The sequence below is a fragment of the Neopelma chrysocephalum genome, unplaced genomic scaffold (genome assembly GCF_003984885.1).
Source record: "Neopelma chrysocephalum unplaced genomic scaffold, ASM398488v2 Primary Assembly neopelma1_252, whole genome shotgun sequence".
In the NCBI taxonomy this organism is placed as follows: Eukaryota; Metazoa; Chordata; class Aves; order Passeriformes; family Pipridae; genus Neopelma; species Neopelma chrysocephalum.
Window position 1 is genome coordinate 3,451,152 of NW_020897914.1, and position 70,614 is coordinate 3,521,765.

Here is a 70,614-nt window from a genome sequence, read left to right on the forward strand (position 1 = left end):
ACATCCTGCTAAGTCTTTTGGTTTATTGGTGTTGAGCCCATTCCAAGCCCAGAGAAAAGGACTCTGAATCTATTAAAATAGTTGGCTTGTGGGATCTGCAATGTAAGCATGATTAAAATCCATCTATTTTTATCTATATGAGAATATATCAGCCACAGGAATCTGGTTTTTTTTAGAAGTAAAATATATTTCTCTCCAATAAAAGTGTCCAGGTGAGCTCAGGGTGTAACAGCATTGCCCAGTGCTCGGAAGAGACAGGTACCTGGATTTGCTCCTTCCCAGCCCCATTGCTGGCTGGTGCTGGTGACATTCCAGGAGTTGTAATGCCATTTGGAGAGAAAATGGGAGACAAGAGTTAGATCTCTGCAGCCTGAAGAAGTTTAGGCTTACTGCATCCCAGAACAATCCCTGAGAGGAGTGGGAGAGTCCTGCTCTTTCCTGCTTCCAGCTTTGATGGATCCAGGGGTTCCACACCTCTTCTGTAGAGGGTGAGGGATTTGGTCAGTACTTCTTTCTGGTTTTCATTTATCTCAGTGAAAATGGGGATTTTAATACTTTCTTAGAAAGAAAGTCACAAATATTTTCCACTTCCTGGGCAAACGCTCCAAGTGCGCTTTGGTGAAAAAAGGATGGGATACAGTGACTCCTACAACTAATTATCTCCATTCCCATATCGTGTGTGGGCTCCAAAAAACCCCGGTAAAACCATAAACCAACTCCAACTGCCAGAGCACAGGGAAACACTTACATAAATGACCTGTAAAATACAACCACATCAGTTTAGAGCTGCTGCTCCATTGGCTTCCCAAGGGAAAAGGGTACAGCGCAGACTGAGCTGCCTGAGGATGGGTGCTGTGTTTGGAGTCACTGGAGTGCTGAACTACAGTGCAAGGTCTGTTGTTCCAGCAGAGACGTAAGAAATCCCCTGGAGACAAATTTTGAAGCATCATTCGCACTGAAAAGCCAATAAAAGACCAAGCAGGAGACTCAGGAGCAGGTTGAGGTGTCTGCTTGCCCTCTCTGCTCCCTCCAATTGTTATCTTTCCAATTTTCACTCAATTTTGTCATCGAAAAAGGTTTTGTTTGTAATTTTCTGTCCTGATACCAATTCTCACCTGAGCATCAAGCTCTGATCGAGTGCAGAACAAAATGTAACAGCATTACAAGCCTTGTTGTGCAATCCATGGCCCCAAATCCTGGCATCCACTGGCAAGGAAAACGCTTCCGATGACATACACGCCAGCCAGCATCCCCCGGGTGTCCTGGGGAGGGAAGAGGTGGGACAGCCAGCCCCCAAACACAATTTAGTTCATATTTAGCAATATTGTGGCATGCACACTCCCCTTATAAGGGAACACGGGAATGGCATGTGCCTTCCCAACCACATGCTGAAACCGTATTCCGAGGCTCTGCTCTCCTCCAGCCTCCTGTGCTTAATGCCACAGCAGCTCCCGCCAGCTTCACGTTCCCAGGATGTTTTTTCCATTAAATGCTGCATTTCCTGGAACTTGTACACAGTATTTCCCTCTGCTGCTGTGTGACTTTTCCTCTCTGAATATTCCAGCCAACTCTGCAGTGATGGAGCAGCCGGCCCTTCCTTCCCCAGGGCAGCTTTGTGGACCTGTGTGCACAATTAGGAATTAAATAAAGGAAAAATAGAAGTCTGATGCAAAGAGAAGCAGGTTGGAAGTCTGAAGGTTTTTATCTTTGCCTCAGTGCTATTCCAGAAACAGGAGGACACCAGACATCCCAGTGCCTCCTATTTATGGGTGACGAGACAGGATAAAAAGAGTTTGTGGGAAGGTCTGTACATTTTAAAGTTTGAAGTTTCAGCTCTTCCCTCCCCTGGAAAACTCCACGGGTCGTTGCTGATCTGAGGGAAGCCATCTTTCTATGAGTCATTCTTCTCCTTGGGCTGTGGGAAAAGGGATGGCAAATTTAGAGATGTAGGAGAAAACAAGCAGCAAGCCCCCCCAGTCTGTTCCACCCAGATGAGAGAGAAGAACTGGAAACCCTGGGGCACCTTGTTCCATGAAAGACAGAAGTGGGAAACCCTTCAGGAAATGGCAGGAGGTAAAACAGAGCAAATGGAGGGGTTTATCCCTACTCAGAGGTGTGGGGACATATCATTGCCCATGGAAACGGGTAAATAAATACCAAATAAGGAGGAATACTAAATGATACTAAATAACAAAGGAGTAAATCGATACTAAATAGCTTAGGTGCTTTCACAGGCTCAGCTGTGACATATTTTCCTAGGTCTCCTAAATCCAAAATCCCCTTTGGCCATTTCTAACTCCTGTCCACAGGTAAAGCCAAAGCTCTGGAGCATTTCTGTGGAGAAGCCTTGTGGTCAGAGGTCCTTGTGCAAGCAATGAGCTGAAGGCTCCTGGGCCATGGAACCAAGGTGCAGTTGTGTTGGAAGCCATCCAAGCACTGAGGTCACCTGGTACTCGTAAAGGAGAGAAGCTGTTTGAAGGCAAAAATGTTGGAAGACTGATTGGAAGAGGCTGAAGGACTTCATTCCTGTGTCTGCGTGAAGGGGCCGGCTCTCCTCTCCAGGGAATGCTGCACAGTCATTTACAATCCTGAAGAGGAGGATTCAGGATCCCCTGAATCGCAGCAGCGTGTGTGAGCGAGTCTGGACACGGAGCAGTCATTCCCAAAGCCGTCTCCTGCCTCCCAGCACCCGCGTAAACATTCCTATATCGTGTGTCTTCCATGAGGTCCTCATGTATCAAATTCCCACCAGTGCCATTAATTGTCGGCTATTTGCTTTTACAGGTTTGTTTTTCATCCAGAAATGAATCCCAGCTCTTCCATCCCTCCTGGGACCCGGCGGTGGTAAGTGCTGATACAATCAGGCTGGGAGCACACGCAGTGATGCATCCCAGTGCCTACCCAAGCAAAACTTTTCCATATGAGCGCTGTGAGTTCACAGCTATTGCTAGCAGCTTGCCACGGACAGACTTTGTGTATCCTCTTGCAATATAATCTTCCCCAGAATGGTTTTTAAAGACGGTGAACTCGATCCTGCCAAAAATAGTCTGTGCAGCCAAAAAAAATCAACAGAAGATATTCAGCGTTTGAGCTGGCCCATGAGTTGCATTTTTCACCTTTTTCCAATGAGATGTTTCTCGACATCCATGAAACCTTCATTTGGCTTCTAATCCCCCCAATGATCCTCTCAGACTACATTTTAATTACAACTTCAGGGCTCAGCAAGCAATCAGCCTCACGGGCATGAGGGAGCAGCCACCCCAGCCAGGCCTTTAGCCCCGTGTCAGGCTGGCAGCCACGGCCCAAGAATGTGTTTATTTGCCTTTGGTTTATGTGGTTTTGGTGACCTTTTGTTAAAATCAGCTAGTGGCTTCCAGGAGGCAGAGTTACATACTCGCTGAAAAGGAATCACAGGAAAATAATCCCGCACGGGTCCTTCTGCTGAACGTCACATTTGTGCTGAATATCTTGTTCCTGTGCCCAAGGCAGGGATGGCCAAGGTTAAGGTTAAAGTCATGTTAACCACAGTGCCTGCATGGATACTGCTCCCTTGTTCCTCATGAGGACAGAAATGGCTTTGGGGAAAGTGGGGTACAGTGGAAAATGGAACCCCCACGTGGGAATTCCTGTGGGTCCTGCCACCATTAAAGGCTGTCACAGCTGAGGAGTGTCCGCATTTCCCTGTCTCTTCTGCCAAGTCTTCGACAAACCCATGGAAAAAAAGAGCTGTTTGTCTCCTGCCTGGTGCCTACACCACATTTTGGGCCTCGCTGGGCTCACCCTACCTCCGGAGAGCAGGAGCAACTCCTTGCTGTTCCCTCATTGTACTCATTAGGAGTGAAGCAGGGATGTCTCCAAGTGGTGGATCCATGCTGGCTGTGTCTCCCCATGTGAGCTGCCTGTCAACTCACCAGAAAAGGGCATCAACATTTTGCTTGGTCTTTGTCTAATGGGCCTCGGTCTTGGTTTTGACCACATCAGACACCAACGTTGCCTGTCTGTCCACGAGTCCCTAAGTGAGGTGCACCAGGAGCCAGCCGGAGTCTGAGCGTTAGGCTGTGTCTGCAGGGCAAACAAACACAGATGCCCAGACGCTGAGTTTGGGGGCTGAGGAAATGGCCCGTGGAGGAGCTGGGGTGTGGAAAGCTCTCTCTCAGCAACCAGTGCTGTGCAGGTTGGGCCACATCCACCCAACCCCAGACTTGCACATAACTTCCCTCTCCATTTCAGTTTGGTTTTGTGTTTCAGGGGAAAGGTGGATATCTTGAAAAGGGGGTTTGCGCCAAACTGCCACAGAAATCCTTACTTTTGAAATTCTGCGCAGCAGAGGATTGTGGGAAAAGGTCAGGAATGTTTGTATAGGAGATTCAAAGTCTCACGCTGGAATTTAATGTTGTTTTCATCATTGGGCTTGATTATTATTGCATTCTTTTAAAATATATCAGCTGTCAAGCAGCCCTGCTGCTGGCATTCCACACTGTAACAGAACAGGAGACGTGTTTACAGTTTAGATTTTACTTCAGGATCATTACAGGCAGCAATGGCTTGGCTGGGGTTGAAATCACCATCCTCTGTGGGCCAAAGGCTCTCTGTTACAAATGAAATGAAATGCTGCTGCTGCTTCTTAGCTTTGACAGCACTGTAAGTTAAAAAAGCAGATTAAAACGTTAAATACAACACTGGTATGTTTTATATACTTATAAAAAGTGTATTTAAAATACTCTTATTTTTTAGTTTTAAAAATATGACCAAAAAAGGACATTTTCTTCAACTAAAATGCTGGTATTCCAGCAGTACTTCCAGTTGGGAAAGCTTCTGAGCAGTGTGTTGGGTTCTGGGTAGCAGGGGGGCTACAGGGGTGACTTCTTTGAGAAGCTGCCATAAGCTTCCCCCGTGTTCAATGCAAACAATGCCAGCTGGCTCCAAAGTGGACTTCTCATTATCCTATTGATCTCATTGGTAATAGATTTCATAAATTTCCCCAAATTGGGTCTGTTTGGCCCAGGACAGTATAGCTGAATGATCTCCCTGTCCTTAGCTCGACTCATAAGCCCTTCATTACATTTTCTCTCCCCTGTCTGGCTGGGGAGGGCAGTGATGGGCTTTGGTGGGGACCAGGTGTCCCACTAGGATTTACCCACCACAATGAGTTATTCCAGGATTATCTTTTCTGGGATGTTTTGACAGAGCATTTCCAGCCATGTGCCCCTGACCCGCCTTCGCCCATCATGGATGGATGGCCAGGACAGGCTGTTGGGCTGGGAGGGTTCAGGATGGAGCAATGACAGCCAAGGGGGGATGTGGGGACGCATCGGGGGCTCAGGGTAAGTGTAAGGTGATTCGGTGGCAGCCTGGGGTGCAGCGCCCACTCCTGCCAGCCTTCCATCGGAATGGGGTCAGAGACTGTGAGGGACCTGGAAAAGGACTTGGGAGTGCTGGTGACGGCGGCTGGACAGGAGCCCAGCTGTGCCCAGGTGGGCAGGAGGCCAAGGGCACCTGGGCTGTGTCACACCCAGAGTGGGCACAGGACAAGGGCAGGGATTGTCCCCCTGTGCTGGCACCGCTGAGGCCCCTCCAGAGCTGTGTCCAGTTCTGGGCCCTTCAGTTCAGGAAGGACCCGGAGGGGCTGGAGCGTGTGCAGGGAAGGGAACGGAGCTGGGAAGGGGCTGGAGCAGCAGGAGCGGCTGAGGGAGCTGGGGGGGCTCAGCCTGGAGAAAAGGAGGCTCAGGGGGGACCTTCTGGCTCTGCAATCCCCTGACAGGAGGGGGGAGCCGGGGGGGTCGGGCTCTGCTCCCAGGGAACAAGGGACAGGAGGAGAGGGAACGGCCTCAGGCTGTGCCAGGGGAGGCTCAGGTTGGACATCAGGAGGAATTTCTGCCTGGAAAGGGCTGTCAGGCCTTGGCAGGGGCTGCTCAGGGAGGTGGTGGAGTGCCCGTCCCTGGAGGTGTCCAAGGAAGGACTGACTGGACGTGGCACTGAGTGCTCTGGGCTGGGGGACAAGGTGGGGATCGGGCGCAGGTTGGACTCCATGACCTCAGAGGTTCATTCCAACCTCAGTGATTCTGTGAGTGGCAGGAACCGCAGGACGTCCTTCCTCCTCCTCTTCCTCCCGGCCCCGGGCTGGACGCGGGAAGAGGCGGGAAGAGCCGTGAGGGGGATCCCCCCCCGCGCTGAGGGGGCGCCCGCGGCGGCGGCGGGAGCGGCGCGTGCGCGGGGCGGGGCCTGGCGGCGGCCGCGCCGTGCGAGGGTCCGGCGGGGCGGGGGGTCCCGCCCGCGTCCCCCCGGCCCTCCCTCCTTCCCCCCCCCCCCCCCTCCTTCCCTCCTTCCTTCCCTCCTTCCCTCCCTCCCTCCGTCCCTCCGTCCCCGCCGAGCGATGGGGCTGCGGCGCCGGGAGCCCGGCGGGGGGCGGCGGGGCCGGCCCCGTGAGGCGGCGGGGGAGGCGGTTGCGGGGCCGTGGCGGTGCCGGCGGTTGCGGGGCCCGCGCCGCCATCTCCTCCGCCTGCTGCTGCTGCCGCCGCCGCTGCTGCTCCTGCTGCTGCTGCCCGTCCAGGGCCAGCCCGGCCCGCACGCCCCGGACTGGCCCCCCGGTGGCTCCGGGCCCAGCCTCAGCATCTACCTGAGCGAGGAGGAGGTGCGGCAGCTGATCGGTGAGTGCGGCCGGGGGCTTGGGTGGTGGGGAGGGTCCGGGCGCTCAGCCGGGGCTGAGGGGCTTCTGTGGGCTTGGGGTGGAAGTTTGGATGGGGGCTGGAAGGGGATGGGAGGCTGTGGGGATGGTGGGGGTCAGCAGGAGGAGGGGAGGGTGGCTGTGGGGTCCAGGAGGCAGTAGGGGTGTCTCTGGGTCTGTTGGGAGGGAGACAGGTCTGGGGGTGCAGGGGAGGATGGAGGGGGCGGACAGGGCTGTGAGCGGGGATGAAGGACCTGGGGCTCAGGAGAGGATGGGGAGCCACAGGCTGTGGTGGGGATGGGTGAATCCAGGGATCTGCGTGGGTCCTGTAGGACTGGCTGTGAGCGGGGATGAAGGACCTGGGCTCAGGAGAGGATAGGGGGCTGTGGGACTGGGGTGGAGATGGTGGGGGTCAGCGGGATGGGGTATGGCTGTGGGGGATTCAGGAGGCAATGATGGGGGTCAGCAGGATCGGGGGGTGGCTGTGGGGGTCCAGGAGGGAATGGTGGGGGTCAGCAGGATGGGGGGGTGGCTCAGGAGAGGATGGGGAGCTGTGGGACTATGGTGGGCATGACTGATTCCAGGGGTCTGTGTGGGTTTTGTAGGACTGGGGGAGCAGGGGGCTGTGGGCAGAATGGAGGATTCGGGAAGGAGTCTCTCTGCTGGCCAGGGCTTCGCCATGAGGGTGAGGGGCTCCCTGGGTTGGAGTGACCCGGGTGGTGTCCCGTGGGAGCAGGGTAAACCCTGGGAGAGGTGAGCTCAGTCTCGGGATTTAATTAGCCAGGCGAGTGACATGCAGAGGGCAGAGAGGAGACCTGGCAATAATTGGGTGCGTGTGTGAAAGGAATCTTAATTTCTAGGCAGGCTGACAATTGCTGCGCAAGGACTTGGAGGCAGTTCCTGAAGTCCCCCATCTGGCCTGCTGTGGAAGGCTTTTGCAGGAGTTCTGTGCTTGGAGAGTCTGACTTAAACAAAGATTTGTTTTCTGTAGGCTTTGACTTGCTCTTGTTTAGAGTTGGTGGCTGGAGTCTCAAAACAAATCTGTTGGCGTCCCCAGTGATTTGTTTTTCCCAAGTGCCCTGTATCTCTGCAGGCTGGAAAACTGACAGTGCAAGACTTTATTTGCATCAAATTGACAAAATAAAAATATCTCCAGTTAATTTGCACCCTGTGAGCATGTAGCTGACCCAAATCAGGGGATCTGGGGAGTGAAGAGCGCTGTAAACACTTTTCCCTCATGGTGATCAGCATCCTGCTGTCATCATTTTTACAGGACATGTGCTTTTTGCTGCCACATGCTCCTTTACAGATAGAGGGTGAAAATGTCAGGCTTTCTGGTTAGCTGGGATTCTGAACAGGTAGTTAGTCTTGGAAGTAGTGACTGGTAAGGTTTGAGCTATCCTGAGCCCACTGCCTGAAATCTGTGTTGGCTGGATTTGCACAGGCTTCCTTGGCCCACTACAGTAATTATGCATCTTGAAGTAGCAGCTGAGCAGGGAATATCTGCTGTTATGATTTTTTAAGTGAAATTTCATCCTACAACCTTCCTTATGGGTGTCTGTTGTTAATGTGGCTGAAGGCACTTATTACTCAGCTGTCTGTGGCTGGTTTATGTCATTTTAAGTATCTGACACAAATGATCTGTTTTGCTTTTGTGACCCCAGAGTTGGTTAAATTGGAGTCTAATGTGGAGATAAACTGGCACTTCTTTCAATTAGTGGGGTTCAGATCACTAGAAGTCTCTTGCAAACTAAGCTTCCAGGAACTAAATTGTGTTGTTGGCATGAGCAGATTTAAATTCAGGGGTATCCTTTACACTTGCTGTTGTAGGTGAGGTGTAGTTTAGTGAGGCATCTAGAACAGGCAGTCAAATCAGCAGTACCTTTATGTATTCCTCTGGCAGAAGAAAATCCAGAGGAACAGACAGTTTTGTTCCAGTTCCTCACACTTCAGAAAGCAAACCCAGCCATTTGATATGTTCCATTTTGTAGTACATGACTGGGACTTACTACAATCAAGTTCATGGTGTAAGGGCTTGTAGTGATGTGCGAACTTGCAAAGAGCAGGGAGGGAGTTCAGCTTCTGGAACTTCCCCGGGAAAAACCGTGGTTCAGCAGATGTTGGGATAGTCAGTCACGGGGATAGGAAGATGTGAAGCGAAGTGTTAAGTTCAGTGAAGCTGTTAATAGAAACTGGATTCTTTCAGCTTTTGTCTCTAAACAAACTCTGTCTGCTATTGTCTTGCTGTGGCTGAACAGAAACTCTCAGGACTTTCTGAAGTGCTCATAAACCCAACTGTTACACGGAGTTACTGCAGTTACTACAGCCTGTGGTGTGTTCATGCTTCTTAATATCATCCCTGTACATCTTCAGGGACTTGCTGCAGATTATTTGTGGCTGCTGTTCTTTGTGGCGTGGAGGCAGGACAGATACTGTGATTTATGGTGAAAACTGCCTGCTCCTTTCCTGTGTGCTTAATGCCAGATTTCCACCATTGGGCTGTGGGATTCTGGCCATGTGTCTGCCTTAGGAGGAATTGTTTTGAAATCTTCAGAACTTTACATAGAAGAAAGCTAGAGGAAACTGGCTTGTCTTGTTGTGTGAGGTGGATTTTTGTTTTGAAACGCTGTGGAGTTCTCAGGGTCTGAAGGCAGGACTTGCTATATGGCAGGCAGATGGTGTCTCCGACAGAAATATCTCTTGCCCTTCCCACGGAAAATGTTCCCAGCCATCCAGACTATAAGCCTTTGAGAAAAAAAATCTGTGGTTTCCACACAGTTGAATGTGTCAGATTCCACTCGCACCATGCAGGATTCAGCGATAGATGGGATAAAGGTAGAAGGAGAGAGGAGTTAGTTGAGGGGACTTGATTGAGACAACTCCAGCATGGCAGCAGGAGCCAGAGGTGTCTGGGTGAGAGCGGGGATGGGGTGCAGGGTCAGGGAGAGTTGGTGAGGATGAAGAGAAGCGCTGCTTGCTGGGGAGAGACACCCAGAGCACCACAACATTTTTAGAGGTGTCGATGAACTCTCTTGGGACTGTGATCTGTAGTTTTTTGGAGCTGGTTCATAGAGCTGAAGTATTGTTACTCTTCTGGAGTGACTAACTGCAGATGTGATAACACCACCTGATCCTGTCCCCTTTTCCGGTGACTGCCCTGGGATGCTGAATACACAGAGCCGATGGTGTGAAGTTAGTGATGAGTTATTCAGTAGAAAGTCTCTACTTGATTTAGTGCCTTCCATTCCAATTTTCCCATGAAATCAGAGTGTGATTTGCCTCATGTTGAAATGCTCCATTGTTCTGCTTTTCACAGGATCCTGGGATGTAAAGGCCCATGTATCCCTGCTTTGCAGGCAGTGAGCTAAGGTTCAGAGGTTAAGGTAGAAAATATCCATTATTGTTAGATAGCTAGCTTTCATAATTGAGGATTGGGTCTAGTCTGTTGCACACAGTGTTATTTGGCACTTAGAGCATTCCTGGTGTGTCTCTTAGACCTTCACTGTGAGTTCCGTGCAGTTCTGCAGCTCAGCCTCACAGGAGACCTAAGGTTCTGCCCTCTGATTACAAGGACCAGAATCAATAGCTGCCTGTGCAAACTTGGCTTAAACAGCTCTCCTGGCACTGCAGGCAGTTCTTTTGCAGCATTCATGGCAGGAACAAGGTGCTTAAGCAGCAGAGGACAATCCTTTCTACCCTTGCAGGTTTTTTTTTTTTTGAGACTGCATGGCTTTCAGCTGTGAACTTGGTCTTGTGGATAGCCCTTCTTGTCATATGGCTCTGGGTCTTTTTGGAGCCAGGTCTGGTCTGAGTGTTAACTGAGACTTTAGTCCCAGGAGATGAAAATACCACATTATCATGTAACTAAGGATTATCATAATGGATATGTACCAGGGGGGCTAAATTAGAATTGCAGGGGTCAGAAGTCCTACAATGTTTGAATTGAGTTTCCAAATTTACTATTTTCTGGCCTAGTTTCTTCTTAGTAATCACTGAATGCTGTCTGCTGTTGGTTTTATATTTGCACTTGCTTAATTGCAGAGTTAGATTAATTTGACACTGATGGGACTTTCGTGTTCTAGAATTTCATTAGAAGCTGCTGTGCAGCTTACCAAAATGAGTTGTCTGGGTGTAAGATGCAAAACTGATGCAAAATCTATTACAGCAGTGGGTTGGTTGTGTTTTAAATTGTGCTGCTGACTCACAGGGTGGTTGAGGTTGGCAGGGACCTCCGGAGGTCGTCTGGTCCCACTCCCTGCCCAAGCAGGGCCACCCAGAGCTGGTTGTCCAGCACCACATCCAGAAGATTTTGGACATCTCTGAATTTGAAGACTCCACCACCTCTGTGGGCAAGCTGTGCCAGTGCTTGGTCACCCTCAGTATATCAGTTTTTCCTGATGTTCACACAGACCCTCCTGTGTTTCAGTCTGTGCCCATTGCCTCTGGTCCTGTCACTGGGCAGAGCCTGTCTCCATCCTCTTTGCACATACCTTCAGATAATACTTACTTATGTTGCTGAGATTCCCCCTGAGCCAGCTGTTCTCCAGGCTGAACAACTCCAGCTTTCTCAGCCTCTCCTCATAGGAGAGGTGCTCCAGTCCCTTTAATACTCTTTGCACCCTTCCCTGGATCTGCTCCAATAACTCCATGACTCTTGTGTTGGGGAGCCCAGTGCTCCAGGTGTGACTGAACAGAGCCCTGGGAAATTATAGGCCACATGCAATTTTGTATATTAGAAATGGAGTCTAAACATCATCTTATTGCAGCAGATGATCTTAATGAAAGATGTCTTCATCTTATACTGTGAAAGAGCTTTCTTGATGGCACTGTTTTGGGGAGTTGGTCTCAGGAGTTCACATCAAAAGTGCTTTATGGTACTTGCACTGAGGCTATAGTGACTGGAAATACTATTGTTCCTTCGTTGCCTGGTTGTTATAAAAGGGAGCAGAAAGTAGGTATTCCTTTTGATTCTTGAAAAGCTTCAGGGCCTTGTTAAAATCCTCCCTGTCTTGGGCGTCATCACAACCTGGAGCACCAGCGAGCCAGCGCTGTGCTCCGAGTGCCGCTGTTGTTAGCAGCACCCAAGATCATTTTCCATGGAACGTGGGTAACTCACAGGAACTAGAAAAAATACAGCAAAGAGCCTCTGTGGTTGCAGGAGGGTGAAGGAGGTGTCCCTCAAGGAGCAGGTATTTGAGTACCCCCACGGTGTGGAAGCAAGTGTCTGTGTGGTACGTGACCTACAGCTCAGAATCTGTTTCTGCTCTGTGTGTATTCTTAAATCTTCATTTTCTAGCTTTTGAGTGCTTGACTCTGAAGAACAGAAGCTTTTTACATGCTGTATGGAAAAATAAGTGTTGTGTTGCTGTGGTCCACATGCCTGTCTTTGCAGGAGTACGAAAGCCTGCCTGGTAATGCTCTGTGGTACCATTCAAAAGGGACTTAAAATGGAGATTTATATAGGTGCCCACCTGCATGTGAAGGGTATAAAACTTCTAATCCTGACAGTCACCGTTCTCTGAAACAAAACTGACCTGCTGAAAGTATTCTGATCCATCCCAGTGAACTGAAGTGCTGTTTTTAGGGTGATGGGTCTTTTACCTCTCCCAGTAAAGCCCTTTGTCCTGATGACAGTCTGTGATAGGTGTGCAGTAGCTGGTGTTTTGGGTGATGTGATCCAGCCTGCTGTGGAGCAGGGGAGGCTGGGGCAGGCAGATGTTCAGGGGTGCAGCAGCAGCAGGTCAGGACAAGTTCCCTGTGGAGTCGAGCAGCCTGTGCTCATTTTGGAGCCTCTCGGTGCTCCTGGGTGCCTGTCTGTCTGATTTACAGAGCACCACGGTTCATGTCCGTATTGAGGCTTACGAGAACAAGCTGCATTTGGGGTTCCTCAGCCCCTTTCCATTCTTTTACGTCCCTTTTAGTTTGCAAAGTTCAAATAACTTGTGGAGAGCTGTTTCTTTGGAGATCTGTGCAGTCATCTGTACTTACTGCAGTATTTGTAATGCTTGCAGACCTGCAGAGGAATCCACTTCTGGAAGCTTGAAATGGCCTGTGGAAGGCCATTGGGAGTGACTCCAGTGGAGACAGCCCCTGGCCTGGGTTAGGATTGCTTTCAAATCATATTCTGTGTGATGCCATTAGGAGGGAAGTTCAGGAATTAAACTTCAGTCCTTGTGTGTGTTGATCTGCTCAGCATTGCTGAGATGGGGGGTTGATTTCTGAATCCTGCTTTAGCACACCAGCTGATGTGTTGGGATTTAAACTGCCTGGGGCTCCATGTGAATCCTGCCTGGAGAAGGCGATTTCCTTCTGCAGACTGGTGTTTGGGAGGGATTGCAGGGGCAGCTCTGTCTGCGCTCAGCCCTGGGAGGGAACAACCATTTCAGCTCCCCAGAGGCCAAGGGCTGCCTAGTGATAAATGTTTGTGGCTCTTGGAACATTTGTGTGTCAGGGACTTGGAAGAAACCTGACCTCTGGGACTGAAGGCTGGAGTGTTTGGGGGGGGGGAATTCCCAAAGCTGCATTCCTCGCTGCTGTGACTTTACACCTGTGTTGGGTTTGGCAGCATCCTATTTATCACTGTTGATTGTTTGGCCTCTTGGAATACTGCTCTCTTTCTCCCTCCAGTGTGTGGACAGAATGAAAACAAGGGAGAGGAAATGGAGTCACAGCTCCCTGCATGCATGAGAAAAGCCAGCAAGAAGGGCTCAGGATACTGGGAGGAAGGCAGGGACCAAAACTGCTCCTAAACACCACCTGGGCAGAGGGAAATACAGGAGATAGGGATCATGTTCACAGGCGTGAAAAATCCCAGGGCGGCATTTTCTTGGGAGTGGGAGCTGTGGAGGCAGCTGTGCTGTACCCTCTGGGTACTTTAAAGGATGAAGCATCTGGGGAAGCCTTGTGTTTTTCTCCTCCCCTTCTGCTATTCAGAGCTGTGTTTGGATACTGGAAGAGCTGAATTAATGAGACAGATTCCAAATGTGTTGATTCACAGTTGTGCTGAGCTCCAGCGAAATGGCTTGATGACTAATTCCTACCTGACACTATCCAGACTGCAATATCAGGGAGGCTCCCACTTTCCTCACAGTGGGAGGGTGTTCAGTTGGAGTTACTGCTCTGTACCTTGGTGTGCAGTGTTTGAGTGGCACTCGAGCTCTCAGCTGGGAGAGCCGAGTACAGGGTGAATTTAACGAGTTGTGCCTGATGAATTGATTTTTTTTTTCCCTTTTTTCCCCCTGGAATGGCAGCAGCACCAGCAACTCCCATGTAGGAATGAATGCTAACACTCTGTGCAAATGCCTCGTAGGGGCACAAAGGGCGCCGTGGCAGAGGCTTCAAATGCATTATTCCTCTTCGATCGCCACCTTTGTCCTTCTTCCAAGCGGATAACTCACATATTTGCACTGGCTGCTCCAGAGCTCTGGGAGCAGAAGCAGCAGCATGAAACTAATGTGATGCTTTAGAATTTCACTGCCACTTACTGGGTGTTGAATAGCTGTAATTAAATTAACCAGTGTATTGATTTCAGCACGCTGCTTGGGAAAGAGCAGAGCAGGAACACAGGCATGGGAGCTGCTGCTCCAGAGACTTGGAAAGCTGCAGGATATGTCAGCAATGCCAGTGGAGCTGAGCAGGCTGATAAACTAAAGATGGTGATCTTCTCCAAACTGTTTGGGCCTTAATGAAGTTGGTGGAAGGCCTTGTAGAGTAACTCCTATTAAAAGAAAAGCATGCTAAGCTCTGTGGGTGTAGAGGTGGTCACAAGAGCAAACAGACCTGGTTTAGTTTGTGTGGAGCTTGGTTTTGGGTTAAACAATCCGTGTCACTGGGATGGAAGTGTTCAAAGCATGTCAGAAGAGGTAAGATTATCTCTTCAGCACAGAACTGGGAGCATGAGTTCCAAGGCTGAGAAGTCTGAAGCACCGAGGGTGTATGTATTTTTTCTAATACATTTTTAATTTGTTTGTGCTCCGTTGGGTCCTGGTTACTGGAATAGCCCTGGCCCTTGGTAGGGACACCGTTCTGAAGGTCTTACCTGCAGGGATAACTAAATCAGCATGTGGGAGCATTACTGTAACTAAATGAAATAAAATAAAATGGCACCACTTCTGTGGGTAGGTGACACTAAAATACCACAAACACACGTTATTCATGAGCCCAAATGAATCTGACAGATGTGTTAGGTGATGGAGTTCTGGCTGGGAAGTTACAGCAGGTCCCTTCCAAAGCTTTGTGACACTACTGAGCATTTGATGGGAAGTTCTTCGGTTTTGAGGTTTGTGCTCTTGGGCAGCTGCAGTCCATGAGGATGGAACACTTTGGTTTTCTCTTCTCAGTGTTTGCTTTCATTCTATCTCAAAAGGAGCATCAAACTTCATGTTCCAATAATGATGAGATTTGCCATCACTGCTGAGGTAAATTTTTATTTCATGAATACACCGGCTATTCTGTGTGCTAAGAATAAAGTTCTTCTATTTTCTCATTAAAGTTAGATTTATTTTTTGATATTAAAGTTCCCTTCCAGTGTCCCCCAGCCCTGCACCTGAGCTGTTCCTATTCCATCTGTCCCATTTCACTTTGCCCTCTCTGTAGGTCACTGCCACTAATTTTCCTCTGCCTTCAAGTATCTGTTTTGTGCATCTCTCCTGCCTCTTCCCTTTGGAATCAGCCCTTCAGGTAACTCATGTACACCATCCTGGCTATTTAATAGCAAAGCGGCTCCTGGTTTTGGTGGGAGTTTATTAGTTTTTTTTGTTTTCCTTCAAATTTCATTTAGAAAGATGTTCTCAGGACAGAGTTCACTTGTGTTTTGCTCTGAGGTGAGAGAGGTGGTGTTGCTTTGGGGTTTTTTTTCCCCATTAAGGTGAGTGTCATCTTTTAACTATTTCCACAGTGGTCTTTATATCCCACCTATCAGAAAAATGAAGGTTTTTTTCTGTAGATGAAGGAGAGAAGAACAAGCAGGCAGGTGGTTGAAATGTAGTTGTTGCTGCTGTTCAGAGACAAATAAAGGGTAAGCAGATGGGATTTAGGAACAATAAATGTCTTCTTTTTAGAATGGATTGAGTTAAATATTGCTTTTACTTCAGCAAGTGACATCTGAGGGAGCTTCTTCTCTGGAAGGGAAGAAGTCCTCTTTGACTTTCCAAAAGGCCTTTCAGTGGAAAAATCCCATTTGCCTGTGGTGTTGAACTTGCAAATTGTATTTAACAGCATCAATAAGGTGAATTGGGGAAGATCTGTCTGTGAAGATTCACAAGGACTTAATGAGGGCTCTCAGCTCAGAGTTTTTCTCTTGTTTGCTGGATGCTGGGAAGCTTGCTGCAAAGATTTCCTGCTGGGGACTCTTGGTTGCTTTTCAAGGATGCATTAGTTGCCTTGAAGTTCTGACAAGTATTTCCTGAAAAGGAAAGCCTTGCACGTTGTTTTGCACCTCCAGCTCAGGGAAAGTTAACTCTTCACAGGTAACAAATAACCAAAGTCCACGCGCCCTCTTGTTGCTGCTCTTTGGAGTCCTGGAGCTGGCAGAGCTGTGAGTTTTGCTGGATTTGTGCTGATTATTTGTTTTTCAACTTGACACTGAACACCCTTTGACTGTCCCTGGCACCCGTGTTAGGGGAGTGAAAAGCTGTTTCTTCATCATCTTTGTGTTGCTGAAGGTTTAACTTTTTTTCCCCTATGATATTTTTCATCAGTCATCTTTTCCACAGGCTCCTGGCTGTAAGGTGTTTAAAAACAAGTATTTCAGCCCAAATTCCTGACCAGCAGCTATAACTGGCAGGCTGTAGCTTTGTGGAAAACCTAAGTAAAAATGCAAGTGGAAGGCTGTGATCTGTGAGTGGTTTTATTAAAGCAAAGTTCATTTTGTTGTTATGCACAAATAGGATGCATAAAGTTCCTTGTGTGTCTCTATATTCAGACACTTAGTACTGCATTCCCAGTAGTTTGCTGTTTTCTGAACTAAATTGATCCATGGGGATCAGTTTGCATTTGTTTTCTTCCTTTTTTTTTAACTCCCAGTTGTAGTTTCAAGCTCTGCATAAGCTGATTGTTGAAGTGAATTAATTAAGCACATTCAAGCTAAGAAGGCTTGCTCTGGGAAAGTGTGCTCACTACCCCCAAAAAAAAGAAGTTGCAGTAGTCAAGAGCTGATTTTTAATTCTTCAGCCACATTTCCTTGTGCTTAGGGTATTTTTCAGCAGACATATGCAGAACCTGCTGCAAAAAAAGGAAGACTTAGGCTTTAAAGTCAGTGTTTCAGATTTAGGGTGCACTTTAAGTGAAAGGAAAATGGAAGTAAAAAGAAGATGCCTTTCTTCAAGAAGGTAAATTGTCCAGTGGTGGGAGAATCCGGTGTGTTTATGGGGCAGGACTTGGGAAGTGGGGGGTGGTGGAGAGGTGTTGAAGCTTGAGGTTCCTACTCCTTCAACATGGATGTTCATGCTGGAGTGGAAACTTCTGGTCTGGCCAGAGGACTAACCCAGAGGAGCTGCTCAGGAGCAGAGGCCTCATTCTCTGGAGCACAAAATAGAACAAATAGAATATTTATGTGAATATAACAACTCATTGAACTGGGTAACTCTTCCCAATTAATTAGTTTCAGTGTCTGTGAGTCAGGACCAGGAGTGGCTTCGCTCTGGGAGGGCTGGGGTGGTTTGATGTCACACTGCAGAGATTTCTCAGCTGCTGATGAAGAAACTCCTTCAAATTACAGACCAGAACATTAGGAAAACAGGCCCTAATTTCAGTCCTTTCTGTGCTGCGACAGATAATTATGCCAGCTCTTGTTGCCAGACTGCTCTTAATGAAATGCTGCTTTTTGCAATATTTTAGCCCTAGTCTAACGGCAATCTTATCCAACTCTTGCGTTGCACACTCATTTTTTTAATCTCCCAGTTCAGACAAAATGTGCCAGAATTACGTTATGATGATTTGAAGTGATTAAGTAATTAAGTGTAACCCCAGGTGACAGACTCCTAAACACTGTTGTGTTTAAGAAGAACACGTTATTACTAGTGGATGTTGCAGGACAGTTTTACTTCATAAGAATAAAATCCAATTTTCCCATGCTGATAGAGGCAAGTTTCTTTTGTATATTGTGCTTGAAAAGAAAGAAAAAAAAGAAGAGTTGAAGCCAGACTGCGTTTGCACAAGGACATTTGAAAAGAAGTGTTTTGTTAGGCTGCTGGACTGACATGATTCAATTTTGTCATGAACACAAGGGCTGCCCAGCGTCTTTGCCATCTGGGAATGAAACTTGGCCTCTCCCCTTCCTTTCTGAGCTTTTTCAGATCTTTTGTTATGTTAAACAGTGCAAAGAATGACAGACTTTCTCTGTGCTGCTTCTTAAATTTACCTTTTTGTTTGCCTTCAACTTTAATTTATTCTTCCAAAGCTGTGCCCGAGGTACAAAGATGGGGAAGTTCATAATGAGATTTAGGGATTGCCTGGGTGAAAGGATGGTGGCTTTGCCTGGAAATCCAGGCGGTTAAACTCCCTGGGGAGTGTTCCCTCTTGTTTTCTCTCCCTGTGTAGTGCTGGAATCCCTGCGTTTGGCTTGCTGAAGGCTGAACTAAGGATCGTTGCCAGACAGGTGTCAGCGTGCAAGTGTGAAGGGAAAAGGCGAAATGCAGAATTAAAGCAATTCTGAGTTAAACTTCAGCTGTCAGGGTGAGACTCAGATCCCACAGCCCATTGGTGAGCTCTGGCTCCCACTCCTGTTCTCTGCAATGCCCCGTGTGATTCCTGGCCTGCGTGGACCTTCCCAGTGCCTTCCCTTACGGCTGGGATGTGGTGCAGCTCCTCTGTCAGGAAGCGCACACCTGCCTGTGCCTGCCCAGAGCACAGGGAAGGGGCTGTTTGTCACTGGCAGGTTCAGCTGCGATTTTTTCGGTGTGATTTGTTGGCCTGATTGAGATGAATTATACAGGCAAAGTGCTTCAGGAATTCAGGATTGAGGTGGGGAGGCAGCAAGGGGATGAAAACTGGTCTGGAAGCAGAACTATCCCGTGGCGGATTGGAGGTAGGGAGATAGGAGCTTGGTTGTTGGGGAAGGACTCTGGTTCTTAGCTGTGCATGGGCAGTGGAATTTTATCTTTAGTTCACTGATGGGAAAAGATGTGCTAGAGAGGAAATGTTTTCATTGTTGATAAACTTAAAAGGAAAAAAATTATTGTTCAGTATTGAGACATTGGTATTTCCCAGGTTTGTAACTATCGTTTTCTGGGCTTTGAGAAAGCCTTTATCCAAATTCCTAGGGAAAAAAATCCAGTGAGAAGCCATTGGGAGATAGTGCCTGTGAGTTTAATCACAGAATCGTGGAATGGTTTGGGGTGGACTTTAAATCTCACCCAGTCCCACCCCTGCCATGGGCAGGGACACCTTCCACTAGCCCAGGTTGCTCCAAGCCCCGTCCAACCTGGCCTTGGACACTTCCAGGGATCCAGGGGCAGCCACAGCTTCTCTGGGCAACCTGTGCCAGGGCCTCCCCACCCTCCCAGGGAAGGATTTCTTCCCAATATCCCATCTAACCCTGCCCTCTGGCGGTGAGAAGCCATTCCCCCTTGTCCTATCACTGCATACCTTTCTCCAAAGTCCCACTCCAACCTTCCTGTTTGGAACTTTAGGAAATTTGTGATCCACAGACACTGAAAGCACTGAGGATTTGCTCGTAAAGTGTCCCTGTGTCCTTGGGTTAGTTCTTCCATAGGCAGTTTCTGTAGCCCCCTGACATTGACCCAGGCCATTTTCTGCTTTTTTTATGAATTAAGAGCAGTTGTACAAAACCTCTGAAATTATTTTTCTATGCCAGTCTTAAAGCATAATTTTTTTGAGCCATAAAACACGATGTTGATTCTCGTGTGGGTCTTACATGGTGCTGTTGAAATTCATATTATTAGTGTCACCTGTTAGTGTGGAGCTTTTTATGGCAGCACAGGCATTAAAACATTAATGGGCTCCAGAATCAAATTACTCAGTGTTGTACCACCATTACAGCTTAAAGGTTTGATTGGTTTTCTGTAGAGTAATTTGGTTTTGGACCCCTTTAGATGATATTTCTGCTTGACAGCTTCAGTTTAGGGTTGCTTTTTATATTACTTTTATAAAGGCAGGTTTTTACCACAGGCAGTTTTATTGCCATGTACCCATTTGATTTCTGTGACCAGTTTCTCTACAAGGTTTATATTAAATCACGGATTATCACCCTGAAATTCTGCAGTGTTTTTGTGAACCTGTGGTTTCTGGGGGGACCATTTTTCAGCAGATGAGGTTTTCTTTATTCTGGAAGCAGCCTCCTTGCTCTAGTTTCATTGTTTCACCTGCTAATCCTTTTGCCCTTGTATTTTGTTTTAAATAACTTGTACTTATTTGGGTTGATTTGAATACTTTGTTTAGTAGGTTTATGACCATAAAACTTCCTATCTTGATTGGAATAGCAAGTGTCTGATAGCTGTGAGCTCTTCTCCATACTCCTTCCCCATTTGCTAAATCGGAGGTGGATTTCATGTCCAAACATGTAAAAATTATCTGAGCAAGGATTTTGGAAGTCTGCTGTTGCTTTTATGTGTTTTCAAAGTTTTATTTTGTTTCAAGAGGGGGGGTGTGGTTCCCCCTCCTCCCTGTTGTACCGGTGGATATGCTTTTGCATTTCCCATTTATTACTGAGTGGGGATATGGACCAAGTGGACAAGAAATACTGAAATTTTTTCTATGTACTGTCTCAGGCTGTTTACATTCAGCACTTGTGGCATCACCTGCAGCCTTTTCTGTTCAATATCTTGTGTGAGAGCATTTCTCCCTGGGATTACTCCATTCTCTTGACTCCTTCCTCAGTCTCTGGGGTTCTCCCCCTCACCACCCCCAGTACCTGTGATAGTATACTCTGGGGTTTTGCTTAAATTTTGGGACACTAATGAGCCAGGAGGGAGTGTTTAACAGCAACAAGGATGAAGAGGAGTATCTTGGCTGCATTTCTGTACCCTGGGGAAACAAGGTGGATTAAATCAAGACTGGAATAAGAGGATATGTCTCTTTGCACTGATCTGTGCCCAGTTTTTGCACTAAACAGGAGGAATTCTTTCTCTCAAGCTAATGCTCCCTTTCTTCAAATGCAGCTTGTCTACACAGTTCAGTGGTTAGTTTTGATTTATTTTTCCTTAATTTCTTAAAAAACCCAGACTTTTGTGATTCCCTGGATTCTTGGAATACTTCAGGATACCTTAAATGCTATTTTCTCAAAGTCAAAGCCCCTTCAATATTCTTGACTTTCTAGCCATACTAAAAATAATTAATGGAGTCATAGAATGTTTTGGGTTGAAAAAAGCTCGTCCAGTTCCACCCCGTGCCATGGGCAGGGACACCTTCCGCCAGCCCAGGTTGCTCCAAGCCCCGTCCAACCTGGCCTTGGACACTTCCAGGCATCCAGGGGCAGCCACAGCTTCTCTGGGCAACCTGTGCCAGGGCCTCAGCACCCTCCCAGGGAAGGATTTCTTCCCAACATCCCATCTAAATCTCTCTTAGTTTAAAACCGTTCCCCCTTGCCCCATCACTGTCTCCCTGTGTAAAAACTCTCTCTCCCTGGTTTTTATAAGCCCCCTTTAGGTACTTGAAGGGCACAATGAGGTCATCCCAGAATCCATTATTTACATTCCTATTTGTACTGTGGCTGTTTGATTTGAACTCTGTTCCCTCTGTGTGGAATATTCTGTGTCTCATTTGCCCAGTTGTTCTCGTGGCACGTCTATACATCACTGAGCCTGGATAGCATTTGATTGGGAGCACAGGAGAAAGAGCTGTGTGAGACAAGGCAAAATGGTACCGATTACAAATCCAGTGTGATTTTTCCTGGGGATATGGAGCTGGGATTAATTTTATCTCTGCAGGGAGGTAGTGCTTACTCTGCCATTAATTGCTAGTGACACCCAGGGCAAGCTGCAGGGTCCTGCCCTGTGTTCAGGGTGACCTTGGAACGTGTGGCCCAGAAAATAAGGGCAGCTGCAGGAGTTTTAATTTGAGAATGTGTGTTTTATTTAGGGAAATACACCTTAGTCCTCTGTAATTAATCATTTTGTGGGTCTTTCAGATCTCCAGGTGTATTAAAATGTTTAGAGAGTGTAGGGTAGCTATAAAATATTAGTGTTGCTGGGTGAACAAATGTCTCCTTTCACTGTGTGTGAGGGAGAGTGACTTTGTACACGAGCAGGCAGTGATAGGACAAGGGGGAATGGTTTTCAACTATAAAAGAGGAGAAATTTCCATAAATATGTCCGTGTGAGGATGGGGAGGCCCTGGCACAGGGTGCCCAGAGCAGCTGTGGCTGCCCCTGGATCCCTGGAAGTGTTCAAGGCCAGGTTGGATGGGACTTGGAGCAACCTGGGCTAGTGGAAGGTGTCCCTGCCCATGGCAGGGGGTGGCACTGGATGATCTCTTAGGTTCCTTCCAACCCAAACCGTTCTGTGTTTCTGTGATCTCATTACCTGGACACTAATTCCATAGTGCTTATGTGCTTTGGGCTTAAGAAATGAGCTATTCCAGGAGGAATTACCTGTGATTGTCCAGCTGACAATCCAAGGCAGTTTGGTTTGAGTGAACACAGTTGTAAATAAGAGCAAAACCAGGGCCTTGATTCCCAGGAGCAGACAGGGGTATGTTCGGGAGAGCCTGTAATGACTCTCTTGGAGGATTGTATGAAAAGTCTTGTTTCCTTCCATTCCAGCTTTTACCCGTTTCTGAGCCTGTGGCACCTCTCTGAAACTGGTGCTTTGTGGGATTTTGAAGTGCTCTGTCAGTGCTGCACGACAGTGACCTCCAAACCTGCCGTGGAATTTAGGGACTTGAGGAAGTATTCGCTAAAAATTCAGATGCAAGTGGAGCTGGTGATTCTGAGAGTTGTTGTGTTTGGTCCTATTCTTCCCTGTCTCACTCTTCCCTTTCTCCTTGCAGGTCTTGATGCAGAGCTGTCCTATGTGAGGAATGATGTGATTAATCACTACGCCTTGTCCTTCAATCTCTTAATTCCCAGTGAGACCAACAATCTCCACTTCACCTGGCATGCTAAATCCAAGGTGAGCAGTAGCTTCTGGGTTTGGGTGCTTGAGACATGAGCTGTGCTGCCTAGTGAATATTATCATTAGTGTTATTAGTTCTGTTATCACATAATGGCTCTTTTCTTTGCAAAAATTAGCATGTGCTAGGTGCAAAATACTTATTTATATGACTGCAGGCAGCAAGTTAAGATTATATATATCCAAGCTGTTCCTTTCTTACTTTAGAAAGGTTAAGCACTTATTTTAAAGTATTTTATGCTGCTTGCTCCTGGCAAGGTCCATGTATGTACACAAGCTTTGGAATCTCTTCTGTTGGTGCACTGGACATGCAGAAGGGGCAGCCATGAACTGAAGCCTCTGGAAATGATATGTATAGCAATTGTTGGAGAGATTTCTAGAAACATATGCCTGGAGACAAGGAGAACCTATAAAACCAGCATCTAGTATGTTATTACTGAGCCCTGATTAAATGGAAAGGGGTTTTATTTCACTTAATCGCCGTGGCTGCAGTGTGCAGCAGCAGCTGTCAGAAACATTGCCTGTGCTCTTTCCAGTTCCTTAACAATTTATATTTTCATATATTAAATGATCTGTTTAGTCTCTGCCAGATGTTCATTCTGGGTTGTTGGTTTTTTTCTTTTTTAAATTGAGTGATGGTTGTTCTTCTGTCCTTAAGTAGGAAATGCTGCAGTAGGAGCAGCAACATGAGTTTCCTTGTTAGAGCCATGGGCCACCTGCATCCCTATCCCTCCCCTGAGCTTCCTTGGGCCTGGCTGGGAATTCTGAGGAGGAATTTTTGAGCTTGTGTAGCCAGTCCTGTGATTGCATCGCTCGGCACCTTCCCTTCTGACCTGGTGGGGTGGGTGCAGGACAGTTTGTAGGAGCTCAGAAACTGGGTTGTGTCTCCACACTTGGCATCTTGACTGGAAAATAAATTGATAACAGAAATGAACCGTATTATGTTTTAGAAAGGAGGGAAAAAAATAAACTGTTGGGCCAAACAAAGTCAAACAAATCCATTCAACTGACTGTGAAGGGTTGGGATTAATTTCCAACAGGATCTTAGGACTTACAGTAGGCCCTGTAGGGTTTTTTTTGAATGAATGTTTGCTGAATCAGCTTCTTAAGTGGAAACAAAATCTTGACTATAGTTGAATAAATTGTTTCTAAGCAATTTTGTTTGTAAAACTGACTAGAAGAGGGGGAATTTTTTGAATTCCTATGGCTTTAACAAACTGACTTTTGAAGAAGTAAGTTTAAAAGTACTGACAGGTGAGGTTTGTGGGGGATTTTTTTTGTACACCACTCTAAATTCTTCCTCAGATTTTAAAGAACGATTTCTGTTTTGGCTTTCTTAATTTAAACTATCACAAATGCCTGATATTTAAATGTCACATAAGAAACTTGGAATGTGGTCACCTAAAATCACCAGAACTCTTTGAAAATAATGTATATAGTTTTTTTTCTTTTCAAGAAGAATTATGAAAAGGTATGTAGCATTTCTTTTTACTACTGCAGAGATTTCTGATGTGTTTTCTCTCTCCCAACTCTTGTTACAGGTTGAGTATAAACTGGGATTTCAGGTCCATGATCCTGTGGCCATGGCTCTGCCCCAGGCCAACATTTCTCTACAGGGAGAAGTTCCTCGCACCCTCTCAGGTAAAATTCCCACCCCCATCCAGCTAATGGGGGAATAATGGTCATTTACGCCCAAATACAGTTTAGTAACCTGTGAACATTTAATATAAGTGACAGAAATGAATTTAAAATTTATATCCTTTAATCCTCTAATAGTTGTCTGAAGTGATGAAGCATGAAGGCTAAAATAACATTTCTTAATATCGAATTATTTGACAGTGTGCATTATAAACATAATTTATAAAGACCCTTATCATGGAAAAGTTGTTCCATCACAATGTCTGAGAAGTGCTCAAACTTACCTGCAATCCCTTTTGTTGTGTTCACAGTGTTTTGTGTGGAACTCTCCTGCACTGGCAGACTCGACTCCGATGTCACAATACTAATGCAGCTCAACTTAACAATGAATTCCTCAAAAAACATCACAATTTTAAATTTCAAAAGAAGGAAAATGTGCTACAAAAGTAAGAGATTAAGTTTCAAATCTTTAAAAGTTCTTACTGTTAAAGTGTGATGAGAAAAGGGAGTGGGATGGTGTGTGATCCAGGACAGGAGTGAGTGTTGGAGAGGATTGGAAGAAAGCAGGTCAAATTTTGTCTTTCAGAGATCAATGGGGACTTGTGGTAAAAGCAGAAGCTGGTGAATGAATAACTTTCCCCGAGAGTTCTGCTGTATTGATTGACCTTTATTTTTTACATATATATATCAGAAAGCATTTTCTCTGTGCTTGGAAGGAAAAAAGGTGTTTCTTCAAAACTGCAACACTCTGAGAATTCAAATTGTTCTAAGAATTACCAAGCAAATCTACTTAGTTCATAATTTATGATAAGATTAGCTATTTAGTGAATATAAGGAAGTGTTAGTCTGTCAGACATGGAGTACAAAATGATCTTGGGATGTAATCCAGACTCTGGAAATCCCAGATGGACTCTTTGGTGTTTCCACTTGGGAATCTGCAAGCATAATTTATACTTGGATTGTTGCTGCTTCCTAGAATTTTCAGAGTATTTTGTAGTATTTTGATAGTCATCAGAAGAAAATTGTTTAGGAGGATCCCAAGAGCTGTGCCCTCCTTAGGAGTGGTTGTGGTGTCCCGTTCCCAGGCAGTGTTTGGGGGTGGCCAGCTCTCTCTTTCCATGCTCCTCCTGGCTCTGATCGCTTTACGTGGAGCCTTTGAGGACAGGACAGCAGTTGGCTTTCCAGAGGGACATTTGTCACTCTTCTGGAGTGTAAATGCCCAGGGATGAACTTGGGGAAGGTGTGGGTGGAAGAGTTGGTGTGGCTTTGTAGCATGTAATGTTGGGGTACTCGTGTTCCTTGCATTGATGCTACAGGAAGATCATTCTTAATTATAACAATTAAATATTATAATAAATATAATAATAGTTATAATAATTAAAGTGCATCTCTGTTTATAGTAAAAATGGAGGTCTGGTTGATAATATTGACATTTTTACCTTTATGTTATGTTTTCCTGGGTATTTTTTCAAATATTCTAAGTGGGGGAAGTCAGCCCCATTCACAGCTATGGATGTGTGGCAGAGGTTTCCATAGGCACCACATAGTTTTCTGGGACTGTGAGACAAATCCACTTCCTAAATCATGCAGAAATAATTCTTATAAAGATCATATTTCTGCAGGTTCATCAAACCATCAATGACTTTGTGTGTTGGTTGGTGTAGATCACCCAGGGATTTCTGACTTTAATTTAGTGCCTAAGTTAGAAATACAAAGGAACTTGCTACTGGTTTTGCTCAGGGCATTCCTGATAGTTCCTCCTCAAGTTTAAAAAGGGAATAAAAAAAGAAGAGGAGAAAAACTCTCCGATTTTTCCCTGCCCTGGATTACTTTTTCCCAAGGTGATCAGGCTGAATTGGAATGAGAAGGGGCTGGGCTGGATTGGACACAACTGGAAGCAGGAAAGGGGATGTGCAAGTGGGACCGTGTCTTTGCAGCCACTGAAATATTGGATTCCCTCCATGCAAATCCTCAGGGAGGTTCACCTGAAGACATCTCCACAGCCTGCATTCCCTGGGTTTGCACTGCTCCCCTTGGAAACCAGACTCACAATAAGCCTAATGAAGATTTGTTCCCTTTGTAAAGGACCACAGCACACATGAGCCGAGTATTGTGCCTTTAGCTGCATATTTCTGAGTATTTCAATAGGCATCATGTTTCTCATCCTTCAGTCTGGTTTTCCCTAAAGGAGGCAATTGGCTTCCTGTGAAGGATTGCAGTAATAAAAGTACACCAAACTGAATGGTTTTGTCTCATCTCTTTAGAGCTTGAACCAGAAGTCAAATCTCCAACAGCTGATAAAAACAGCAGCAAGGCTCTCTGTAAGTAATCCTGAACTTATAGCTTTGGGTGTGAAAACTGGAAAACTTGGGATGCTCTTTGGTGCCACAGCTTTCCCTATTAAAACACTCTCCAGGTAGTCTGTACTGTACCCAGTATTTTAGTGGGGAGTTTTTTTGTAATTAATTTTATTAATTAATTATATTAACTAGTGAAGGGGGTAAAAACCCCTATTTCGAGTCTCCTTACAGCTCTCATGTCCCATCTTAGGGGCTCTGGTTTCCCTACATGACTGATCTATTTTCTTTAGGACTTTAGGACCTGTCTGGTTTGCTGTTCCGACCTGTCACTGTTGAGTGAATGGGACGAGATAGTTTCTTTTACTCACTCCTGCCTGGAAATACCATCAGCTGACTGTGCTCAGCCTCCAGTGTGCCCAAAATGTCACTGTTTGGCCCAAATGCTCTTGGAAGGCAGTGGAGTGCATTGGTCAGTGTTCTCTTTACCCCCTGCTGTCTCTTCCAGGGCAGTTGTTCTCCAGGATACCTGATCCCTCCCTGCCTCCAGCCCCTCTGCTCACGTTGATGTAACAAACTAACAAATTGTAATTTCCTTTGGGCTTTGTTTGGTTTTTTTTCTCTTTGAGAAGAGTTTGGTGACTTTGCACCTCCCTGTTTCAGTTGATCCTGTAAACGCAGCTCCCACCACTTCCACCCGGGTGTTCTACATCAGTGTAGGCGTGTGCTGTGCTGTGATATTCCTGGTGGCAATAATCCTGGCTGTCCTGCACCTCCACAGCATGAAAAGGATCGAGTTGGATGACAGGTGTGTATTCCAGCTGTCCCAGTGCATTTCTGGGACATGTTTGCTCAGATTTGTGGGAGTTTGGTCTCACAACGAAATCCGTGGGATTTCTGCTCTCGATGTCAAGCTGTAGCAGGTATTACCTGTGTAGGGTTGTGGTAAGTGCTGTGCTGCAGAAAGGCAGCTTTTGCAGGTGCTCTGCTGTTTATGGGGCGGGAGGGTTGTGGCTGCTCAGTTTTTGTTGGAGTAGTTGTGTGGAGTGGGGAAATTTGGACAGAATCAGATTTACAGGGGTGTCAGGATTGACAGAAAAATTGGTAGATCCTTGGGCACACGGAAAAGGCAGGCTGGGAGAGCTGGGGGTGTTCAGCCTGGAGAGGAGAAGGGTCTGCAAAGACCTTTTAGCCCCTTCCAGTGCCTGAGGAGGCTCTAAGAGAGCTGGAGAGGGACTTTGAGCAAGGGCCTGGAGGGACAAGAGAAGAGGGAGTAGCTTCCCACTGCCAGAGGGCAGGGATAGATGGGATATTGGGAAGGAATTGTTGGCTGTGAGGGTGGTGAGGCCCTGGCACAGGTTGCCCAGAGCAGCTGTGACTGCCCCATCCCTGGAAGTGTCCAAGGCCAGGTTGGACGGGGCTTGGAGCAACCTGGGCTGGTGGAAGGTGTCCCTGCCCATGGCAGGGGTGGATTGAGATGGGCTTTAAGATCCTTTCCAACCCAAGCCATTCTGGGATCCAGGAGTCTATGGAAAGGTTTGTTTTTTACTGACATCTACAGGAGACTGAATTTCAGTTTTCTCTATTTTGATGGATTTTCCAGTATTCCCTTTGCTCTTAGGGTACAGTTTGGGGATTACAACTGCTTGGTTATAAAGCTGGAAATGTTGCACTCTCCCAAATGCGTTTCCAATCCAGAAAAACCGTGGCACATGCACGTGAAAGGGACCTGTAATGTTAACCCAAGGGCAGTGGAGTAGGGATTAAACACCGAGGTGGAAGAAAGGCTGGAAAAGCAGGTGGGCTGAGGCTGCATCAGATGCAACTGTTCAGGACCTGGCAGTTTGAAACTGGATCCTGTGGAAAACAGTCAGGCCTGTGGGTGGTCACCCCTGGTGAAAGGGTGTCTTGAACTAAAGGATATCTTGGACTGCTGCTGTGCTGCCTTTAACCTCTGAGAGTAGCTTTATCTTTTCATTGTCCTCTTCATCCTTTCATTTGTTCCTTTCAGTTTTTCTCTCTGCCATCCCCTCCCCTGGTGTCCCCAGCCCACAGGGGGGTTTGGGGAGTCACTGCCTTCAGCAGTTGGGGTTTCTCAAGGCTTGATTGACTTGTCACCTCCCCTCAATTCCTTTGTGCCTGATTGTCTGCTGAGGGCTTTTAATCAGCTGAAGGTGCGAAAGGATGTGCAGCTTTAATGCAGAAAGGAAAGCATTGCAGTTATAGTGTGTGAGCAGTGTCATCTGGGAGGTTTTGAGGGTGTCCAGCCCAGCAGTGGGATCAGTTGTCCTTCCATCCGCTCCACGGCACTGGATTTCTGTGGAGATACAGGCTAAAAATCCACCTAATGTTGGTCCTCTGTGGTTTGCAAGTGTTAATAATTTGCTGTAAATCAGTTTATGCCCTACTGATTAATTCTGATAATTTCAGGGAGGTTTCCCTGCCCATGGCAGGGAGTTGGAACGAGATGATCTTTATTGTCCCTTCCAACCCAAACCATGCTGTGCTCTTATGAAGTTTGTGCAACTCCTGGGGTTTAGCTCTTCAGAGCACCAGGGCTTGATTTTGGAGCCCAAAGGTGCCTGACCTGACAAAACCTTGGATATGTTCCTGGGTAAGAGCTGTGGTCAGCTGGTGCCAGAGCAAAGGTGCAACAGAGGCAACATGTGCCTGAAAATCAGCATCTGTGGAGTTTTGTTTTCAGCAAACTCGCTGAGAGAAGAAGCAACTTTTGATTTGGCTTTGAAATACAATCTCAAACTGTTGCTGTAAAGGGGTTCTGAAAGGAAGACGATAATGTCATTGGAGTTAATAACCTCCCAGGAGCAACAGTTGCTCTTAATTTCAAACCCCAGAACTAAATAAAACCGAGGAGGGTTGTTAACTAGAAGCTTAATGCAGGCAGCTGAGTTTACAGGTGCACACAGATTATTTAAGAACATTGTATTGGAAGTCCAGAGCAAATGCTCCAAAACCTCCTAGAAAAGGCACTGGAAAAAGTGCCAAGGAAAGCTGGCATGGCTTAACAGCAGGATAATGGGAGTCATTAAAGCAAGAAGGCATCATTCAAAAAGCTGACCGAGTATGAGAGTGGGAAAGCTCAGGAAGAGAGTTAAACCCAAAACCCAGAGTGAAGCCAACCCAAAAGGGAGGATTTCAAACTTGCAACAGGCATTAGAAGAGTAATTCCCTTCTCAAACTTGCCTCCAGCCAAAGGAATCCGTAGGGCTGATGGGTGATCAGGTTACAAAAGGAGTTTCCAGCCAGAGCAGGAAAAGTTGTGCATCCATGTTTAATGCAAGGACCGTGCCAGGACACTAGTTTCCAGGGAAATGGGTCATGTTGAAGCAGCTTGTGGGTGAAATAGTGGGAACAGTTAAAATAAGCATTATTGACTTGTCAGCACCAGAGAATATTCATTCAGAAGCTCCAGAGGAAGTTAAAGGGATGCAGCTATACCAGCAACCGTGGCTTTGACCTCGTGGTGAAAGCTGTGCCAAAACCCTGCACGTGGAAGACAGGGAACATGGGAATAATTGTAAAAAAAAGTTTCTAGAGAGAGTTGAGGTCAGTTATAAATCAGTATGCTTGTGTTGTGAGAACCAGCAGATTCTGTTCTAAAGAAAAAATTCAGCAGGTGTATCCACGATTGTGGTATAATGGGGAAGAGTTGACTTGGATTTCTGGTTTTTAAGGGAAGTCTGGCTTCAAAGGTAGCAGTGGGCCTGGAGGGCATCACCTCGTGCCTGACAGTCCTAGGCTGGCACTGCTTGGTCAGCCTTCAACAGTAGCCCAAGAAACATTCAATGTTGATTATTTGGCAAGGCAGAGGTTGTCCTCCCAATGCATTCAGCAGAAGCGGAGATGCTTTTAAGTCAGATAAAAGGGGGGGATGTTTCTGTGTGTTTGGAGGAGGACATCAAAAAAGGTTTTCTCTGGCCCTGCCATCTGAGCTGGTAGCAGGTCCTGTCTTTGCCTCTTCACCTGTTCTTGGGCCATTACAGCTACAACAACTCTGGTAGGAATTTGACTGTAAGGATAAGACAGAAGATGTTCTGCTGTGGTTTACCTGTCTTGTGAACACTCATGCAGCTCTGGTCCTTCTGCCCACAGAAAGCGTCTCAAAACCACATTGTAGGTGGTCCTGGAAGGGACAACCCTTAGTGAGGAGAATGACAAAGTAGGGTAGAGCAGTTTGGGCTGTAAAAGAGAGTCTCAGTGGGACATTGGTACCGTGAAAGAAATGTGTGCAAGTTTTCTGTGGGTCTTCTCTGGAGTATAATGGTTGTTTTTGGTATGACAGGGTGGTTCTTGCTATAAATGTTTTGTCGCTTTGATTATTCAAAAGTGAGGGGAAAGTACTGGAAAACAGAGCAAATTCTGCAAAAGAAGCAAGGGGAAGCTGTTCACACTGCAAGAACAGAAGTGCTGAGATTTTTGAGTTCCCTGAAACACAATTTAATGTGTGAGCGACTTCAAAAACTCCGCTCTTTCCAAGCCTTGCCTGGAAAATCTCCTAGTTTAACATCACTAAGTTAACTTTGGATGTGTTCCAACGGCAAGCAGTGATGTTTTAACTGTCCATCTTTGTTTTAAACCAGCATCAGTGACAGCAGCAGCTCCCAAGGCCTGTCCCAGCCCTCCACACAGACGACACAGTACCTGCGAGCTGACACCCCCAACAACGCCACGCCAGTAACCAGTAAGTGTTAATCTAAGGACAGACTTATCCAGCCATGCCACAGTCAAGAGGGAGCTCTGGGGCTCAGGAGTGATCCCATCTCCATGTGTTTCTGATGGTTGTGTTATTCTTTTCATCTCTTTTTGCTTCCAGCTTTGCTTGAAATGATATGAAGTAGCTAAAAAGAGCAGTGAATGAAAAGGAAGGGTGGCAGTGGTTTGTATTCTCTGTGGTTGACTGGTCTGGTAACTGATATGGAATCTCCTGAGCTGGAAGGGACCCACAAGGACCATCCAGTCCGGCTCCTGGCCTTGCCCAGGACACCCCAACAATCCCACCCTGTCCCTCAGAGCATTGTCCAAACCCTCCTGGAGCTCTGGCAGCCTTGGGGCTGTGCCCACTGCCCTGGGGAGCCTGGGCAGTGCCCAACCAGCCTCTGGGGGAAGAACCTTTCCCTGAGATCCAACCTGACCCTGCCCTGACACAGCTCCAGCCGTTCCCTGGGGTCTTGTCACTGGTCACAGAGGGCAGAGATCCCATGTGCAGCACAAGGGAAAGGCTCCTGGTCACTCCAGTGAGGCTGAACAGCCAAGGAGCTGCACTCCAGGTGTGTCCCTGCACTGTCCAGCTTCCCTCCAGCTGGAACAGTCCCTTCCCTGGAGCAATGCTGTGTGGGATAGCCCTCCACTAGACAATAATTTGAGGAGCAAAAATTCCAGAGATAATAAATATATAAATATATAACACAGATAATAAGTAAATAAATACAGAATTAACACACAACCCGGCTGATCATTGCACAGTTGCGTTAATTGGGTTTTCAGTAACATTTAAATTTTTAAGAAAATATTACCAGAGTAATTCTCAAGATTTCTCTAATGATTCATTGACTTGTGCAAAAGTACTCTGTCCTTTCTGACTCTGCTGGTGTCTCCAGATGTGTGGAAGTGCCAGCAGAGGGCACTGGTAGTTTGGTTATGTCCTGCTGGGAGGTGTTAGTCGCCTTTCCTTGGGGTTAACGAAGAGGCACTTTATGATTTTATATTATTGTTATCTCGTGACACTGCAGAGAATCCTTGTGTGATTTCTTTCCCTGATGATTCTTCACACGGCATCTTGTGTTTTTTTATTGCTCAATCCTCTTTTTAAGATGAATACATAGTGTTTTTAGGGCCGTGCTGGTTCTGTGTGTCTGTACCTGTAGGTGGTGCTGAGGTGAAGCTGTGTGCTTGTATTCTCATTCCAAGGGTATTTATGTTGGATTGTTTGGCTCTGCTGGCTCCTCAGGTTATCCTACGTTACGGATAGAGAAGAATGATCTCAAAAGTGTCACTCTCATGGAGGCCAAAGCTAAAGTGAAGGACATAGCCATCTCCAGGGAGAGGATAACCCTCAAAGACGTGCTCCAGGAAGGTATTTACAGCACTCAGACACTTTATTCCTGCACCACGATGCCAATATATAAATATACAGATATTGATATATAAATATACATAGATTTTTATTGCTGGATTTTTCTGAAACTATTAATGGGTGACATTTCTGATCTTTATAACTTTGGTGGAAGAGAGGAACGATGAGTGATGTTTGCACTTGGGGTGTGGGGAAAGCAGTTTCCAGAATTCATTAGAATGGGGGAGCAACTAAAAGGAAATCATTGGGCTTGTCTGTCTCACCAATCTGTTCCCTTAAATAAAGGAAGGGGTTAGATGGCTGAGGAGTGAGGGAATCAGTTGGGGCTGTAAATGGCCAGGTAACTCATTTTTGAGAATTCCTGCTCTTAACAACAAAAAAAATCAAAGTGAAAACAACCCAAAGACCAGAAAAACTTCAGTTGTCCAAACTCAGTGTCTCAATTTGATAACCTTTGATCTGGAAATCTAATCAGCAGATGCAACGTTTACAGCCCTGACATAAAAAAATTCAGAAATTACCTGGTTCTTTTCATAGAATATCCTGAGTTGGAAGGGACCCACAAGGATTCTGGAGTCCAACCCCTGATTGTTCACTTTGGAACTGTTCGTGCACGATGTTGATTGATTCTTGTTGATACCAAATTTGGGAAATAGGCTTAAATATTTAGGTTTTTTTACCATTCATCTCTGGGTCTGTGTTCCCTGAGCAATCAAACTTCCCAGAGCTGGAGATCTGAGGCAATCATCCTTTGGAGGCAGGACTGCTGAATGCTCTGTGTTACTCTGACCAGCAGTGGGAGGACGCCTTTGCTCCCGTTTGACGTGTGCCTCTGAAGGTCTGGGGGCACAGCTCTGTGCTCAGCTCCAGTGTGAGCTCTGCAAAAAGCTTCCTCGCTTGTGCCTTCCTTGGGATGTGCCTTGTTTTCCCCTCTGCTCTGCCTGTAGCAGTGACTCAGTGCCCCAGCAGCGCTTCAGATGTTTGGTGACAGAGCTGCCCTGCGCTGCCAGATGAGGGCTGTTGAATGCAGTGTGGACCCAGTTAGTCCTGGGATCTTGTTTCTTAGCCTCCAGCTGTTAATTTGAGTCAAAACCTTCAGAAGTTACTCAGAGGATTATTAAGATTGGAAAAGCCCTCTAAGGTCATTGAGTCCAACTGTTCCCCCAGCACTAAGGCCACCACTAACCCATGTCCTGAAGTGCCACATCCACACATCAGAGGTCTTAGAAGACAGATCCTGAGCAGTTTTAGTTCAGGATCATAGCAGTGTTGAGCCTCTGTCATTGAAGAAGAAAAGAGCTTCAGAGGGGGAGAAGGGAATAAAGAAATTTCTGCATGGAACTCAATCAAATACATTTTACAGATCCTGGCCAGAGATTCATTATAAACTCCAAATAACTTCCAATAGCTTAACCTACTTTAATATTTTGGAAATACGTATTTAAGGTACTTTCTTGATGTCTTCAAGACCAGGAGGGTTTTAGTCTGCTGTTAAATAATTGCTGCTGTGTATTTGTGGTTGCCTTGTAGCTTCCTTAGTTAAGCTGCTCCTTAGTGAGATTACAATTTGAAGGCACCTCTCTTGCAGGGTTTACTTACAACCCCAGGGTAGGTGATAGAAGTGTTGCACTGCCCCTGTTTTAAGTATTTAGAAACCCATGTTTCATGCTATCAAAGGTCTTTGAACCTAAGCAGGCAGGAGAGATCCCTGGGAATGGGGATGATGCACACGTTGTGCCACAGTAATAATGTGACAAAAAATCACCGCCAACCTGAGTCATATAAAACATTAATTCATAGAATCCATGTGTGTTACCACACTGCTGCTGTCTTAGCTCCTCCTCTTCCTGTGTCATTAATGTTTTGTGAATGGAAAAATGCTGGACAGACTGAAAAAACCCCAAACAAACCCAACACCTTCCAGCTGAGGTGAAACATTTGAATAATGTGATGCACTTTATTTTCACTGTTCTGTGTGTGTGCTGGCTGAAACCACTGTTTCCTTGTGAACATTTCCAAAAAAATTTCCTCTTTGTGAGAAACGCTTTGACTGAGAATTCCAGAGTGGCTGGATGAGAAAAGGAGCTGGAGTTCTTAGTGCAGGGATTTGATTGAACTGCTACAAATAAACCCATCACCAGTATTGATACTTAATTTGAGTGGCTTCTACTGCTGTCATTAGTTCACTCTCATACTTGTCCCCCTCAATTCTTAGTTATGTAAAACCTTCAGCATTTACTGCCTGTGGTTGTGAATCCACCTCATGCTGGAGAGCTGGTTGGGTTCTATATTGGTGATTTTATGGGATTTATAGACACTTTAGCTGCCATTGCTCCTCATTTTCTGCTGTGGCTGATACATCCTAAAGTAGTGTTTTCTTAATAGATACTCTCTTAATGTTATCAGTGTGTTTTACCCACTTAATACTAATTGTATGTTCTCTTTCCAGGCACCTTTGGGCGCATTTTCCATGGAATTCTAATAGAAGAGAAAGACCCCAGTAAAGAGAAGCAAGTTTTTGTCAAAACTGTTAAAGGTATGTTTGCAAAAGGACTGGGTTTGTGTGCAGGTGTTTGAGTGGTGGTGCAGGCTGAGGGTACCAAACCTGGCTCTAAGAACAACCCTCCCTCCCCAAAATATGCAAATGATTGCTGCTTAAAAAGCAAAAGCAGTTTGGATGCTGCCTTCAGCCAGAGAGAACAGCAATCTTATATGGAAGAAAAATGCATATATTCTCCACCACTGCCTTCAGTTATTTTCCCTGGAATACTTTCACTTATTATGGTTCTAAGTAAAAGTCAGATTGTTTTTTTCCCTAGCATGTCATTGCTCTTGCCTTGTTCCCTGCAAATTGCTGAAAACCACCTGAAATACATCTTAAAAATCTTCTATATATGTGTGGCTGTGCACAAGGCAGGGCATGGGCTCTGCCTTCCTTAAGCTTTGCTGGTGAAGTGTGAGAATTAGCATTTAGAACTGAACTGATACAAATAGAGCATCTGTGTCCAAGAAATATTTTGTTGGAGGGATTGAAATGGTGACAGGTAGACTTAAGAAACAAGGTAAGTAGAGATGAAAACCATATTATATATATCCTGTGTATATATTACATATGTCCTACATATATCCCTACATTACTATCTACACCCCTTCCTCTGCACTCATCATTGTAGGAGTCTTCTGGTAGCTGAATTCCTAGTGCAGTGGTTGTTTCACCACTTATTTTTATCATTTCAGTTGGATGCATTATTGTTTCTCATTTTACAACTTCTTTAATTCTTAAGGAAAAAAAAATTAGTCTTCTATAAGAATCACAACTTTTTACATTTTTTTGCCTTGCTATTAATTTTTAAAGGTCCTGATTTTAAAGAAGAAGGTGGGAAATGGTGAAGCTGCTGAATTTTGTTGCTCTTGAATCTTTCTGTTACCCATTTATTCTCTGCCATCATTAATATGTTGCTTAAAGAAAGCAATTTTCTTGGTCTGTTTCTCGCACAATCTTGTGATGTTCTTTTCTCTGGCATGTCATAGAATCATGGAATGAATCAGGGAATCTCAGAATGGGTTGGGTTGGAAGGGACCTTAAATCTCATCTCATTCCACCCCCTGCCATGGGCAGGGACACCTTCCACTAGCCCAGGTTGCTCCAACCTGGCCTTGGACACTTCCAGGGATGGGGCAGCCACAGCCTCTCTGGGCAACCTGTACCAGGGCTTCACCACCCTCCCAGCCAACAATTCCTTCCCAATATCCCATCTATCCCTGCCCTCTGGCAGTGGGAAGCCATTCCCCTTGTCCTGTCACTCCATCCCTCGTCCAAAGTCCCTCTCCAGCTCTTCTGGAGCCCCTTTAGAGACTGGAAGGGGCTCTAAGGCCTCCCTGGAGCCTTCTCTTCTGCTGCCTTCTGTTCCCCCTCCTGACAAACCCTTCTGACTGTCATTTTGCTCTTATTTAATATAGTTTCCAAAATACTTGGCTCATGGCACGTGGGTTGCTTTTTATAGCATTGGATTAAACGGCACGACAAGATTTGTCAGAAGAGATCTTAATTTAGCTGCCTCCCATCACCACTTATGGAATTGCTATCTCAAAATGCAGCTTCCAATCCACTCCTAAATCCATACTTCTTTCTCCCTTGGATCTGTAGCACAGTTAATCCTGATTCCTCTTGCCCATCCCTTTGCAGGGAAGGATTTGCTGGCTGTGGTGAACTGGAGCATGGTTTTGGGAGAGTGATGGCATTCACAGGATCAATCGAGAATTTCCCAGCTTTGGAGAGGATCTGTGTGGAAAAAGTTCAGAGTAGATTTTGGTGACACTTGTCTGGTCTGGGCAGCAGGGAAAATAACTGTAACCAGCTGCTCTTCTCTCAGCAGCTCAGCTGCAGTGCTAATACTGGGCAGCTTCGTTTTCCTACCCTGGCTGTGATGTGTGTGTGTGCAGCTGGGACATGTAATAAGTTAGGAATTTGATCTGTTTGGGAAAAAAGCCCTACTCTCTTGTAACAGGAGTTTTTCCTTGATCTCATTCGTCCTGTGGCCACACACACGCTGCTGTTCTGGCACAGGCAGAGCAGGGCAGGACCATAAAATTGTGATGGATATGAGAACTATTAAAGTGACTTAAGTATCTCTTTGCTGAAGGCAAGAAAGGAGCCTGAGGGTCATGGAAAAGAGACAAGGAAAAAAGGCTTTGTCTGTGGAGTTAAATTATCCCTTCGCAAAAGTACAAACTGCTCCAAAACTGTCTTGTTTCACTCTCAGAGGGATCAACTGAAGCCCATTTGGTGCCCCAAATGTCAGAAAGCAATGGAGGGGGGCTGTGGGGTGTTTTAGATCTTTGGAAAGTGAACTGTGAGCAGGAGTTCTTTCAGGAGGTGCTGAGAGGAAAAGTAACCTTCTAGAGAAGAAAAACATCTTTTTTCTCACCAGGATCAGAGCTTGAGAAACTGAAGACATTATTTTGGCTGTTCTGACATCAAGGGAGTTGTTATGGCTTTAAACCTGGAATTGCCAGTGAAATCATGGAATTGTAGATCAGTTTGGGTTGGAAGGGACCTTAAAGATCATCCCATTCCACACCTTGCCATGGGCAGGGACACCTTCCACTATCCCAAGTTGCTCCAAGTCCTGTCCAACCTGGCCTTGGACACTTCCAGGGATGGGGCAGCCACAGCTTCTCTGGGCAACCTGTGCCAGGGTCTGACCTCGCAGTAAAGAATAAATAAATAAAATTTTCTTCCTTATCTCCAGTGTAAATCTACCCTTTTCCAGGCTAAAGCTGTTGTCCTTGTCCTGTCACTACAGGCCATGTTCACAAGTCTCTCTCTGTCTGTCTTATAACCCACCTTTTGGTATTGAAAGGCCACAGAAAGGTCTCCCTGGAGCATTTTCTTCCCCAGGCTGAACCACCTCAACCCAACAAGAACTATAGATGGGACTGGGAGGCTTCCCTGGGCCATGAGCTCGGGTCTGTTGGCTTTTGGGAGAAGGAGCTCTGCTCTCTAGGAAAGGTGCCAGGGAAGGGTTGTTGTGCCGTTCAAGGAATGGTTTCTGATTGCTGCTTGTTAGGAATACCTGTGAATGAATTCTGGAAACTCTTCCTGTATCCCTCCTTCAGCTGCCAGTGTCTTACAGCATCCATAACTTTCAAGCGGGATTGTTTCCCATAACGTGGACAGAGGGAATGTGCTGTCAGTTTTCTTATTCCCTATCCCAGGGAAGGGGACTGTTGTGGCCCTTGTGCTCCTCAGGCTGTAGTTACATCTGTGAGTATTTCCTGCTCTGAGGGGAGGGTTTGCAGCCTTGCCAGTTTGCCTCTTCCCTATCTTTTATCTCTCCTGGTGGTTGATTCTTTTCCCCAAAGGATCAAAAAGCACAAAGAGTTGGCTGGTTATGACAGTGGCTGCAGCAGCCCTTCCTACTTTGCTTCCCTGATGCTTTCCAGCCCTCCAGGAAGATGTTGAACATTGCTATAAACCCAAAGAATGCTCAGTGAAACCTTGATTTCTCTGAGCTTAGTGCTTGTTCCCCTTCTTGAAGTGACCTGTTAAAGGAACCAGTAATACATGAAAACTGAGGGAGCCTGGACCTGCCGAGTGTCCTGAGAGGCTCTTGAAGTGGAAGAGCTCATCCAGAGGGTTTCCAGCAATGTATTGTATCCCCTGATTTCCCAAGCTGGGATTGACCTATTAGGTCAGACTCTCAGAGAGCAAGTCTGAGGCTGATGAGGCACCATCAGTGCAGGGGGAGAATAGATTGGAGTGTGCTCATTTGGCATGATTGGGCTGGTTTCTCCTCCACCACAGAATTTGGGACTTTCATTTGAACCATTCCTTAAGATACTGGAGTAGCTTTCAACCAATTCAGTGATTACTTGTTCTGTAGCTCATAAGTTGATAGGACTGAGAAGTTGGAGACACTTCTCTTGCAGCCTCAACACCACATCTTTTATAAAGACACATCTTTTATAAGGACACATCCTTTATAAAGACACATCTTTTATAAAGACACAGGCTGAAGGAGGATTCATCCCTGAGTTTCACTCCAGATCCCTTAGAAGAGTTTTTTCTTCCACCTCTGACTCTGGTTCACTCCAGGGAGAAAGTTGTAACATGCCCTGGTAGTGACAAAGTTTCTACCTGCACGTTCATGAAATACATTAGGTTATAATGTTTTTTTAATGCTGCATCATCTTAACACTTCTGTGTGTGTGGATGCCTGAGCCTTCCATTATGTACAGGGCTCTGTGCCAAGGAGAGCTTAAAAGGAAAATGGATATCATTTGGCAAAATTAGAGGTGGCTTTCAGGAAGCTCTAATAACTTTGGAAATACAGAGATCCCAAGATCTGGGGTAAAGGTGTCACGTGTTCCTGCTTCCTCTGGATCCTTCATGTTGGCCACCCACTAGTTCTGTTCTCGTTGCAGTTTGCAGCTTCACTATGTTCATTTGCTAGTCCTCATTGTAAAAGTTTTAATGACTTTCATCTTCAGACTTTTCTATGGAAAATTTGCCTTATTCCTTTCTTTAAATAGACATCCATGAAGATTAAGGATGATATTGCCAGTAAGAACACGGCTATGTTATCTACTATTTTTGGGTTTTTGGAATCCATGGATCAACACAACCTGAATGAGTTCTTTGTTAGAAGATGAGAGACTTAACATTCCATATTTTAGCAGGGAATTTGCTTCCCTCATTGTGTTTCTTATTCTACAGAAGAATAGTGTTATGAGCCTGGAATGCTTCCCTTTCCAGCAGGAGGTTTCCAATCCCTCTCAGCTTTGGGAAGTGTCTCTGTTGGCACGTTTCTCCAAGCTGGCATTGCATCTCTTGCCAGTGATTAACAGATCTCCTCTGCCTTTCTTGGGAGTCTCAGAAAGTCAGAGGGGGAAAAAAAACACACCTTGGATTTAAAGAACACATTGTTTAATGGTGCTTTTCCTGTGAAGGAGAAAATTCTTAGCAGAACAAATGGAATTGTGTTATTCCAGGAACATACACAGTGAGGGTGAGCTGTGCAGAGCCCTGACTCACTCAGGACCTTCTGGCCAAGGTACACTTTTGGTAAAAACAACCCCTTGTGCTGTTCAGGATAACCTGGCTGCTCCCATTTCATGTTCTAACCACTTAACATTTTTCTGATGTATGAGGAAGGAGTGTTTGAAAACAAACCACCCATGGAAAGCACTGGAAACAAAGTCAATGTGTGACAAAGGTCAGCTCTTAAAACTTCTTTTTACCAACATTAACAAGGCTCTGGGGTTTGCCATCTGAGGTCATGAAAAGTGCTTTAGGACTCTTTCAGTGTTCTTGGCTACCTCTGACATTATACTTTAGATTTTTTTATCCATTGCTAATCTAGTTAAGAGGAGATGCCCCATCCCTGGGAGTGTTTCAGGGCAGGTTGGAGCAACCTGGGCTAGTGGAAGGTGTCCCTGCCCATGGCAGGGGGTGGAACAAGATGAGCTTTAAAGTCTCTTCCAACCCAACCCATTTTGGGATCCTGTGATTCTGGGACCCTTTAGAACATCTTCCTGCAGTGAGGAGGTCTAGGGATAGAGATCCTGAGAATTCAGGCTGTGCAGAGCAGGGAAAGCAATAGGACCATTTAGGGGACTTAAGTGTGTACAAGCAGCTTTGTGTTAACCCAGCTGGAGGGTTTCTTGTTCATACTAAACAAATACCACAACCTGGAGCATCCACAGGTGTTCCCAAGGGATCATTTTTAAATTGATTGAATTTGCTGTTCTGGGCAGTTCATTCTTAAAGCAGAGCTTTGTGAAAATATTTTGAAGTTTTAAGTTCATGCCTTAAATGCACAGCATTTAAATTAATTGTTGAAGTGTTTAACCTCCCAAAATCAGAGTACAGGATCCTGTTTCTGTAGAATACAGTTTATGTAAAACAAAACAAAAAACAAAAAAATCAAGAAAAGAGCTAGTACTCATCTTCTTCAGTGTCTTCATAAGGGAAGATACCTGAATTTAAAGAACGGGGAATAAGCAGCAAATTTCTGAATATCAGCCTAAAAATACACTACATATGTCATTCAATTCTAGTTCTTTAAGAATATCCTGAGACCTAAAATAATACAACATAAATTAAAAAAAAATACTGAGTAGCAGCTCTTAGGGTTGATGTCTGAAGTATTGTACTGAATAATTTGAAGATTTGTTATTCCATATGCTAAAAAATAATCACCTGCAGTACACTTTGATTTACATGTAGTTAAAATCACTACTTGAATTTCAGTTTTATTTGCTGCTGCCCTTTGGACTATGACATTAGTCATGTCTCTCTTCCCCAGTTTCACTTTGCATTTACTTACACTTTCGACTTCATTTCAATGGATTATTTATGGGTTCATTTAATGGATTATTGAGCAAAGACCCTTTTCCTTGTTTCTCTTTACTGCTCCTCCTTGGATTCTGGAGTTACTGTTGTGCAGGGAAATAAGACCATCCCCAAATCCTGCTTTTCTCTGCCCTTTTAGAACTGTGAGCATTTGTAATGTAGGGAAAACAGAACAACATTCCCTATTTTAGCAGGGAATTTTTTTCCTTCACTCCAGAGGCAGGCAGGAAGCCAGGGATGTGCCACTGGCTTCCATGGTCCCTTGTCCCTGTCTGACTCCTGAGGCCTCTGGAAATTTTAAAGCAGAAATATTTTTCTATATGTCCTTTCCCTTCTGCCTGTGCAAAAGCAGGCTGGATCCTGACTTGCATTCCTTTAGCAGTACATCCTTGTAGTGAAGGGAAGCTGTGAAAATACCTGGTAGCAGCACTAAAAATGTCCTGTGCAACAGATGTGAGCACAGGATAGTCTTGGAGGGTTGAACTTCTTCCAAAGACTCTAGTAGAAGGGTTAAAGCAGTACCCAGGCACGTGTTCCCTTTGAGCTGGGGCTCAATTCTGCCTGGGAGCAGTTTTACCTAATTAATTGCTGTGCAGAAGCATCAGTAATTAAGAAGGATGTGTTGATACGGGGAGCATTTACCACCTGGAGCTGTTCTAGCCCTGCACTCTGGACACACTCTGTGACCTCTGTGCCTGTCACCCTTCAAGAACCAGAGCTCCTGGGCTTTGTCACGGGATATTGGGCAAAGCACCCAGGGCTGGAAGAGAACAAGGGTTATAGAAGCTCGTGAGAACAGGCAGTTGTGTGGAAAATGGGCTTTACAAGTGCTGTGATGAGGGAGAGTATAAGCTTTCAGTATGAGACAGAAGGAAGTTCTCATGGGAACAAGCCGTTACAAATGGTCCAAAGGTGGGAAAAGCTGCAGGTAAAACATCTTTTTAAATCTTCCTGTTGAGAAATGTGTTAGAAGCCTTGGAGTTCCTGGCTGTTGTGTTTGCAGAGCTGCTGCTGATAGGAGTGCTGAGGGAATCTGCTGTTCCTGCCTTTAGCAGGCTGTGAAAGGGCTCTGGGTTGACTTAGTTCAGTTTTGTTACGTGGATTTTAAGCTTCTGCTTTGCCTTCTGTCTGAAGAAACAGATTTCAGTGACTGTGCTCCAATCTGAAGTCTTTAAGTGGTGATGCTGCCTGAAAGGGGGTTGTAGGGAGGGGGTGTCTGTTCTCCCACGTAACACCCTGCAGCTGATGAGTTCCTGGTCTCAGAGCGAGCAAATTCCCTCAGTCTTAGTGTCATCACAAAACTTGCCCGAGATCTTTTCACCTCATGATTCATGTCACTGATGAATGGTGATGAACAAAGATTTAAAAATGTGGTTTTGCAGCTGGATGTCGAGAAGTTGGTAAAAATCAAGTAGGTTCTTTCTCCCCGTGAGCCAGGCAGGGCCCCAGCACATCCCAGCACAGAGGGATTAGCTTCTTCTCCAAAAATAGCAGTGCCAAGAGTCCCATTGTGCCTGGCTGCACACAAATACTGTGATATCATGAGATAAACCTGCAGCTCTATGAAAGCTGCTTGAAATCCTGCCTTGTTCTTGCTCTGGGCCTTGGCAAAAGGTAAAACCGGGCCCAGAAAGGGTGAAACCAGGGCTTTGAGAGCATCTTCCTCTCTGGAATGCATTTATATCTATCTCAAATAGTCTTGGATTTAAGCACCTTCTGAAAGTTAGACCTTTTTGGTCCTAATTGAACATTTAGAATTGCCACTGGGTGTTAAATCTTCCTCTTAGCTCACCTAAGTCTCTGCTCTTCATTTACTCAGCTACTGATGTGTGATCACCTTGTGAAAACCAGGCTGCACCTCATCATCATCCAGCTGCAACTGCACAAATTGCTGAGCTCTGACATATTCTTAATCACAAATAATGGTAATATGTCAGACTTCAGCTCTTTTCAGGGCTTTGAGGAAGTTGTGCACCAGGCCCTTGTTGCCTTGCCCTGGAGAGTTCAGCTTAAATTCAGGGCTATTTCCTGGTGCCCAAATTTAATGCATGGGAGCCTCTGACCTCAGTTGTGTCTTCAAGTAGCTGTTCTAACTTCAGAGGTTCCTGGCTCTGTGGGAGGCTCTCCCCCTGTTCCCCTCTGCAGCTGTGTGTGTGGCTGTGCTCATATCAAATGACTTCATGGATCCGGTGCAGACAAAGGAGCCGCCGGAGCCCGTGGGCATTCCGGGGGTTTGACAGGATCCTTCCCCAGCTCTCTCCTGTGTGGGGGCACAGACAGTTCCGAGAGACAGTGCCCACGTGTGTGTGTGCTTATATGCATTGCTCAGAGATCTGATGCCTGGTTTTAGTACAGGGTGATACTTTGGCCCAGGCAGGAGGATGAAATCTGGAAGATTCATCCCAGAATGGCCTCGTAAAAACATCTCACCAAGCTGGAATTGCTCTGGGACTCCTATTTCTCATATCAACCAGAAGTGCTGTGGGTTTCCTGGACTGATCTGAAGGGTTTTCGATACATGATGGTCAGATTCACCAGGTCCTCACAACAAAATGTATTACTACCAAAATCACCTTCACCCTGATCTGTGAAGACCTGACTGTTGGATGCTCAGCTGTGGTTATAGCCTACTAAATGAGGCAGAGTAAATGAACTTTTTCTTGTGTAACTGATGACAGTGGCCTTAAAAGGAAGTCTGACTGCTATGGGGACTGTTGCAGTAGTATTGTGGTGGTGTTTTTCCCCCTTTTGACTAGAATCACTCAAAGAGGTGATTTACATTCTGTTTTGAATTATATTGAGTACAAACCAACAGCAGTTGAATTGTGTGGTGGTACTTAATTGGCATTGGTCTCAGCCTTGTACTGCTATTGTTTATTCTGGGTCTGTTGAATTTGTTGGTGTTGGGTAAGTCTTTTTTCCATGCAGAAAACAAGGAAATAATATTGATAAGCAAACACAATACAGATGCTGAGACTGTTTCACGAGATAAGATTTCAATTTCCGTATATACTTGACTGGGAGTCAATTGTCCCTTTGGGTGCTCAACCACTGTAAGGTGGAAAGAAAACACCAGAACATCACAGTGACCTGCTGGAAACCTCCCTGAGTGCTGGAAAGGGAAAGGCAGTGACAGGAGAGTGTCATCCCTGACAGAGTTACCGTGAAGAGATGAGTAGGTGCATTGACCAAAGCAGCTTGACTCGTTCCGTAGATGTTAAATCCACTCTTAAATAATCTCTGATTTAAAGCTTCAAATTATTACTTGGTGGCTCTTATAATTAAAAGCAAACCAGTTCAGCAAGCACAGGGCCAGAGAGTGCATGAGTGGGTTAATCAGCTTAAACTCACACCCAGGAATCCCTTTCCTCCCTTGTCATGTGCTAGGTTGAAGAGGTTGAAGTCTTTGAGTCCTGTAATTAATGCATTTACACCTGGAGCTCTGTGCTGGTAACCTGCTCCTCTGACCTCTCACAATCTGCTTTTACTTCTCCATTTTTAATGCTGCTTGCCCTTTAGGACAGTTGGCTGATTCAGCATTCAGGCCTGTATAATTTAATGTACTATCTCGGTTTTTCTTACTTGTTTCCAAGCCCTTTGCAGTCTCTCTCCCGCATCTCAAATTAATCACACAGCAAACCTGTCATGCCTCTGTGTTGGAGTGCAAACCAGAGGCTTCAGCTGGCTGTGGCTTAAATGTCTCCTGCACTGCAAGAGCTTGTACATACCATCCCCCCCATATGGAATTGTTATCAAATACAAGGGAATCATGGAGTGGTTTAGTTTGGAAAAGCCTTCTAAGACCATCGAGTCCAACTGCTCCCCCAGCACTGCCAAGGCCACCACTAACCCATGTCCCCAAGTGCCACGTCCACATGACTTTTAAATCCCTCCAGGGCTGGGGACTCCACCACTGCCCTCGGTGTCTGTGCCAGGGCTGGACAACCCTTTCCATCAAGAAATATTCCCCAGTATCCAATCTGACCCTCCCCTGGCACAGCCTGAGGCCGTTCCCTCTCCTCCTGTCCCTTGTTCCCTGGGAGCAGAGCCCGACCCCCCCCGGCTCCCCCCTCCTGTCAGGGACTTGCAGAGCCAGAAGGTCCCCCCTGAGCCTCCTTTTCTCCAGGCTGAGCCCCCCCAGCTCCCTCAGCTGCTCCTGCTGCTCCAGCCCCTTCCCAGCTCCGTTCCCTTCCCTCCACACACTCCAGCCCCTCAATATCTTTTTTGTTGTGAGGAGTCCAAATGCACTGGTTGATGCATCCCATAATATACTGCAGCCATAATTGTCACTAATTTAATGGCACCTCTGTCTGGGCTTCTCTAGAGCTCCCACGTCACTCAAAACTCAGCCCAAGTCACGTTTTCCCTTGCAGGGTTCAGGCCCAGCTAGGAAGGGGTGTCAGGGCTGCACAGGGAGCAGGCTCAGACCATGGAGAAGGGAAAAGAGCAGATGAGTTCTTGCCTCTTCTTCCTTCCAGGGCAGTAAAATCTTGGCTTGAATCATGTGCAGCATGTAAATCCCCCCCTTAAAGCAGCAGGGAAAGCTGATGGGGCTGAGCTGGGCTCTCCTGTGCCAGCTTCCTGCCAAGGCACACCAGGACTAGTCCCAGCACGAGGGAGGGATGGAAAATGCACCCAGGAATGAGGAGGGTGGGATTGGGAGAGCTTTTATTTACGTCACCTTAAGCTTCCCTGTAGGTTGTTGCCACCTGAGAGAGGGAAAAACCCCCACTACACAAATATTGGTGGGGAAGGCGTTGCAGGCACCACTTGTGCTTCTGCCCACTGGATGGGGGTGTTCTGCCCACTGCCGTGGGTCACTGGAGTTACCACAGATGCCTGAATTTTAGCTGGCAGCAGGAATTTGATTTATTTATTTATAAAGGTGGAGAAGGAAACACCAAAGCTCTAAGGTTACCAAGAGTCAAATGGGCCGAGCAGAGAGCAAGGAAATAAGTAAACCTAGAAATCAATGGTCTCCAACAGTGTGGCTGTGAACTGCAGACATCTGTACTGGTAACTCAGCAGCAAAGCAGTGTCCTCGGAGCACATCCACACTTGGGAAACACGTGGCATGGGCCCTGCTTCCACCAGCCCTGGCGCCTGGGCAGGATGTGCCCCACAGTGCCCAGTGCAGGCAGCTGTGCCTGCCCAGAAGCTGTCAGGAAGTGGCAAAAATACAGCCTGTCAGCACCTGGAGTGTGGCTTGTTTCCCTTCTCGGCGTCACCCCACTCGTTCAAACAGAAATAACCCTCAGAACTTGGCTTACTCACATGGGGCTTTTTAAATTCCATTTTAAAAAGGAGGCAAACAAGTTCTGTTTGTGCTCCAGTGACCTCAAGTGACTTGAAAACGTGGACTGAATTGTAATGGATGTGTTGGTTTGATTCCAAGGTTGTGTCTGTGGTTCCCTTTTCCCTGTAGATCAGGCCTCGGAGGTGCAGGTGACAATGATGCTGACTGAGAGCTGCAAACTCCGAGGACTTCACCACAGGTAAGGCAGGCAAGGGGTGTGACAGAACTGTCCCTGGGAGCTGGAAATCCCTGTGCTAAAGCTAAAGGTCCCTGAGGGGAGAGAGGGAACTGTTTAGAATTCAGTGAGACTTTTCTAGGATCATGGAATCCCAGACTGCTTTGGATTGGAAGGGAACTTAAAGCCCATCCAGTCCCACCCCCTGCCATGGGCAGGGACACCTTCCACCAGCCCAGGTTGCTCCAAGCCCCATCCAGCCTGGCCTTGGACACTTCCAGGGATCCAGGGGCAGCCACAGCTGCTCTGGGCAACCTGTGCCAGGGCCTCAGCACCCTCACAGGGAAGAATTTCTTCCCAATATCCCATCTATCCCTGCCCTCTGGCAGTGGGAAGCCATTTCCCCTCATCCTGTTCCTGCAGGCACTTGTCCAAAGTCCCTCTCCAGCTCTCCTGGAGCCCCTTTAGGCACTGGAAGGGGCTCTCAGGTCTCCCTGGAGCCTTCTCCTCTCCAGTCTGAACACCCCCAGCTCTCCCAGCCTTGCCTAAAATACAGGCTTGTATTAAGAGCAGTAGCAGGTTCTTGGGGAATCATTTAAAATTGAACCAAAATGACGCAGCCCCCCTCTCTCATCATTCAGAGTGAGCTGTTGTCCTCCCTTTTGTAAGTCAAACTATTTTTAAAAAGTCCAAAAAGCTTTTCTTCTCTACACTGCCCATAAAGCTGGGACCTTCATGGGTCTGTAGAGCTCATGGGTGTGACACCTGACTGTCAGATGCCTTCAGGTAAGAGCAAGAAACCTCAAAATTCCCTTCTAAAAATCATCATATCTCTTTGGAGACTTTTACTAACAAGTTTTAAATAGGAAATACAGGTATTTAAAAAAGTGATTGATGGAAATTTGAAACTGTGTCCAGTTTGGTTCAAGTTCCTATGAATGTATATATTGATATTTATATATTATTATATATATTTATATATTGATCTATTTATATTTATAGAATGATACTACAGGAAGATGTTTAGAAACACCACAGCATGGGGGTTACCTGGGCCATAAGAGGGTTGGAAGGGACATTTAAAGTGGTTTAGTGGTGGCCTTGGCAGAACTGGGTTAAAGGTCTTTTCCAACTTAAATGATTCCCTGGTTCTAAAACTGCTTGTGTAGTTAGAATACAATTTGATGCTTAGCTGATTCAAAACTACACTTTTCTGTTCTGTCACTTTGCAGTGGATCAAACATGATGTTTTGACATTTTTTTTGTTAAACTACTGTAAGGGAACTGTATATTCTGTGTCTATAGTTGCCTTTAGAATGATACACTTCCCAGCTGAGGATATATCACTTCGGAGTCCAAATGATAACCTGTATTCACAGCAATTTATTTCAGCCCTTTTGAACCAAGTGGAAAAAATTTGGAGGGTTCTTCCTAATGGGAAAGTAATCAAATATTGCATTTATTAAGAAAAGTAATGTCTAGGGCTTCAATTATTTGGACATGTTGTGCTCAGGAGTTCATAATACAAGATTAAATGCTGTTCTTCAACATTGAATTAATTTCAGTTACTGTGTTTAGGGATCAGAAGTATTTTTTACCAGATTTCAGTTCCATAAAATGAGGAATTTCTCTGTCTTGCAGGAATCTGCTGCCCATCACCCATGTCTGTATAGAAGAGGGAGAGAAACCAATGGTGCTGCTGCCATACATGAACTGGGGGAACCTTAAACTCTTCCTGCGACAGTGCAAGTTGGTGGAGGCCAACAACCCTCAGGTACACCCAGGAATCTGGGAATTCGTGCCCATTAAGCCTGGATTTGGTCTGTCACCTGTGTTTGTGCCTTCAAAGGAATAGTTGTGGCATTGGTGTGACCTGCAGAGGAGGTTCCCCAGCAAGTGTTGGCCTTGATCCATACTAGGAAAACGTTCCTGGCTGTGCTTATCAGCATGAGGCTGAGAGACCTCTGACTAGGGCAGTATATCAGTGGTATATCAGTGCATCTTCAAATTATCCTGAAAAATAGAGAAAACAGTGTCTGATTGTGGATTTAAATTAGGGGAAGTCCTGTCTGGAGGAATTTCAGGTTTCCTGATTTTAGTTTTGGTGTAATTAACAGTCCCTTTAATTACTGTAGTTCTTTGTTAGTCAAATAACTGGATTTATTGAACTTTAGATAAGGGAAGCAATCTCTGATTTTTTTTTTTTAATTGCTGTGGGTGGTCTTTAGCACTAATAGCTTTGCTGTGTTTCCATAGGACCTGTGGCATATATTTCCTGAAAGAAAATATGCTTGTTTTTAATAATCTGAATTATCTTTTAGTGCTGGATGTGTATATACAGTAAAACTATCCCTCTTGTTAGAATTACCTTATTTTCAACTTCACCTTGGTTTGGATTCTTTAGACTAAATCAGGCACAAAATGAAATCCCAAGGTGAGAATTTCTTCCTATTATGTACCAAATTTCAAACTAGCCACTTTATCATCATTTTAATGTAATATTTGGTTTATTTTAACCCTGGTCTTGCAGCTTCAGTGTGTTCCCCACATCCTCAGGTTCCTGAAACACTATAGAAGTGGAAGAGGGAAGGCAAGCTATAAATATGTGTAAGATTTTAATTTAGGCAGGACTGTGAAGTTGCAAAGGGAGCTGGAGCAACAGCATTGGCTACTGGTTTTCAGCAGTAGAGAGCAACAAGGACTGGGACTGTTTGTGCTCCTGCCTGGAAATGAGCTGGTTTTCAGGGAGATAAAGTGAAAAAAGTGTGGTAAGAAGGGTAAAATCGACCACTTTTACCTGTGTTCACCTCTAATCAAAGGAAAAGCAGATGCAACTTGAAAACATTTGCCCTTGGAATGTCAAAAAAAGAAGGGAAAATTTAGAAAAAGGGGTTTTCCTGAGTGTCCATCAGGTCTGTAGGGACTAGAAGGCATCAGGCGCTGAAGGGGAGGGGAGGGGCACTGGGATGCAGCGAACCCGGTGACCCTGCAGGCACTGGGCTCGCAGTGATTACTGTTGTGGGCTCTTGCAGGCCATTTCCCAGCAGGATCTTGTCCATATGGCCATCCAGATTGCCTGTGGAATGAGCTACTTGGCCAGACGGGAGGTCATCCACAAAGACCTGGCTGCTAGAAACTGTGTGTAAGTACTGTCACCTCTGGGGCTGGAGCTCTTCCAGTCACCCTGATCTCTAATTCCAGGTATATCGTTGGGATTTTTCCTAAGTTTTAGGTGACTGGTTTTGTCAGTGAAGCTGTTTTCCTCCAAACCCAGGGTGGACCAGGTTTTAAAGGAAGCAGAACATCCCCACTGTAAATACTTCTGCTGGGTTTGTCTATCACTTTTTTTTTTAAGTCTTGAAAAGAATTAAAGCTTCCCTTCAGCTTTAATAAGAACTTGGAATATCTCCGACAATTTATCAATGATGGATTTTTGTATGAAGTTGTTTTTCTTGGTTTTTTCCCCTTAGGTAATGGCTTCATGGCTTTGGTCATTGGCAGATTGTTTTAGTTCCCAAGTGATGGATGAATATGAATGAGCTTTGGAATGGTAGGAATACCGGAGTAGGGTTTGAGACCATCTTCTGGCTGGAATACACCCTCAAAATGTAGAGATGGAGGTGCTTGGTGGCTTTCTATGAACCAAATCCCTCACATGATCTCTGCTCGCCCTCTACCTGCTCTTGTGCTCCCTAAGGATGCTCAGTGGGATGGACTTCTTGGGAGATTCTGTTCCTAATTCCTATTGCTTTTCCTTACTGGTGAACACATTGAGGAAGAAGTGCTACCACAGGGAGCAAAGATCACAAACATCAGGGAATCCCCTGGAGCTTTAGGATTGGAAAGAGAAGGAGATACCAGTAGCTGGGATCCCTGGAAGGGCTTTGTTCCCCCTGCCCCCCCTTCAATCCCCAGGTCTGCTCCTGTATAGTGAAAGGCTGGGAGAAGTTGGTACCAAGTGTGTGTGCTGGTTTAAAAGTTAACCAGCAAGGGAAAATGAACTCAATTCAAAAGAGAGATTTATAAGTCAGAATAACAATTTATTAAAATAATGCAATAAGTACAATTATACAGACAGACAATTGGTTTTAACCCACAAAACCCAGCACCCTGGGGTATGAACAAGAGTGGTGTACCTTGGCCCACCCCCGAGTCCAAAGCAAAGGGAGAGGGAATAAACCTGCTGGTGGGAGAGCTGCTGCAGTCTGGTCAGAAGTGGTGATTGCAGTCCAGTCGAGGGTGGTGGTCTCAGTCATCCTCTGGATCCCACGAGAGGTCGCAAGGCTCTGAAACTCCCAGTTATATACTCTCCAGTTCAGGCGGGAGTGCTCAGTCCCTCCCTCAGAGTAGGGAATTCCATAAAAGGGCATGCGGATGGTCAGTCCCTCTTCCATATAAGGGTATCAGAGCGGGGAATTCCATATAAGGATATCAGAGCGGGGAATTCCATAAAAGGGTACAGGAACATCTTCCCACCTTGCAGGCCTCTACTGACAGCAGTTTTTGGGAAATGGCATGGAGGCTATAGAATACACAGTTTTGGGTTACACCCATCCAGGGATGAATTGGTCTCAGCCGTTCTAACCAGGACAGTGTGTCAGATCCATGTCCTAATTTTGGGAAGGGATCCAGGATTGCAGTGGTGTTGGCAAGTTTAAGGGAGGAAATACTTTTGGTCTCATGTGTCCATGGCACAGTCAGGTCCAATTCCAGTGAACAGGAGGATTGCACAAGTCAGAGCTCTCTAATCACTGCGAAATTGCCCTTTGGATTAAATTTGCTTATAGATAAGTCTTCTAGGAATTTCTCTGAACTCTTAACAATAATTAGACGTGGAAATTCCCTGGGCTGTAAATTTTGAGGATAATGAAGTGGCCTGAAAATGCATAGAAATGGGATAAATAAGAAGGTGTCAGAGACTGTGAAGGGGGAAACACACAAATTGAGCATTTTTTGTTTATTTTTTCTCATTAAAGTAAATAACTGACAAGATGAGCAGACAACAAACACCGATTTGTTACCATCTCCCCCAACCCAATGTTACTTCTGTATTTTTGTCATGAGATGTTGAAGCCAACATCTTTCCCATATTCTGAGATCAACTGTTTATGAGAGCACTGAACTGTATTACACAGTTCTGTAAATTCTGACAGTCTGAATTACATCCCAGAGGGGGCAATTTCTCTGTGTTATTTTGAGTCATCTTTCCTTGATTAAAAGTAAGTTTCCCTTGGTGTCCTATTTCTGACAAGCATCAGTATCTCTTGTTGAGTGGAATAAATAATATCTTATCAAATTGCTTGATTGGAGACACACTTTTAGGCCACAAAAAATATTGGTTGCTAGAAGATATTACATGATCTTTCTTTGCTTTAATCTTTGCCCCATTATTGCCACAGAAGTGCTGAAAGATGTTTAATTGCTCTGGTAGGGGATCTCCAAGGCAGCAGGAATAGTTTAAGGGAGTTACTTGTTGGCTTTAAGTGTATTTTTTTTCACTTGTAAATGTTTGATTTTATTTAATCAAGCCTGCTGATTTCTCTGGTGCTTATCTGTTGGCACAGAACAAATGGGTTCTGTGATAATATTTGCTAATCACGGAATAAGCGTGTCCTGGTGCAGGAGAATGAATGCCTTGAAATGTGGATTAGCATTCCCCAGTTAAATCCTGAGTCTGAAACTTAAGGCTGAGCAGAAATATGTGCTGTAAAGCTGTGACTCCAGGTTTGCTGAGTGCTCCTGTTCTCTCTGAATTAGCATTGACGATGCACTTCAGGTGAAGATCACGGACAATGCGCTGTCCCGGGACCTGTTTCCCATGGATTACCATTGCCTGGGGGATAATGAGAACAGACCAGTTCGGTGGATGGCTCTGGAAAGCCTGGTGAACAATGAATTTTCCAGTGCTAGTGATGTGGTGAGTTTTTTCCCTCCTCTTCCATTTTGTAAATGTAGTTTATTGACATTTTTCCCCTTTTTCAGCCGTTGGAGAATCACAGAATCACAGGATGGTTTGGGTTGGAGGGGATATTAAAGCTCATCCAGTTCCACCCCTTGCCATGGGCAGGGACACCTTCCACTAGCCCAGGTCCAACCTGGCCTTGGACACTTCCAGGGATCCAGGGGCAGCCACAGCTGCTCTGGGCAACCTGTACCAGGGCCTCCCCACCCTCACGGGGAAGGATTTCTTCCCAATATCCCATCTATCCCTGCCCTCTGGCAGTGGGAAGCCATTTCCCCTCGTCCTGTCCCTGCAGGCCCTTGTCCAAAGTCCCTCTCCAGCTCTCCTGAAGCCCCTTTAGGCACTGGAAGGGGCTCTCAGGTCTCCCTGGATCCTTCTCTTCTCCAGGTGAACCCCCCCAGCTCTCCCAGCCTGACTGCAGAGCAGAGGGGCTCCAGCCCTCAGAGCATCTCTGTGGCTTCCTCTGGACTTGCTCCAGCAGCTCCACATCTTTGTTATGTTGGGGACCCCAGAGCTGGATACAATGGATCCATGGCACTGGATAGATAACAGTGGCTTGTTTAGAGCAGTGTCTGCTCCTGCTCCCTGTGTCTGCTGCTTGTGGCAGATGGTTCTGAGAGCAGTCAGGCCCTTGTGCACAGAAAAATTGCCCATTGCATCCTGTTCCCTTGGAAGTGTTGGCAGAAAAGACAGTTAAATTCACAAGGATCATCCAGTCCAGCTCCTGGCCCCGCACAGGACACCCCAGCAATCCCACCCTGTCCTTCAGAGCGTTGTCCAAACAATCCTTGAGTTCTGGCAGCCTTGGGGCCGTGCCCACTGCCCTGGGGAGCCTGGTCAGTGCCCCACCACCCTCTGGAAGTCAAAGTGGACATCCTTGTCTCACCCTGTGTCCACTGACACACTGTCTGCTCAGTAGAGAACTAGTCAGACACAGCTTAAAATAAATCCACAGCCCTCATAAATCCATGCTGACTCTTCCCTCACTCCTTTATGGTTCATATGCATAGAAGCGACTTCAGGATAACATGCTCCCAAACATACGCAGGAGCTGATGTTAGACTATCTGGCCTGTAGTTCCCTGGCTCCCATCTCTTCCCAAGTGTGTCTTTATTCCACTTGTCAAGAACCTGCCCTGGTTGAGGTGACCTTTCAAAGATGGTAGGAGCAGCACTGCACTGAGCTCAGCCTGCTCCCTCAGCACCCTTGGGTGCATCCTGTCTGGTGCAGCGCTCTGGTGTGGTTTGGAAAAGGTCTGAGAAGTTCTGGTTCGTTTTTTTTCCCCTCGTGGTCTCTGTGTTAGTGCCTAAACCACATAAACAACAAGAAAAACGAGGAAGGAGGGGAAGGTGCCAGCTCTGTTCCACAAGTACTTCTGTATTCATTGGAAAATGCGTACGGGGTTTGTGTTGTACCAAACTTGAAGACAGAAGAGGAAATAGGAGCTGCCTGTAAGAGCATGCTTTTAGAGTGCTAAATGGGCTGGAGCAAATGTTGATTTACTTTTTTTTTAATTATTATTATTTTAACTCTGGAACACAAAAGCCCTGTTTTTGAAGACTGGACTTGGAAATGAAAGCTTATATAACGGTGGCAGTGAGATGTGGAATTCTATTAGGATGAAGGAACCTCAGTATCATAAACAGTGCAATTCAGCATCTGTTCCTCCCATTTTAACACAACTCCTTTTTCCCCTCCGTAGGGATAAATGCCACTCCCCTTCTAATACATAGTTTTAACTGCAGAGACATGGCCAGCTGAGAGTTGTAGAGTTAGAAAACGGGCAGTTTTTCTGTGTGTTTAGAAAATACCATCTGCCCTAAATATCAGCTTTGCATCTACCTGGATGCTCTTCACAGAAGTCTGATGTCATATGTTTTTGTCTGCTTGCAAGGAACAAATCCAGTGATCCCCCTGCATGTAAGAGGTAATGGGTGATGACATGTGGTACAAACAGTGTGGGTGGTGTCTGCCGAGATGTTCCAGCCTTGCTTTTTGGATGACTTTCTTCCAAATGATTTTGCTGGCTTGAAACCTTCCCAGTAATGTGTTCCTCCCCAGCCAGCAGCTCTATCAGGCAGCCAGAGCGTAGGAAAACAATCCACCATTCCTGCTGAACTGTGATTCCATGGTTTTCCCACTCTTGGACACGGAGCTCTTGCATCTCTTCATGCCATTTTTAGGCAGTTCCTTACAGAATTACAGGAGGGGCATTCTCAGAGTGGTTTTGCTTGACTCACCCTTCATCTCACGTCCATGACCACCACTTGTCCCTCATTTCTTAGCTTTAAAAAAGAGATTTTATTTCCTTTGGTGGCTGTTCAGAGCTGTGTCTGTGCCTCTGCCATTCCCAGACCTTCCCATCCGAAAACATCCCTTCCTTAAGGCTTTGATCAAGGGGAGTGGTGGGAATTCTCTTGATTAAAACAAGAATCTTATGAGCCTTGCAGAATTCTGCCGTTTTTTAATAAATCATGATACTTGCAGCACGTGTAACCTGAGCAGTGAGTCACCAGTGTGCAGTATCAGCTCCATCTCTGGTCTCCTGGGTCTCTGGATACCAGCTCATAAATCATTTTCCTTGTACTCTGCTTGTGTGTGGATTGATTGATGGACTTTTCATCCTTTTAAGCTCCTCCTGGCAAGGAGTGTCGGCTGGATGTGTTGAATGCTGATCCAGCTGTCAGGTTTACTGGGATGGAATCCTTATTTTTTTCTCCTGAGTCCTAATCATGAGCATACCCTCCAAATATACAGATGACTTGGATTCAAAAGAACGATGGTCTCATTCAGTCTACCCTTCTGACCCCTTGAATTTCACAGACCTTTTTTGATGATTTTTGAGGCATTTTGAAGAACTAAAATGTAGAAAAAAATACCAATTTTATGTTAAACAGTGATTCAGTGTTCAGTATCCTTTAGATTTAAATGTTCTGAAGTGTCATGTTAAAAAATGCAGTAAACACATGATTTTTAGCACTGATATCTTAGTGCACTAAGATTTTGGCTTTAGTTCAACTTCATAGAATCGTGGAATGGTTTGGGCTGGAAGGGACCTTAAAGCTCATCCACTTCCACCACCACGGGCAGGGACACCTTCCACTAGCCCAGGTTGCTCCAAGCCCTGTTCAACCTGGCCTTGAACTCTTTCAGGGATGGGGCAGCCGCAGCTTCTCTGGGCAACTTAACACCAGTTCTGGGATTCTTAATTAGCCTGGTTCAAGACAACATGTTGCCACGTGGTTATATACGGAATTTACGTAAAGCTTTCTTTCTGTGCCTGCTCTTATTTCTGACTGATTGTGTGCAGTACCTGGAGGAGCTGCCAAGGTTCAGCCTGGTTTGTTAACCCCTGCACTGTTCCTTCGCAGTGGGCCTTTGGAGTGACGCTGTGGGAGCTGATGACCCTGGGCCAGACGCCGTACGTGGACATCGACCCCTTCGAGATGGGCGCGTACCTCAAGGACGGCTATCGCATCGCGCAGCCCATCAACTGCCCCGACGAGCTGTGAGTGCGGGCTGGGGGAGAGCATGAAGGGCCTGCTTTCTAATTGGCACGTTAAGCCAGGCTTGTCAGAGAAAGAGCCAGGTTTGCTTTCTTCCCCTGCCCTTTTGTTCTGCCTGTCAGACAAACCTTGGGGTGGGTGCTCCTTGTGTGCGCTGCTGCTTCCAGCTCTGGGGCCTCCAACAGAAGAAGGCCATGGAAGTGAGCCAGAAGGCTGCAGTGAGTCCAGAGGACACCATGGAGATGCTCCAAGGGCTGGAGCCCCTCTGCTCTGGAGCCAGGCTGGGAGAGCTGGGGGTCTTCACCTGGAGGAGAGAAGGATCGAGGGAGACCTGAGAGCCCCTTCCAGTGCCTAAAGGGGCTCCAGGAGAGCTGGAGAGGAACTCTAGACAAGGGTCTGCAGAGACAGGACAAGGGAAATGGCTTCCCACTGCCAGAGGGCAGGGACAGATGGGATATTGGGAAGAAATCCTTCCCCGTGAGGGTGGGGAGGCCCTGGTACAGGTTGCCCAGAGCAGCTGTGGCTGCCCCTGGATCCCTGGAAGTGTCCAAGGCCAGGTTGGACGGGGCTTGGAGCAACCTGGGCTAGTGGAAGGTGTCCCTGGCCATGGCGGGGGGTGGAACTGGATGAGATCTAATGTCTCTTCCAACCCAAACCGTTCCATAATTCCATGCTTTTAAGCAGTTGAGCAATTTCTAATGACCACGTATTGCTCCTGGATTGCCACAGGCTCATATCCTAAATCAAGCCAGCAGCTCTAGTCCCAGCCCATACGCTGATGGTTCCAGGCGTCTGTCCTCTGAAGGAGCTGTTCAGCATCGTGTACTATAAGATCCGGTGTTCCTGGTCTCTCTCTGCTTGATCAGCAGGTTTCCCAGTGGCAAAGGCTGTTTTTCCCCTTCTGTCTGGGACTGTGGTCACCTGCCTGACGTTCTCCTCCTGTCTCCATGTGCCTCTGTCTTGCAGGTTTGCAGTGATGGCCTGCTGTTGGGCCCTAGATCCCGAAGAAAGACCCAAGTTTCAGCAGCTGGTGCAATGTCTAACTGAATTTCACGCAGCATTGGGAGCCTACGTCTGAAACTGCAGCAGGAGATGGGATTCCCTGCTTGGGAGAAGGCATGACATCCATCTGCAGCTCCATGCATCCCTCGGACTCACACACGTGATGTGTATAAAGCAACACCAAAGGGAGAAAGCACTTCTTCCAAAACACTGTGCCTTAGATTGCCTTAGTAGTCTCAAGTTTTTTTTTGTAAGACCTCTTGGTGTTGAATATTTTCTAGGTATCACTTTTGCTAAGTTAAATCGGGACCTTTTGGTTTGCCATCAGGATTTGTTAAGTGTAGTGATAGTGAACTGAAACACGAGATTTGGATGGACTTTGCACTCTGACAGCAGACACGTGATTTTTTTTTTTTTGGAAGGGTTTATGGGACTGGTAGAAAAGTGAGGAGAGGGGAAATGAAAAGCCACACTGCAGAAAATTTTCCCTGCTTTTTTAAAAAAAACCCAAAACGTTGAAACTGAATCTTTCTGACCAGCTCTAGTGTTTGTACTTGTATGTATCTGGAATAGCTTTTTAGTATCAACTTCTTCTATTTTAAGACAACAGCACATTGTGGTTGGATCCACACGCAGCATCTGAACCCTTTTTAACCCATTCACAAATGTTCCTTGGAAAAGCTGGTCTTCAGGATACAACATCTCCTTTTTAAAGCAATGATGTAAAAGTGATTCCAGTTTACCTCATACAGAGAGCGGTGTAGGTGGGGTAAGAATGGTGCCCTCCTTTTCAGATCAGAGGATTTTGGAGGTGATTTTATGCGCTAACTAAGGGCCTTCAGAGAAGCGCCAGAGCAGCCCTTGGGTGGGAGTCTGTCCCCTCAGACTTCTGCCTCGCAGTTTCTCTCATTCAAAAAGGTACTGGTTGTTTTTTTATGGGCTTTTGTGGCCTGAAATGGGCTTAAATATATAAATATATATTTGTAAAGACAACTTGCAGAGTAAAGAATGTTTTTCTATTACACCTAACGTGAAAGCTTGGTCCCTCACCTTGCCCTGTGTGTGGAACGTGCAGGTTGGCAGTGGTTGGGCTGGAGTTGGCAGGAAGGGAAGGTGGATTACTGCCTCCCTCCCTGTAGAACTGGTCCCTGGGACTTCAGGTATTGTCCTGCTGCCTTCCTTAACCCAAGGAAGGGTTCCACCCCAACTTGTTTGGAGTTGAACACTGCTTAAGAGGACTGAACATGGTTTTTCAGGAAAACGTGTGCTACGTTCAGCCTCAGTAGCTTTCATATGCTGCATATAACAGAGTTAGTTGCAGAACAGCTCCCAGCTCTCCAGGTGAGCTGTAGGTTCCATCCTCTGCCTGGTGGCACCACGGGGCACGTTGTGCTTCAGCACACCGTGGGACATGGAGAATTGCCTTTTGTCTCGTGTGCAGAGTTGAGCACCCACAGCCTCAAGTGTTTGTGCAACTGCAGCGGTGGGAGCACTGCCCTGACAGGCTCCGGAGCCATCGGAGCATTCCGGGAGGCTGCTGTGCCAGTGGGAGCAGCTGGATTTGGCTGTATCATGCAGATGTACAGCTTTTCTTCTTTCCAGAGTTCTGAACCTTGCTGAAGAAAATTGATCGTCCCTAATTAGTGTCACATGGAGCAGAGCTTTGAGTGCTCTTTGTCCCTCCAGATGCCGCAGTTTTCCTGTCTGCACTTCAGGGTCGGTTACCTGTGGCCAGTGAACCAAGTCTTGCTTTATCCTGAAAGGAAATTTTCCTGCTGGCTCAGGTTTGGGCATGTTGTGTTGGGCTGTGCTCGCCTGACTGATCTAAAACTGGTTTTGTTTAGTCTAGAGTCATGTGGGGAAGCAACAGGGCTTTGCCTAGGTGGGTGCCTGTGGTCTCTTCCCGTTCTGAGCTGGGGAACTGCCCAGTGGCAGGACTTTGTTGACAGTGATGTGGTTGTTGAAGCTGCCAGTGGGAGAGTTACTGACATCTGGGTGGGATCTACTGCTCTGAGAGTTACTTGGAGTTGGAAAACAGCCCGGGGTGAAAATGATACACCCATTGTATGTGCTCTGTGGGGTGAAGTCACGTGCATCCAAGGTGTGTATCTGGCAAGATCTGCTCACATCCCACAGGTGTCAGAAGTGACACCTGACCACTGTGGCCTGGAGGAGATTTAGGGATGTCCTGCACCTGAACCTGCTCCGCTCAGTCAGCAGGAGCTGTGGGAATGGGAAACTGCATCAGTTTTCCCTTCCCTAGGCTGCTCCTCATCTACTCCCCTCAGCAGAGACTGGCAAGTGCTTTAGTGTGGGTTGAGGTACAGATACAACTATTCATTTTGGAAATTTTACCGTCCTTCAAACTGGCTTCACCTGCAGGGATTAGGCTGCCCAGGGCAGTGGGGAGTCACCATCCCCAGAAGTGTTGAATAAACAAGTAAATGTGGCCTTTAGTGCTCTGTTTTAGTGGTGTTTGTTCAAAGGTTGGACTTGATAATCTTGGAGGTCTTTTCCAACCTTTGATGATTCCGTGATTCTGTGGTAGGCATTCTGATAGGAGAGCTACCCTGAGTAGATTCCTTGCAGGAATTTATTGTACCTGAGATTGCAAATAGCTTTCCTGCTGATGTTTGTTTGTAGTGCTGCGTGTGTTGTATCTTAGCTCTACGGCCTTCTAGGGGAGCTCTTGAGGAGCAGGTCGCTTGGGTGTAGAAGATAGGCAAGGCAGACTTCCTGGAAGGAGAACATCATCAGTAACTTCTAGTCTTGAAGCACACAGAAAAATCTCAGTGTGACCCTGGGGAGATCTGGGTGGAGCATGGCCAGTAGGTGAGTCAAGGAGATGAAAGAACAGAAAGCTGTGGTTACAGGAAAGAAGAAATGGGGAAGATTGTGATTTCCAGGATTTTTTTCTCTGGAGGGTGATGCCAGAGGTAAAAACTAGGCAAAGAAGAGGTAAAAGGCAAGAGGTGTTGAGCGTTCAGTTGGTGGCTTAGCTGGGAAGACCCCTGAAGGGCGGAGTGGGATGGGATTCCCTTTGAGGGCAGAGGTCAGAGTTGTTGGGAGGACTTCAGATGGAGAAGGGCTCTGAAGTGGAGGATCAAATCATGGAGAGAGGAAAAAGCTGAGAGCCGACAGTGGTTCATCAGTGATGGGTTGAGAGCTGTGGAGGTGCTAAATCAGGGATATGAAGGGCAGCTGGAAAGCAGCGCTCGAGAACGGCTGCTCCAGGACATTTCTGTGGAACTCAAGGGACACACCTCGGAGGATCAAAGTGCTTGTCTTGGCCAGCCTCAGGCTCAGGTTGTCCTTTGTTTCCCACTGTAACTGTCTCCAGATTTTCAGCGAAGGGCGAGGCTGACATGGCAAAAGAAGGTGTGAATGAAGATGGTTCTGTTCCTTTACTCTGGAGGTGACCTTGTTTTATTGAGTTATTTGTTTGGCACTGGGAATCATCACCCCACCCCAGAGGGTTCAACAACCTTTGTGCTGGGATCTGAGAAGGCTTTTGGCTATTTTGCCTGGAAAGGCACTGTGTGGTGTGCTCTAAACTACCTGCATGGCAAGGTCAGCGGGTGCTTTTCAGAAGCGAGTGGAAGTACTGCCAAAACAGTGGAATTCCTGTGACGGCATTGAGGAGTAACATTTTTGTGGTAGCTGATGGTTATGAATCATTTTGAAGAAAAGGAAGATTAAAAAAAATGAGGAGAAGTAGTCCTTGTGACAGGAGTGGTAGGAGTACACCAAGCTCGTGTTGGGGGAGTACATTCCTCACAGGTAAATCTGTGCACTTGGGCCAAGGGGTCTTGTCCACCTTCTGCAGGCCAGTCCCAAAGCTCCACGGTGCCAGCTCCCAAGTATTTCTCTTGGAAAACCTCAGATACACACTTCACACACCAATCCAAGTGCCAGTGTTAAAGACCTCACCTGGCATGTGGAGGGTGTTCACACAGCCCTTGGGAAACAGCCCTTGGTGTGTTTGTACCTCACACCAGGTGTATTTTTTCAGCACAACCTGTGGCTTGTAGTGCAGATGTTCTCTGAACCACAGATTTTGAGTGTTTGAGAAATCTCTGTCTGTCAGGTGAACTCCTGTCGGTGCTGGCAGATTGTTATCCCAGGATGCCTTTGATCTCAGCATGGGGATTTTAATGAGAAGCCACTGGAAGAAATTAAAGAAACCTGTTTAAAATAAAAGCAGCTCTGAGAGCTGGTGTGGGGGATCCAAATGGGTCCATCAGGACCATCGAGTGCCTGGTGAGGAGCCAGCCTGGCAGCTGGAATCTGCAGAGCTGCTACTGGGGGAGCGAGGAGCTCACAGCCTGGCACATCCAGGTCCTTCCAACCAGATAAGGACATTCCTGCAGCCATCCATATGCCCCACATGGTGATGCTCCTGGTAATTGCTGCTCCCTCTCAGGTGAGGAGAAGATGTCATTGCTCTGGGGTGCACCTTGCAGACATCAGATGGCAATGGCATTGCAGGGAGGGAGGATTTTGGGGGTGGGGGAAACATGCTTTTTTCTGGTGGCTCATCTCATTCCTGTAGGGAATTCCTGGGCATGTCCTAACCTTGAGCCTTGGAGCAACATCTAAGTGCTGCTGAGAAGAGGCTTGTGCTGCTGTGCAGCAGCTCTGTAGCGGGAGGCAAGGTTTGACTGTAAGATTTGGTGGGGGTTTTGGGTCATTTATTGGCCTGATTGGGGCTGAGTGTTGGCTTAGGACTCAGCAGACCTTGGCATGTTCTCACATGGCTTAACTTGATGTCCTGCAGCCAGACGTGGTGGCTTTGCAAAAGCTTCCAATGAGAAGGTTTTTCCACTAAGAAACCCAAGAACTAGGCAGAGTTAAACAAAATAACTCCCCCAAGTGTGTTTCTGCTTCATCTGCCGCCTTCTGTGCTTTCCTAGAGTGGGAGAGGCTGGAGGCACCACCCCCACGTCCTCCTCTCCATCCCTCCTGCCCCCCAGCCCCTTCTGCAGCTCAGGCTCATCCGTAGTCTCAGCTTCCACCTTGGTTTCTCAAACAAGATGACTTAGTTTAGTTTATTCCAGCTTTTCTTTTTGCTTAGGAAGTTTTAGCTCAGCCCCTTCTGTTGTGTTCCAGTCCCATAGCTTTGGACCTGACGAGCTGGATTATCTCTGGGAGAAACCCTCCAGGATCCAAGAACCCTTTCCTTGCCTTGTATCCATGTGGAGCCAAACCACGGAGCAAGCAACCAAACCCCCTGGCTACAAGTGATCCCTCAGCTGAGAACTTGGTCTGGGAGATGAAGTCACCTTGCTGAGACCAGTTGGTAAGAGAAGAATCTGTGTGGTTCTGCTCCTGTCACCCTGGAGATGACAATGAAGACACCTGGGACCTCTGTCCTGATGTGGGAGAGACTTGGGGCAGAGGCCTCAGCTCTTGGAGCTGTCCAACACCCTCAAAACAAGCATTTTCACTATTTTAATGGTATTTAAGACCCAGGTCTGTGCAGGTCCCAGGCTTGCTCGCCCTACAAAAGCCAATTGCTCTAAGGGTGGAGGTTGGGAGAGGTGGCTCCAATATGTTCGTGATGCTTCAGCGTCTGGAATAGACTTGGAGAAGGCTGGAAGTTGAGTGTGTTTCTGCTGTAAAGCTTGGATGAAAGCAAGCAGGAATCTCCTCTAGGTGTGCCTGAGATGCAAATCCAGTGCTGCAGCCAACATGTAAAAGCTGTTTCCAAGTTCACCTGGCCCTGGGAGTGCTCAGCCACCTGCCCAGGCCCTCTGTGTCCCACCTCTGTCCAGGCAGCCTTGGGCCAGCGCTGCTGGGAGCATGTCTTGGTTCTCCAGGCCCCTTGCCCTCAGAGAATCCAGCTGTCCCCCAATCCTTCCTCTCTATCCAAATGGAGCAGAATTGGTGGGACTTTAAATAAAACTACCCTCCAAGCCTTGCTTTTGAACCAGGAGAAACCCAGAGGTAGATACAGCTCTGGATAAACCTTCCCTATGGAGACAGGCTGAGAGAGCTGTGGCTGCTCAGCCTGGAGAAGAGAAGGTTATGTGGAGGTCTCAGAGCACCTTGCAGGATCTGAAGGGGCTACAAGGAAGCCAGAGAGGGACTATTCATCAGGAACTGGAGTGACAGAACGAGGAGTAATGGATACAAATTGAAAGAGGAGAAATTTAGGCTGGATATTAGGAAGAAATTCTTCCCTGTGAGGGTGGTGAGGCCCTAGCACAGGGTGCCCAGAGAAGCTGTGGCTGCCCCTGGATCCCTGGAAACATCCAAGGCCAGGCTGAACAGGGCTTGGAGCAACGTGGGCTAGTGGAATGTGTCCCTGCCCATGGCAGGGGGTGGGACTGGATGGGCTTTGAGCTCCCTTCCAACCCTTAACATTCTGATTCTATGTAGAAAAATTGCCTTGCTGGGGGTGATTTGTGCTCTACGAGGAAAAATAAACTAATTGTCTGTCCTCAATGATACAAATGGGATAGAAGTTGGGAACAGCTTTCTAGGAAATGCTGAAGGACAGAGTGAATAATATGGTTTGATGAAATGGGCTTGAAGGAATAGGGAAGTGGAGTGACTAAACAAGTCTTTGCAGACATGTCAAAAGTCTGAGGGGGGGGGAGAAAGGAAACTGGCATGGAAAGAGGATATTGATACCATGGGCATGAGGAGAGAGGATAGTATTGAGCAGGGAGATAGTCAGGTATTAGGTGAGAATAGGTAGGTTGGCCTGACAGGAGGCTTCAGGTTGGTTTTGGGTAAATGTTGTGTTTGGAGCTTCGCTTTTGGATGTCTAATCAGCTGTTTCAGGGAGCAACTGGACAGGACACCCCTCAGAAGGAACCCAGGCTTGGTCCTGGCTGATGCACAGGACCATGTGTGGGCTTAGTGGAGAGCTGCTCTGTGCCAGTGACCAGACTGGGCTTGGATCTGCAGTCCTGCTGGGCAGGAAAAGAAAAAGAGCAAAGAGGGGGGAAAACAGGAAAAATAAACCAACCAAAATGCAAAGCAACCAAAAAAAATCCCATGACTTTATTAGTATTTAATCTTGAAAGAGGAACTGTGTGGAAACAAGAGCAGTTTAAGGAGAAAAAGCAAAGGGCTGGCAGGTGATGGAGGACAAGCTGTTCTTGGGGTTGCAATATTTGGGCTCTTCAGAAGCAGCAGTCACTAGGGGCAAGGTTGTGTTAAAAACTCTATGTGTATTATAAATTTTACACAGGAAGAGAAAGAAATGGCTGAGGCTGCCTCACTGAAGGATTTATAAAAGCAAGGCCAGGGCAGGTTTAGGTTGGATACTAGGAAAAATTTCTTCACCAAAAGGGTGGTCAGGGATTGGAACAGGCTGCCCAGGAAAAGTGGTGGAGTCCTCAAGGCTGGAGGGATTTAAAGCCATGTGGATGTGGCACTTGAGGACTTGTGGTGGCCTTGGCAGAGCTGAGGGAATGGTTGGACTCGATGGTCCTGGAGGGCTTTTGCAACCTAATCAGTAACAGCACAGGGAAACATGAGAGGGAGTTGCTGACACCTTCTTTGGGATTCGTGGGAGTGGGAAACCTGTGCCGCATCCCCAAGGGACCCTTCCATATGGTGCCAGTATAGATTAGCTACCAGATTTTGCCTTCCAAACAAAGGCTATTACAGGACTGAGACAACTGGCCTTGATTCGTTACAACACCACACTGGGATGATGAAAACCCATTGACAATTTCTCTAGTGAAATGATTGTCAGCCAAGTCCATCCTCTCTCCAGGCAGGACGGTGCTGGCAGCTGAGTTAGGGGTCCAGCTGGTCTAGAGAATGCCACTTGTAGCCTGGGTGATGGCAGCAGCTTGGGAGGGAATCAGGGCTATCTCCATGAAAAGCGCTCTCAGTGCCAGTGTATCCAGCAGAAATCCCAGCTGCTCATAGCTGTTGGTCTTGGAGAACAAGTGAAGCTTCAGGCGACTTCAGGTCAGTCTCCTTTCCTTCTCTGATGTTATTTTACCTCGGGGGATCTTGGTCCTGTCTGCAGAGACCGTTCCCAGCTTTGTTTTGGCACGGCTGGAATATAACAAAGGCTGTGGGTTCTGGGAACAGCTGTGAGTGCCAGCCCTGCTCAGCGCTTGGGGAAAACACTTCTCTCGTACGTCAGAGCCGGGTTTGGGTGTCTGAGGGAGCTGTTGTGCCCCGGGGGATCCAGAGGGTGCCTGCCTGACTCCTCTGTGCCTGGGATGTGTTGGCTGCTCCTCAGTCTCCCCGTGGTGCCAACGTCGGGCTGCCCACGCGACTGGAGCCCTGGCTTTTGGGCTGTGGCCTCCAAAGGCTCTCAACCAGAAAGCTGTACCTGAGAGCAGCAGGAATGCTGCTTCCAAGAAACAGCAGCACTTCCTGGAACAGAACAAACTGCCCTTGCGCTGATGCCGCTCATCGTGAGGTGTGTGGTCGCGTGGGCTGGGACCATCTCTCAGGCACAGGGTGTGACTCTTGGGGATGGTCCTGTGCAGGGTTAAGGGTTGGACTGGATGGTCCTTGTGGGTCCCTTCCAACTCAGCACATTCTGTGGTTCTGTGATCTCTGGGGATGACTTCTCTTTCCAGTCATGCCAGTGGCCCCCCAGTGTGGTTCATGGACCCACAGACTGGACGTGGTTGTTCTGCTCCTTGTTCTAACTGAACTCATCAAATACAATCCTGTTCCTTGTACCTTAAAAATCACTGCCCAAGGAATTCTTAGAGCACAAGTCTGATGAGAAGCAGCTGAGGGGGCTCAGCCTGGAGAAAAGGAGGCTCAGGGGGGACCTTCTGGCTCTGCAAGTCCCTGACAGGAGGGGGGAGCCGGGGGGGGTCGGGCTCTGCTCCCAGGGAACAGGGGACAGGAGGAGAGGGAACGGCCTCAGGCTGTGCCAGGGGAGGGTCAGGTTGGGTATTTGGGAAAATGTGTTCACTGAAAGGGTGGTCAGACATTGGCAGGGGCTGCCCAGGGCAATGGTGGAGTCCCCATTCCTGGAAGTGTTCAGAAAACATGTGGATGTGGCACCTGGGGACATGGTTAAGGGGTGGCCTTGGCAGTGCTGGGGGAATGGGTGGACTTGGTGGTCTCAGGAGGCATTCCAACCTAAAGGATTCCATAAAAGATTTTGGAACAGCCATCCTGGGGCAACTCCAGGGTCCTGGTCTCCTCTCCAGCCCTGGTCAGAGCAGGTTCCTGGAGCAGAGGAAGAGCAGGGCAGGCCGGTGCAGTGCATCCTTTGGTGTCCTCTTGCAGCCTCCAGCCCTTTCCAGCTTGAATGAAAATTTTCCAAGCCAAATGGTCCTTCTGTTTACCAAGACAGGAATTTCTCTTGTCCTTGAAACTCTTTGGGTGTTCAGCGTCCCCAATGTCCTGAGCTCTGCAGCTCAGCTGTTGAGTGAGGATCCAGCTCTTTTTTTTTATTTATTGTTTTGGGGTTTTGTTCCTTTTTTGCTCCAAACCTGCCTTCTTATCTCCTGTGACACCCTGGGACATCTGTGTTGGAGGAGGCTGTGGACACAGTCCCCTCTGGAGTGTGAAAAGGTCTGGATATCCCTTGTAAGTCCCGTTTTACACGAGGAGTGCCCCACATCATGGACAATTATCCATACTGAAAAGCCTCAGTATGACTCCCAAACAACTAAAAAAAGACTTTAATAATAAAAAGCTGAATGCCTTTGGTTGCACACGCAGAGCCCTGAGTTTTGTTGCAAGAAGGGACTTGTGGATATTGTCTCTGAGTCTATAGAAGCACATAATTCTCTCTGAGCTCCTTTGTTCCTCTGGATAGCCTGAGCCATGCTGGGTGTGTTTCCCTAATCTTGAAATCTGTGAGCTTTAAGGAAAAAAATTGAGTTAATTAAAACAGTTTTTACATGTATTCTCCCCCCGAGTGTGGGACTGGAGCAGCGCTCACTGAAGGAGCAGGAATCTTTGGCCATTATCCCCTCCCTAAATCTCTGCTTAATTTGGACCAGAGCGGTTTGAAACTCCAGTGTTTAGGGAATGAATATCCTATTTCTCAACATGTCTGCTCAATAGACACAAATCCCAGCGGGGAAATCAGGAGCCATAGGAAGGAGAGGTGGGTGGGAGCAGCTGCCACTCCCACGAATATGTTTCCTCTCCGGGAGTCGTTGATGAGATGCTCTGCAGTTGCAGGAAGCTTGAATGCTGCCACTTCTTTTTTATGTTCTTCCTGTGTCCTGCCAGAGTTCATCTGACATTAATTGGCGACAGGTTTGTGTTTTCCTCCAACTCCCTGGAGCAGAAACTCTCCCTCCCCTCCTCTGCTGGTGGCAGTGAAGATGTGGCTCCAGGGGCCTTGGTGGTTGGACCCCCACATGGAGCTGGTTGGACCCTCATGTCCAGCCTGTCCTGTTCCTGGGGCAGACCTGCAGCTCCCTGGCTGTCCCAGCCCAAAGTCCATGCCTGGACTGTGCCCAAAGCTGGGATTTGGTGGTATGTGGACACCTCCTCCTCCACGTTTATCCTGGCTCAGCAGCAACCCAGTTCCTCAGCCAGGAGCAGCATCTTGTACCACTTAAAAAGTTAAGTTGGGCTTCTTTCACCTGGCATTGGCGTCTGGCAGGTTTCTGTGGCTCCAAAACCTGAGGGTTTCCTGGTCTTCCCATCCCTGTGGGGTCAGGTCACTCCAGAGCCCAGGTTTGGTGAGCTGGTTTTGCTGCCTGTGCCATCCCACCACAGCATGGGTGCAAGATCTGCAGAAAACAGCACAAAACTGCCAAATGGGGCTTTTTTTAGCATTGCTTTTAGTTTACTCCCTTAAAAATCCCAAGGTCTGGAGTCCGGTCCTTATGTGAACACCTCACTGAGATGCCACAGCAAATTCCAGCCCTGAAGAACTGAAAACTGGAAAACGAGTGGGCTCTAATAGGGAAAATATCTCAATGAATGTAATTAACAGGCTTTAATGAGTTTGGGGATTTTTCCATGTTGGAGGGAAATTGTTTTCCTTCACACGTGGCGCAGATACCGGGAACACGTCAGTCCTTGAGCATCGCCCGGTGCTTGGACAGCCCTGGCACAGGAAATCAGGAAATCGCTTGTGTTTGAGTGCAAAAATACTGTACTCTCGGATACCATTAAGTGGCAATTGTTTGATTTTGATTTTCCAATCTCAAGTTTTCATTCTTTCCCCAGGCAGCCCAGAACCCCCCGTGCCCTGGGCTGATCCCCCAGCGTGGGCAGCAGGGCAGGGGGGGATTCTGCCCCTCTGCCCCTCAGGGGAGACCCCCCTGCAGAGCTGCTCCAGCCCTGGGAACAGCACAGGAGGGACATGGAGAGAGTCCAGAGGAGGCCCCAAGGTGGTCAGAGGGCTGGAGCAGCTCTGCTGGGAGGAAAGGCTGGAGAGTTGGGATTGTTCAGCCTGGAGAGGAGAAGCTCTGAGGTGACCTGATTGTGGCCTTGCAGTGGCTGAAGGAGCTACAAGGAAGATGGAGAGAAACTATTGACAAGGACCTGGAGTGACAGGACAAGGGGAATGGCTTCCCACTGCCAGAGGGCAGGGTTAGATGGGATGTTGGGAAGAAATTCCTGGCTGTGAGGGTGGTGAGGCCCTGGCACAGGTTGCCCAGAGAAGCTGTGGCTGCCCCTGGATCCCTGGAAGTGTCCAAGGCCAGGTTGGACGGGGCTTGGAGCAACCTGGGCCAGTGGAAGGTGTCTCTGCCCATGGCAGGGGGTGGAATGAGATTAAAGTCCCTTCCCACCCAAACCATTCCATGATTTTATGAAGGCCCTTGCTCAGGTCACTCCCTTTGCTCAGCTGAGGGGTCTGTTTGTTGTTGCAGAACCCCACAGCCTTTCCAGGAGCTGCAAAGGGCAACTCAGGAATCCCAGGAGAACCCCCGTGTGTCTCCTTACCTGCAGCAGATGGTACTTGTGGGGGTTGTGTGTCATGGGAGGGTCTGGCTTGTCCTGAGGGCTCTCCCCTCAGGGGATTTCTGCTGTCAGGACATATTTGGGGCTACTATGAGTTCGTCTTTTTGGAATTCCACCCTTAGGATGCTTCAGGCTTGTTCTGCCTCTACCAGCAGTGAGATAAGCACATGCCATGGGAAAGGGATGCTCTTGGAGAGCAAAGCCCAGGTTCCCTGGCCATGCTTGAGACTGCTGGCAGGGAATGCTCCAGGTGGTCCCTAAAGGGAAATGAGGGGAAAAAGGCTGGACAGGGTTCCCCTTTCTCCCAGCCCATGGTGGAAGGCCCAGCACGGGGCACAGCGAGGAGCTGAGCCCCTGCATGTGAATCCTGGTGGGATGTGGTGCAAAGCAGCACCTCTTCTCCCTGCCCCTGTGAATCCTCTGCTGGGTTTGGCTTTGGGCATCCCACCCACCCTGGGATTTGCTTCATCCGGGATCTTCAGAGTAAATTACTCTGCAATTGAACCATGCAAGGCTGTCAAACGATTTGTAAATACGTTTTGCTTGTGTGGGCCCTTGGTTCCCCCTGCCCCAAAGAGATCCAAAAATATTCCAAGCCCTTTGGCTGCACTTTGGGGAGGGAATCCTCGTGTACCTTGTGCTGCCGTGGGGCCACACAGGGGTCTTTTACCCTGCTGGGCTGCATCCTGGTCCTGCTGCAGAGGGTTTGGTGCCATCAAAGACACAGGAACTTGCTTGATGTCTTCAAATTGTGCTTCCCCACTGCAGTTTGTCCCTTTGGGTGAGAGCTCCACCCTCTGAGCCTCCTTGCTTTGCTTGCTTAAACAAAGGCAGGTGGCTGATGGTCGGTGAGGGAAACACGAGCGATGTCGGAGCTCAGCCTGAAGGAAATCCATGGATGGGAGCTGAACCCTTTGTGGTGAGGCCCTCCAGAAACAAACCAGCTCGTTTGCCAGTCTGAGACCTGGGCAGGGCCTGGAGAGAGGTTGGAGCCCCTGGCACAGCTCCGGTGACCCTGGGACAGTTCCTCCACACCCCAGGACGGTGCCACGTGCCCTGGCCAAACAAAGCAGCACCTGTGTGGCAGCGCCTGAGATAACACTGACAGGAGGGCAATGTGGGGACAGCAGAGCAGCGTGGGGTCAAGAGGGAAAGCAGGTTGAAGGCACTTGATTTCTAAGCTTC

General features: G+C 47.0%; 1 protein-coding gene across 1 annotated transcript; it reads left to right on the forward strand.

Moving 5' to 3' along the window:
- The first annotated feature begins 6,373 nt into the window (after nucleotides 1-6,373).
- Nucleotides 6,374-58,415, forward strand: RYK (receptor-like tyrosine kinase). Its single transcript, XM_027703826.1, has 15 exons — nucleotides 6,374-6,647; nucleotides 22,610-22,731; nucleotides 24,273-24,372; nucleotides 24,681-24,815; nucleotides 26,634-26,690; nucleotides 27,330-27,474; nucleotides 31,268-31,368; nucleotides 32,626-32,760; nucleotides 35,210-35,296; nucleotides 47,043-47,112; nucleotides 48,730-48,862; nucleotides 50,121-50,230; nucleotides 52,846-53,005; nucleotides 56,422-56,558; nucleotides 57,523-58,415. The coding sequence occupies exons 1-15, from the start codon at nucleotides 6,374-6,376 to the stop codon at nucleotides 57,632-57,634; spliced, it is 1,878 nt and encodes a 625-aa protein (XP_027559627.1). The 3' UTR covers nucleotides 57,635-58,415.
- The last annotated feature ends 12,199 nt before the right edge of the window (nucleotides 58,416-70,614 follow it).

Bases quoted from the DNA above. Each gene is read 5' to 3' on its own strand.
- RYK (XM_027703826.1), top strand. From the start codon at position 6,374: ATGGGGCTGCGGCGCCGGGAGCCCGGCGGGGGGCGGCGGGGCCGGCCC. The intron at 26,691-27,329 runs GTAAGTAATCCT...TCCCTGTTTCAG, and splicing joins AAACAGCAGCAAGGCTCTCT to TTGATCCTGTAAACGCAGCT. The intron at 53,006-56,421 runs GTGAGTTTTTTC...GTTCCTTCGCAG, and splicing joins TTTCCAGTGCTAGTGATGTG to TGGGCCTTTGGAGTGACGCT.